Source organism: Cryptomeria japonica, chromosome 5, assembly GCF_030272615.1.
Source record: "Cryptomeria japonica chromosome 5, Sugi_1.0, whole genome shotgun sequence".
NCBI lineage: Eukaryota > Viridiplantae > Streptophyta > Pinopsida > Cupressales > Cupressaceae > Cryptomeria > Cryptomeria japonica.
The window spans coordinates 545,860,348-545,932,436 of NC_081409.1; positions in this window are offsets into that span (position 1 = coordinate 545,860,348).

The following is a 72,089-nucleotide window of genomic DNA, read 5'->3' on the forward strand; positions in this document are numbered from 1 at the left end:
TATGATCACCAAGGGTTTGAAATGTGAAAGGGCACTTATCAAGAAAGGACTCATCAAAATCTTTAATGAACCAAAAGATGGTCCTCGCCCACGCTTCAATAGCGATAAACCAAACTTTTGGAATAAAAACAAGAATATCGTCAATGATGGGGTTGTGGATGCTCGGACTATCCAAAATGCACAACCTGTGGTTCGATTTGCAGGACAAAATCCTCCACCTCAGAATAACACAAATGTTCCTTCAAATCAAGGTCACATCACATCTCATGATGAACCAAGACCTCGTCAGCAAAAACAGAAACGCACATACACTCCCTTAGGGGAACCCATTGAAATAGTATTGCGACAACTCATTTCTCAAAATTTGGTCACTCTACCTAAACTATCAAACTATGAGCCTCAGGTCAAACTGGCATGGTGGAGAGATACTGAACACTGTGAATTCCATCAAGGAAGAGGACACAAGACAAGTAATTGTCACCGCTTGAAAGATCTTATTCAGGATCTTATTGACCGAGGAGAAATTGAAATTGAAGGACATGACCCAAAAACAAAAAATAATGATCATCTGATGTTCAAAAATCCACTTCCATCGCAAGATCAAAGGGGTCCTTCCACTTCCAGGCGAGGCACTGATACCACTGATTATACACAGGCTGCGTATAATTACACTGTAAATCACCTGTATGATGCCAATGAACAAGTTGCAACAATAACCTTCAAAAATCCCAACTCAAATTGCAATGTTGTTACACGTCGTGGCAAGGTCACCATAAAGGTAGCTCCACAAGGCACCACCTCCATCCCAAAGTAGTACAATCTTGTGGAACAATTAGACAAAACACCTGCGCTTATATCCATTTTAGAACTATTGCGCCTATCGCCATCCCATAAAACTATCTTGGATCAAGCACTCCAAGAGGCGTCAGTCCCTGCAAATTTGAATACAGACCAATTTCAAGCCATGGTTGGAAGTCTAAAGTCATCACCTTGTCTCACTTTTTTCGAAAGTGACAACTCTTCCTTCCAGCAACCTCATAACGCCTCACTCCACATCGAAGGATTTATTAACCAGCATAGGATCAAGCGAGTCTTGATCGATAATGGAGTAGGCCTGAATATTTGTACATTATAGTTGGTCACAGCATTGGGGTATGTAGTAGAATCAGTGGATCCTCGTAAGAAGATCACAATCAAAGCCTATGACGATGCAGAGCATTCATCCAAAGGAGCTATGGTACTACCAATCCGAGTGGGCCCCATGGTAAAGCACATCATCTGTTAGGTTCTGGAACTTCCTCTGCCATATAATCTATTGTTAGGAAGACCTTGGATACATACTATGCAAGCCATTCCATCTACCTACCATCAATGTATCAAGTTCCCACATAACAGTGTAGAGATCACAATCCTGGGCGATGCAAATCCCTTTGCGTTTTGCGATAATATCAGCCATCAACCAAAGATTATCATTCCTAATAATAGAGAAGCCATTTCCTCCACATCATATATAAGTCCCGCCTCTCTTGCCAGTTCAAACACCACTATACTGAAGCAAGAAAAGCTTAAGATGAAAGTAGCAGAGGAAGGTCCTGGGGAATACAACTTGAGTCAACTCTTTTGTGTGGGACAAATGCCCACTTCTCCTCAAACACATGGTAAACCACAGCAGTTACTCTAGCAACCACTAATCATGCCTGCATGTGCTTTGACGCCTTTCATCCTTGGAAAGAGTCAAGAAGAAGAAACCCAAGATGAGGACTTGGCGGAATGGATCTATAAAGATCCCATCACCACTGATCTACCACAAGTTAAACTTCCTATGGATTAGTATGGCAAAGGTCTAATCATCATGCAAAGGATGGGATATGATGGTCAAAGTTCTTTGGGATATTGCAAACAAGGATGACATGAACCACTGCTCCCGAAATTAAAGCCCAAAGGTAACACAGGCCTAGGCTTTGAAAAAGAGATCTTTCCTAAACTCAGATTCAAAGGAAAACCCAACAGACCATTTTGTCCACCTACTGCAAAAAGGACACCTTTCCTAATCAAAGCACCATCAAGCACCATCCCAACTGCCCCAACGAGGCTCAAAACCCCAACACAACTATCACCAATGCCGCTCATCCCACCAAGCAAACCAGTAATCCCATCAGTAACACCATTAGCAGCAGCAACTGTGTTAGAACCCGCAACAACATCTATAACACCAGCAGTTCTAGCAGAAGCAACTGAGTCAATATTACTGATACTCCCTGTACCAGATTCCTTGATCCCCATCAATCTTCCTACAACACCGATCACTACAAAGGTACATCAACCAATCACACCTGCAGTATTTAACTCAAAGGACATCCTAGTATGGTATAGTAATCGAATGCTGGAAAGTGATTCAGAGACCGACTCACATGAGTGGGAATTTGATTCTGTACAGCTTAACACTTCAGATGAGGAAGACACATCACCGCCTCTGCCACACAAAGACATCCTTGTTTACGAAGAAGCACAGATACAGACCACTTGGGTTCCTGAACTGGAAACATCTTCCATAGACCCTACGTCTCATCCTACGCCTGATTCTGACAACGAGAGTACCATCAACGACCTTCACCATAACGTCTTAAACCTCACTGATACTTCTAACGAACTTAACCTAATCGATGAAGTAATGTCCATTATCCACCCTGAACTCATCGAATGGAACCAACCAAATTCCCCATGCCTTGACATCTTCCAAAATGATGAGGCCATCATTGACTTTTTGGAATTAAGGGATAACCTACCAAGTGGGGATCACAAAGCTGGATTGGCCATCGAACTTAATAGTGCAGCATACTTCGGGGCAGATGCCAAACCTTTCAGCTACAAAAATATAACAATAAAACATGGATCTTCTAGTAAAAACCACACTGTGGCACTATTTGATCCAACAAAAGTAAAAAGAAAGAGCGTATCCAATGGTGAAAACCTCTCTGAGGTGCCTGAGGATGAAGGGTTTGACATTCTCCCTGATAATGCACAACAGGAACGATCAATGATTCTCATCGAGGAAACCAAAGAATACAATGTGGGGACTCCTAAAAATCCTCATCTCATACATCTAGCATCTCTTCTCACTCCAAAGGAATAGCCTAAGTTTATAGAGTTCTTCCAGAAGCGTCAGATCAACTTTGCATGGTCATATGCAGACATGTTTGGGCTTGATCCTGATTTAGTCATGCATCACCTTACCATAGTAGAAGGAGCCAAACCTGTCAAGCAAAAGCTTCATAAGATGCATCCTCAGATTGCAGTGCTAGTCAAAATAGAACTCAAGAAACTCCTAGATGTTGGTTTCATTAGACCAATTGATTATGCGGAATGGATCTCCAACATTGTGCCTGTCGGCAAACCAAAAGGGGGCATCCGCATTTGTACTGACTTCAGAGATCTAAATAAGGCCTGTCCTAAAGATGACTTCCCCCTTCCAAATATCGACATCATAGTGGATCTGACAACAGGACACGCCATGCTTTCACTCATGGATGGCTTTTCAGGATACAATCAGATAAAGATCGCACTAGAAGATCAACATAAGACAACCTTCACATGTCCCTGGGGCACATATTGCTGGAATGTAATGTCTTTCGGTCTAAAGAATGCAAGAGCAACCTATCAAAGAGCAATGACCACCATCTTCCATGACATGATGCATACTATGATGGAAGATTATGTTGATGACTTACTAGCAAAATCACTCACCAGAGAAGGACACCTCCACATCTTAGATAAAATCTTTGATAGACTAGAACAATACCATGTTCGACTCAACCCAAAGAAATGTGTCTTTGGAGTAACCTCCGGGAAGCTTCTAGGATACATTGTCTCAAACAAAGGCATTGAGGTCGACCCAGCAAAGGTAAAGGCAATCATGGACATGCCACCTCCAAAGAATATCAGTCAACTAAGGACATTACAAGGATGGCTTCAATCCATCCGAAGATTCATTGCACAATTGGCTGATAAGTGTCACCAATTTACACATCTGCTACACAAGAACATCCGCTTTCAGTGGGATGCCCAATGCCAGCAAGCATTTCAGATGCTTAAAGACTATCTCATGAATCCACCATTGCTGACACCACCAGATCCAAGTAGACCATTGTTATTATATATCTCAGTGACAAGTACAACATTGGGTGTACTACTGGCACAACATAATGCAGAAGGAAAAGAGTGTGTTGTTTATTACATCTCTTGCACACTGGTAGGCTATGAACTCAATTACACACCTATTAGGCGAGCTTGCCTAGCAGTAATTTTAGCAGCCACTAAATTGAGGCACTATCTGTTGACACACAAGGTACAACTCATTGCAAAGATTGATCCACTCAAGTATTTACTCAGCAAAGCAGCATTGACAGGTCACTTGGCCAAATGGGTGATGATTCTAAGTGAATTTGACATCGAGTATGTAGACCGTAAAGCTATCAAAGGTCAAGTTATTGCAGATCAGTTGGCCGATGCACCTCTCATAGGTGGTCATCCTCTCATTTCCAATTTTCCAGATGAAGAGATATTCATGATCACAATAGCACAACCATGGAAACTATACTTTGATGGTTCATACCCTAGGCATGGCTTGGGGGCAGGCATTCTGTTTATCACACCTCAAGGTGATAGCATCCCAAAGTCTTACAGGCTCACATTTCCATGCACTAACAACATAGTAGAGTATGAGGCCTTGATCACAGAACTCAGGCTAGCTGTACAATGGAAATTACAAAAACTACAAGTATATGGTGACTCACAACTGGTCATTCGACAAGCAACAGATGAATATCAGACCAAGGATGATAAACTCATGCCATATAAGCAAATGGTGGACAACCTAAAGACATCATTTACTACTATCACTTTTGAGCAGATACCAAGAGATCAGAATCGAGCTGCTGACACTATGGCTACCATTGCATCTCTCCTAGATCTTCCACAGAATTCAACATGCTACGAGTTCTTGGTTGAACAACTTTGGATCCTCGCTTATGATATCCCCGAATCCAAAATGATATGTCACCTTGTCAGTTCTAAAACCCCATGGTACGGTAAATTTTACACCTATCTCCGTGATCACACCCTTCCTCCCAACCAATCAAATAACCAATGTAAAACCTTCATTTGCCAAACCGCTCGATATACCATTATTGCTGAAACCTTATACCGCCACAGTCTTGATGGTACTCTCCTTCGATGTCTAGAACAAGATGAGATAGCAAAGGCTTTGGAAGCAGTCCATGAAGGAATTTGCGGGACTCACTCAAGTGGTCCATCACTAGCCAAGAAACTCCTGCACAATGGATACTATTGGCCATCTATGGAAAAAGATTCCTACTACTTTGTCAGGAAGTGCAAGAAATGTCAAGTTCATGGTGACCTGATACATGCACCAGCTCAGGAACTACAACCAATCACAACACCATGGCCTTTCTGTCAATGGGGCCTTGACCTTGTGGGTAAGTTTCATCCATCTTCATCCAATGGCCATAAATTCATTATTACCGCCACCAAATATTTCACAAAGTGGATCGAAGCTGTTCCACTTACCCAAGTCACCGACAAGCAGATCGCTTCATGCATCCTCAATTACATCATCTGCCGGTATGGTGTGCCCATGTCCATCATCACAGATAATGGTCTTCCTTTCAAAAATCAGGATGTCTGTGAACTTTGTGAGAAATTTCATATCCAACACCGCTTTTCCACTCCCTACTACCCACAAGGCAATGGTTAGGTCGAAGCATTCAATATAAAAACATATTGAGGATCCTAAAGAAAATAGTCAATGATGCTGGCTGTGATTGGCATGTTCAACTAAATCCAACGTTATGGGCATATCAAACTAGCATTCGAACCCCTACAGGTGCAACTCCTTATTCATTGGTCTATGGTGTAGAAGCTATCTTGCCTATTGAGGTTGAGATACCATCATTACGGGTTTCCTTGCACAATCTCATCGATGACGAAGCCTACAGAGTATCCCATCTTTAGGACTTAGAGTTACTAGATGAGAAGTGACAAGTTGCATACAATCACCTCAAAGCCTATCAGCAACACATGAGCAGAAGCTACAATCATCGAGTTAGACCTCGTACATTTGAGGTAGGTGATCTTGTTCTTCGAGAGAATCCTCGCAACCAACCAAACAGAGAACATCAGGGCAAGTTTGAATCAAACTGGCTGGGCCCATATGTTGTCACTGCTCTGTTCGGGTATGGGGCATGCCACTGTACATAAACATGTACGGCTGATCCACTGCACGGAATCTAAGACTCACTGGTCGAGTCACCAGTAGGTGCTCCCAAGCCCAAATATGCAGCAGTGTCATGCCCACTGCTAAGGAACCCCTCCCTCGGTACACTACCTCATGGAGCTCCTGATACATGTGCACCAACATGCACGACCTCCATGCAAATCGGGTCCCCTCGGTCATCATCATCTCGATAACCTGTCCCCATCCCACCGCCAAACCATGTGATCGCCTGTCTGGACACAGAAGACCTCCCACAATCCCTGACAAAATTGCTGGAAGAGGCTCATATAGTGCCGCTATATCCTCCCACACGATCGAGCCATCATCAATGAAAACATCCTCATCAAAAATCCTCTGTACCGAAAGAGTCCCCCAGGATCTGTCGTATGTGACCAGCTCCCCTCGAATCAGAATCCGCAGGATGCACCACACATCCTCCAAGGTCACGGTCATCTCCTCCTATGCCAAATGAAAGGTGCACGTCTCGTTGTGCCACTGCTCTGCTAATGCTGTGATCAATCCGTGATTCATACGAATCACAGGCATGTGCATCACCTCGTATAGACCAGTCGCGGCAATGCAGTCTATCTCTGCTTGTGTCAATCGATCTCACAACCCCTATGTCGTAGGATGGAGCTCCCGTAACTGCAACATGCGCAACTCCTCCTGCACATAGACATTCATCAATCACCATCAGTTGTTTTGTTTTCAAACTTTCTTAAAGTTTAAACCTAGACTATCAATAGATACTCTGATCAAGTATCTTCGGGTCTCAATAGGTAAGCAATCATGGCCACCTAGACTTCAACATGCATTTATCCTAACAAATGACCTAAGTCTCATTAGGCTGCTATGGTTCAAAACAACTCCCACTTCACCTCGCCATCCATCCCTCATTGGCATCAGAGAATTATCCTTCATCCAAACTGGGGCATCTCTTTATCCTAAGACAAAAATGCTATTTTACCAACAACAGCGCTTGTTTCTCAACAATAGTGCTATAACCCTAACAAAAGTGCTCAATCAGCTATACAACAACACTACAACTACAAACGTGTTGAAACCTCTATGCAATAGCGCTACTTGACATCAATAGCGCTCAATTAAGCCCTCAATAGCACTTGTTAACCAAAAGCGCTAAAACTTGCATACAATAGCACTACTACAAGACAAAAGCGCTTAAACAATGGGTCAATAGCGCCATTGCGGCGTAGTAGCACTAATTCATGGAGCAAAAGTGCCAAAACCGTAGTTCCAGTGCTCTTGCTTCGACTTGACTTGGACTCAGCTAAAAACCTATCAAAAATGCATAAAAATTAATTTTTCGAATTTGCGTACCGCTGGTCCATAGTCGTTTGGGTGCTGGAACCGTCGCACTCGCTCAAATCTATGCTCGGTGATCGGAATCGGCATCCTGGCTGCTACTCGCTCCTCCAAATTTCCTTATCAGAGCTCTAATTTCCAAATGGTCGCGGTCACAAATGATCCCGTTTTCACCCTTTTCGCCACATTTATACCCTTCGCCGTCACCATAACTTCCCCCCGCTCATCGCCGTGGTCCCCGTGAACTTCCCGAACCCCCCATTTCTCCATTTTTCCCCCGTTCTCTTCTAATTTTCACCCGTATGGCTAACTCTTTCTCTTCTACCACCCTGCCAATTTTCATTCTTTTTCGAGAGATCGCCCGATTTTTCAAAAAAATTTGGCCCATCTCTCGAGAGGGCATACCACCCATTAAATTTACATTTTATGGGGCATTTCTTCACACTAGTTTTTCTTTCTTTGAAATGACACGATAAACTGCACTGTCTCAAAGAGGGGCAAATGTAGTCACACAAATCTGTCCAGCTTAATTAAATAAATATTCGATATTTATTTGATTAAAAATCCACTAGCCATCAGTTAATTAAATAAATATTTAATTAATTCATCTCCAAACATTCTTCTATTAATTAAATAAATTATTCAATTTATTTTAATTAATTCATTAAACCAAATACAAATCAATTAAATAAATAAAATCTATTTATTTAATAAAATCCCCTTTTCCTCTTTTAAATAAATTAAATAAAAACATTTATTTAAATCATTATCCTCCCCCCCACTTGCATTTTCCTACAAATGCAACTTGCACACATTTATTGAAATAAATTAATTTATTTTAATAAAATCCTATTTTCCCTCATCCACCAAATCCACTTGCAAAATCTAATCCCCTTCTAGATTCTTCTAACCCCTTCCTGATTAGCCTAATCCATCCCCTAATTATTGTCACATTCCAAAGCAAAATGGAGTCACTTCTCAAAGACTCCAAAGTCTTTGAAAAGCATTTAATGCTTTGTGTGTTCAACAAATTAACCCCCAAAGTCTTCCAAGACCACTAATGGCTCTTACATGACCATTTATAGCTCTTACATAACCATTTATGGTTATTTCAAACTTGTCCCCCCAAACATTTATTGTTTTGGCCATGTTCCTCCATTTCACATTTGCACAAGAATTTATCCATTGGATAAAAGCTTTATTCTTTGAATAAAGAGTTTATTCATTCAACTAACCTTGACTCTAACTCCCAAAGTCATATCAGGCATTTAATGCTTATTCCCTCTCCTCTCAACCTATCTCACATTGACGCTTGTCATCCTAGGATTGGGTTGAAAGCTCTTACATGGATTTGGAATCATTCAATCCTGACCTTTGTTGAGATTGCTCAATCTCAACCATCCATTGCTCCATTTTTCCTATAAATAGAGCCCATTTCTTCATAATCCAGATCCTGAAAAACTTGTATGCATTTAAGCTATAGGCATTTTTAAGAGAGAGCATTTTTAGCATAATCAACTAATATCTTGTTATTTTGGATAAAATAAATCATTTTTAGTATCAATAGAATAGTATTAGCTTTTCATTTCATATTTAGAGCACAATACTACAATCTCAATCCTCCATAAGCATCCATAGTGCAAAAAGCTGCTGAGAGCTACACTATTTTGGAACTTGGAGAGGAGAGGAACAAGGGAGAAAGGAGCCAAGACCATGCTAAGAGGCATTTGGAGATGTCTCATTATCTTTGTTTCTTTAGTTAGATATATTAGCATGTTTTTAGTGTCTCTCTTGGTATGTCTTTTTAGATTAGTTTTTGATTGACTAACACTAATGATCTTTTGGTTTTCGTGTGTTGTTTGTGATTTGCTAACCTTGTCCATTTATCAGGGCATCAACATCTTCATATGTTGGATTCACTACCGGTGTAATGCTGATATGCTTTCACCAAAACCTAGCTTCTTCTTCAAATGATGTCTTCGTGTATAGCTCTCCTTAATCTCACATATACCTTCACTTAGTTCTTTTTCGCAATCCCTCATTCGATCTTACAAATAAGATCTTACATTTATACCATAACCTAAGACCAATTTTAGTAGGTCGGCTTTACAAGATATTACAATAAAATATTTTACAAACAATATAATATCCGATGAAATAACAAATTAAACATGTTGGCTTAAAGCATTTACAACAATAATAAATTATCTCCATAGCATGCCATGCTGATCTAGAAAAGATAAACCTGTCGGTGTAACCCTAGGTAACCCTAGACCTATTTGCCGGTAAAAGCAAATATGCAAATGTGATTATACCAATGATTAATTCTTCAAAACAAAGTGTCCACATGATGTCTTTAACATTACCAAGTGTCTTCCATATCCTTCCAAGTGTCGGTGATCATTATATCTTGTCGGTGAACCATATACCAGTAACTGTGCAATCGTTACTTGTTAGCTGGTGAATGCTATTGGATCTCCAGAGTGCTAGTGCTTTAGTAGGTGTTGACATCAATGACAAAAACATACCAAAATACCAACAGTCACAATATCCAATCCAAATTAGTATTTGATTATTCCCAACCCCTTTTCATCACTCAATCTGCTACTCAAACTCAGTCTCAAAAGACTAAGAAACTAAGAGGTAATAAATCAAATAAAGTCAAGACTATGGAGGAAATACAGGTAGGTATCCAAACAACTCTTGATGAAAAATTATCTACAACTAAAAGATTGAGGAGGGCATTTTGCTCTCCTCGACAACAATGAAAATCAGTTCTTGGAATGTCAGAGGCATTAATGTCTCTACCAAGAGAAACATGATCAAGAAGCAACATGATTCTTCAAGGGCAAACATTATCATTTTGCAAGAAACTGAAACCTCTCAAGATACTTTCTAGACAATAGTTCATAAATGGTCAACTTGGAAATTTGTTCATGTCCTAGCAGTAGGGGCTTTTGGAGGCCTAATTACTCTTTAGAATTCAAAAACTTCAATGGTAGACATAATCAATGAAGGTAGCAATTGGCAAGTTTTTATTATACAAAGTTTTGATCTTTCCTTTATACTCATAAATTTCTATGGCCCGACTTCTACACATGAAAAAAAAAATTATGGGGTATCTTAACAAACATCATCCAACATTTCCCAGATCAGAATGCTATTCTAGGAGGGGATTTTAATTCTATTACTTCTCCTCATGTTAAAAAAGTTGGTATATGCCCTCCTCCAAAGACCATTGAAGATTTTGTTTTTTTCATCTCGGATAATGATTTGAAAGATGTAATCTCGAAGAAGGGACAATTTACTTGGATGAATAAGAGAAATAATTTGACCCAAATTGTTGAAAGGCTAGATAGGTTTCTCATATCTCAACATTGGCTTTTACAAAATTACAACTTGGAATCTGATATCTTACCTCTTACATGCTCAAACTACTTTTTTGTTTTACTGCAAATTATTAGTTTCCACAAAATATCACTGCATCGTCCCTCATTCAAATTTGAGAAAATGTGGTTTAGACATCCTCATTTCTTGCCTCTCTTGCATCAATGGTGGGTTAGTTCTCTGTTCCATCATGGCAAAAAAATGTTTCAGCTAAACAAGAAAATGTTGCATATCAAGAATCAGATCAAAGAATGGAATGTGAAAGTCTTCAAAAAACATCTTTGTTGAGAAAGATATAGTACTAAAACAATTAACAGAGATTCACAATCATATAATCCTTCATGGCTTGGACCCAAGCTCATATGAAAAGAAAAAATAGTTGCAAGAACTATGGGAAGAGTTGTGCAAAATAGAAGAAAGCTATTGGCGTCACAAGTCTAGGGAATTATGGTTAAAAGATGGAGGTAATAATACAAAAAAAATCCATGCTTCAGCTCAAGCCAAGTGAGAAGCTTCATCAATCTTCTCCATCAATGATGCAAAATCAGGAAATAAGATCACAAATGCTTCTCAGATTCAAGAAGAAGGAGTTAGTTTCTTAAAACTCCTTTTAGTTTCAAATCAAGCCCCTATTTAGGATGAGCATGAAGTTCTGAGTACTATTCCACTTCTCATTTCCCAACAAGATAACGAGGACCTATTGAAAACATTCACCATGGATGACATTAAGAAAGTGGTTTTCTCTCTTGTTGTAGACAAAGCACCAGGACATGATGGTTTTACACCATTATTTTTTTTTAAATGTTGGGATGTTGTATGCTCGAACCTTTTTCCATCTCTTGAGGAGTCCAGAAGAAGCTCTTTAGCTACAAAAAACTTCAATGCCAAAAACATTGCAATTCTACCAAAAGTTAAAGATCCAAAAAAATTTGCAGATTTTTGACCTATTTCGTTATGCAATACTATTTATAAGATTCTTACCAAGGACATTTATTTGAGACTACAGTCTATGATAATAAAAAATTGTTTCTCCAGAGAAAGGGGGCTTTTTTCCAGGAAGGGAAACTCATGAAGGTGTGATAATTTCTCATGAGGTACTCCACTTAGTCCATTCTTCCCACTTACCCTCTTTCATAGTTAAACTTGATATGATGAAAGCCTATGATAAAGTAAATTGCAGATGCTTGCTCAAAGTCCCCCACAGATTTGGGTTTTCAGATAAATGGCACAAATGGATTAAGGCGTGTATATCGGGAGCTTATTTTTGAATAATCATAAATGGGTCTCCAGTTGGGTTCTTGGCTACCACACAAGGAGTTAGGAAAGGTGATCCCTTATCCCCCTTCCTATTTATTATCATGGCAAAATCTTTCAGTAGAGTGATCAACCTCAATCATGAGAGGGGTACTCGACAAGGTATTCATATACCAAATACTCCTATTTATATTACACACTCTTTCTTTGTTGATGATACTTTACTATATGGAAAATCAGAAGCCTAGGAGGTCAATCAAATAAAGAAAGTTTTATTGCTCTATACTTCATTCTCGGGCCAAAAAATCAATCCACACAAATACAAAGTCCATATTTTCAACACTAAGGCTATCATCAGAAGAAAAATCATTAAAACATTGGGTTTCCAGGTAGAAGATTTACCAAGTGCATACTTGGGAATACATTTATGCATGGGATCTAATAAGAAATCTTATTAGAATAATGTCACTGAGAGGATTCAGAATAAAATATCAACCTAGAAAGTCAAATGGCTGTCTCTATCAGGTTGCATCCTCCTCACCAAATCTATCCTAGCTACTATTCCAAATTACTATATCTTAGTGCGTAAATCCCCTAAGTCTGTTTTGCATCAAATTGATAAAAATTTTAGGACCTTTCTATGGAAAGTTAATTTATCAAAATAGAAAAAGATTCCACTAGCCTCCTTGAGCATGATGTCAAGTGGAAAAAAAATAGGAGGAGTGGGCCTTTATGAATTGACCAAATGCAATAAAGCCTTTGGAGGAAAACTTGTTTAGAAAATGTATTCAAAATCAGAGTAAAAATGGTGTCAAATAATGCAAGCTAAGTATCTTGATTCAAGTAACCCCCTTAGAATCCTCACCATTTCTAATTCTCCAGTTGGTTCAGCTATTTATAACTTCATGATGTTTTCTAGAGATGTGGTGACTCAATATATCTCTTGGCAAGTGCACAACGAGGAGTCCATCAATTTTTGGTTTGACTCATGGAATGGCTACCCACCACTAGCTCAAACCCTTCAGTTGAAACCAGTAATCCCTATTCTCACACAAAAGTGGGGATCAAAGTTAATAGATTATGTAAGTGGGATTCATTTATATTTAGGGATAGTCATTTGGAAGGAATTTGTTGATTTTGGGATTGAAGATGAAGATATTAGACTTCTCCAACAACTCCTCTCACATAGAGTAGCAATTTTGTCAAACATGGAAGATAAAATCATTTGGGCCCCTTCCAAAGATGGTATCTACTCAGTCCAAACTGGGTACACAACATAACATATGATGAATCAACAACATGTGCAGAGAGATTTCCTTTTTTGTTGGAATAATGCAATTTTACCAAAAGCAGGTGTTTTCTCTTGGTTCACTTTAAGAAAAAGAATTTTAACTAGTGACAAATTAGCCAAGCTTCATATTTCCCATCAGTCCAATTCTGTCTTATGTGATTAATAACTTGAAACTATCGATCACCTTTTTATCCAATTCTCTTTTGCACAATAATATTGGAAGTTTACTATGAACAAACTAGGATTGCATATGCCTCTTTCAAACACATTGTGGGACTTTTTTCAAGATGGCCTATCCTTTTTAATTCCTTATTTTTTTCATTCATTTGGAGAATCATCCCAACCTTAGTTTTTGTGGTCCATTTGGTGCAAACGCAACAAGAAAATATTTAGAAAAGTCTCCTCCTCTAAATTTTTTGTAAGTATAGGAATCGAGGAATCAATCTTAGAACTAGTAAATGCCTATGTACAGAGACATCATAAGTGTATTTCACCCTTCACTTCTTGGGATGGATCTTTAATTAAAGAATGGAAATATTTATATGTTCTTCCTAATGGTAATATGCCTCAATTCTGACATCCAAAAAGTGACAGATCACTTACTATCTGGTAATGCTCGATTCAAGGTTTTGTCAAGATCGACTTTGATGGTTCATCCTGAGGTAACCCAAGTGACTTTAGGGAAGGAATGTGCATTAGAAACCACCTGGGAAAATTGGTTGATATTAAGTCCTCTTAATTAATTTAGGGAACCTGTTGGTGCCCAAAACCATAGATTGGAAAACCAAAGACTTGCCTAATGCCTAGTTGATCCAATCAGCCTTGGCCAACGAATAAGGATGGTCGAAGACTAAATCCCTCTGCACTTTAGGCTCCACTAAACCTAGGTGGGTGTACCTTACACTCTCAAGCACAAAAGAGGTTTATTTTAAGTGAATTTAAACTATGGGAGTTAGCAATTGCAGGGATGACAAAAGGTTTTCCTGCAATTATGCTAACAAAAGTTCTTTTTATTGAATACCTTTAAAATTGATAAAATAAGAGTGAGTATAGTTGTGATATGTAAAAGATTATTGTTAGGACTTTAAGCTATTATGAAAAAGAGCAGTACTAATAGAAATTAGAAGATTTGTTTCTTTGATAAGGACCTAATTCATACAAACTTATTCAACAAAGATTAATAACAGACCAGTGCCTTATCTGACCATTAATGAATAACTTTGTGGACAAGAATCACTATCAACTCAAGAGACAATTATAAGACCATCACTGTGAAAGTTTCATTATGTGTTGCATGAACAATAAAAAACCAATCTTACATTTAATACAACATCATGTGATGGCACATCACAACAAATCTAAAAGATTTATCAAGAGGACATATGATTCCATCAAACACAAAATTACACATGACAGTTTGAAGATAAAAGCATGAAATCTTGTATATTAACTTCTAAAATAAGAATGTACACAAAAACTACACTTACAAATACTCCAATACATTTGGTTTGCACAAAATAAAATCCTCATTCCTATTAGACTTTTCTAAAACATAACACTTGTAGCCCAACCAGTGGCAAAATATTATCTATCTTATGATACAAAAATGTCTCACTACATATATGTGAGCCAAAGGATTCAAAGGAAAGGACACACCCTTTCATCTTGTTAAACTAAACTTGACTAAAACCTAACACCTAACTGCTTAACTACTAGACACAAAATATAAAAATTAATTATGGTCATCCAGTATTGTATCACACTTTTGTATATGCTCCAAATACTTGTTGTCCTGGTGAGTGATGGTGTTGAATATAGTATCCCTGACAATGATCTCCATGGTAACCATTCTCTCCATCTGCTCACCTATCTCCTTCATATCCAAAACATCTGCCTGGGCAACATTAAGGCATGTGTTGAGTACATTCTGGCATTCTATAATCCAAATCCCTTTGTCCTTTAATTGCTCGGCATCATCCACAATATCTGGCACACCATACCTAACAATATCCTTACAATCAGTAAATTCTTGCTAAATGTCTACACCAAATGCCTTATGCTTGTTCAACCTTCTCTGGATCCTCTCAACAAATTTCTCATCGGCACTCTTCTCTTTCAACAATGCCTTCAACCTCTTCAAAGTTCTTTCATGAGAAGCCATATTATCCCGAGTCTTCTAACAATTTGTCTAGAATTCTTTGAGGACTTCCAACAAATGCTCAAACCTGTTTGACCACAAAACACAAGCAACATCTACCTTGGCAGTCCTGATTTGCCTTCTTAGCTTAATGTTTTCTTTCATTTGGTCCTCATATTTCTTTTTCCACTACACACCAATATCAGTTATTTGTGGTACTTCATGACCATGACTTCTCAACAGATCTTCATATAAATTCTTGTATTTTTGACCCTCTTTCAACACCCACTACATTTGGGCCTTATTCAGTTTTGCAATGTCAATCCCCAAATCTGTGGTGACAATTGGATTAACTTCTCCCACTTTCAGCCTCATCATGTGCCCAAATGCCTTATCTACATCTATAATCTTTGGTTTTTTATTTGGAGGGTATAGGGCCCAAAGCAATATTTCCTCTTCATTTGGGTCATATCTCGATCCAATAAAAATGTCATTAACACCTTGTATGTCTAACTTTACATCCTTTCTATCAGAATGCAACAAGTTGTCAAAAATGAAAGAAGCACTTAAGTCCCATCCTATGAATAAAATGATACCTGCCTCACTGAGAATCTTTCTCCCTCTCTGTGGTGTCATTGTGGCCACTTTTGCATCAATGTCTCCTTTCAAATTTTTAAGCATCTCTGCTTCATTTTCTGGGGTAACATTTGGGATGCTTTCCCTCAACTTTTTCCCTTTGTAATGGTACAAGAATGACTTAAACTCTTTGGATTGTACAAAAAATTCATCTCCAATGAAAGTTGCATGCTCTTCCATTCTTACATATGTGTTGGAGTTTATTCTCACCATGTCTTGTTGTTGGCTCTCTACCACTTCTTCTAATTCAGGTGCACGAAGGGTTGATACAACTATATTCTTATTAGACCCACTCTCAGAGTCTCCTTTTAGTTCTTGAAGCCTCTGCTTCCGCTCTTCCAGTTTTTGGTTCAATTCCTCTAAGAATTCATCAGCCTCATCTCGTTCCTTGTTTCTAAATAAATGTTCAGCCTCCATGGGTATATGCAAATATTCTCCTAGGTTCTAGCTCTTCCTGTAGTGGTGGATGTATCCCTCTGGATCTATATTTTTCTGAGCTTGGTATCCATACAAATTGTACTCCTCTACCAACTTCTTTTATATTATCTCATAAGCCTTGGTAGATACAATGGTGAAGTCTCCAAAATGCAAAGTGTCGGGCATAAATACCTTCTTGTGTGCACCACCCAAATGCTTTGCATTTGACATACTAAGTTTCCTAACAATCTCTAAATAAGCAAAATTTTCAGGAACTAATGTAGGCAAAATATATGGTACACCCTCAAAACCATAAACCCTAAAAATAGTGAAATTCTAGCATACAAACTAGTCACCCCAATTGTGGTTGACCCTAGTGTCTCGAAAAGTATGGGGTCTCAAGAATCTCTTAATCTCCTGTGAGATAGACCCATCACATTCTACTCCAAATAATCTATACAAGGGCTTGACAAAACATTCTTCAAACAACACATAGTATGATTTATCGATCCATGAGTCTCATAGGGATACCCATAATTGAATTGGTTGGTTCTATCCCTCTTTGTTCCTAGAAGTCACCTTTAATTCTCCTAGCCACAAACCTTGCATCTGTCCATAAAACAAAACTATATGCATTAGCAATGAGTAAAACTTGAAAGTAGGGTTAGGCTCTATTTGCAAACTCAAAAATCCTTCATGCAACTTCTTTGCCAAGTAACTTGCATAATCAAATGGCCTTGGCTCATGCATTTGAATGTCTACAACCAATACCAATGGGCCTATTCTTGTAACATCAGGAACTTCTTCCCTATAGACCTGGTCGGATGCCCAATATGTGTACTGCAAGTATTGTCTAAAATGAGTAATTTTGAAAGGAGGACCATCCTGCTCTGTGAGTTGTCCCTTCTCCTTTTTGTGAATTGCCAACTTCCACACTATGTGAGAGATGTCCATTTGGGTATGCTCTCCTTCTAGGTTTGTAAAGGATAGGGGCATGTAGGGCTCATAAGACATGCTGAAAACCTCCTGAATAGACCCAGCAGATATCCAGATGAATGGATCCAAATTGGGTAATCATTTGCATCTTTTTTCTTTGTTGTACTTCCTGGTGATCAATTCCAATAATCTAAGATTCAAAAAAACATTTGGGACCACTAGTCTGCCCAAATTTGTCGTCCAAAGGTTCAACAATGGCATCTCCTTGTTCTGCTTGAGGTATTGATATAAAAACAATTTGTGGCCCCTTATGGTTGTCCAGATATCTCCAACCCCTTTGTACTTATCTTCCAATTTATCCTTGGGTGGTAAATTGGTTTTAGACCTCCTCGACTTAGCACCAGATGACTCCATCTGGTCAATCATGTCCTAGTTCAACTTTCACTTTTGTACACCCTCCACAGACTTCATATTTTTTTATTTAGTTGATTGTTTATCTGAGATCTCTATGACCTTTCTTTTCCCTTGTGAACCGAAAGCCTCCATGATTAAATGCTTGGATTCTTAAATTACCCATGCTTCTTGTCTGCAACTTCAATGTTGGTGGTTGAAGAAACTGTGAATAATTCTAGCATGAAAACTCTTTCTTTATAGTGGATATGCAATGACTAGAGTCAGTAACGATCAAAAACTTATTAGATTTGCTTCATGCGGATCCAACCCAATTGATTGCAAGCATTAAATAATGGCTGTTGTATCAGACATTCTAATGACTAATCGGCATAACCCCATCCGATAATTCAATTACTTGGCATCGTCCGTATTTTGCATTCCTTCAATTACCCTTTTTTCTTTCTGATTGGTATAGGTCATTCCGATCATTCCATCTGATCTCACCCCAGCCATTTCACTTTTTCTCTCAAGGCTTGACTTATCTCGATGGATCCACCTTTCATTTCTATTAGTCATCTTTTCTTTGTGTCACATCGGGGTATGTCTTTCCGATGAAACCTTCTTCTATTTATTCCTCTAGTCGCTCCATTAGCCTTCGGAATGAAGTCACTTAATACTTCATCCGATGGTCCCATGACATCTAACTTTCTTTTTTATCGGTGTAACTTTCACCGATTGCTTCATCGGGCATTGGAGTAGCGTAGTTTCCTTGCTTCCGATAGTTATAGTCTCCCCGATAGATCCGCCCTCTATGGCATTCTACCCATTAGGCATCGACACAACTCTAAAAATGTTTCTCTGGTAGCGTAAGCTATCCCAATGAGTCTTCTTGTACCTTACTCTCCTTATCGGGTTGCTTCGGTCTATCTGCATAGGATTTCCCGATGTAGTCACTTTGTTTGTGTCGAGCTCATCTTCCTCATCGGGCATCGGGATAACCCAAAACGCATCTCCTCGACAATGTATGTTATCCCAATGAGTTTGACTCCCTTTCTTGCTTGGTATCACTTTATCGAGGAGTCTCTCCGATAGAGTCACCTTCTCCATTTAGTGCATTGGGTATTGAGGTAAAATAAATTAGGACCTCTCGATAACCCAATGTCACTGCTATGAAGACATCACCCCATCGATTTTTGGCTCTCTGATGAAACCTTCTTCTATTTATTCCTCTAGTCGCTCCATCGGCCTTTAGAATGAAGTCACTTAATACTTCATCCGATGGTCCCATGACATCTAACTTTCTTTTTGATTGGTGTAACTTTCACCGATTGCTTCATTGAGCATCGAAGTAGCGTATTTTTCTTGCTTTCGATAGTTATAGTCTCCTCGATAGATCCGCCCTTTGTGGCATTCTGCCCATCGGGCATTGACACAACTCTAAAAATGTTTCTCTGGTAGCATAAGCTATCCTGATGAGTCTTCTTGCACCTTACTCTCCTTATCGGGTTGCTTTGGTCTACTAGCATAGAATTTCCCGATGTAGTCACTTTGTTTGTGTTGAGCTCATCTTCCTCATCGAGCATCGAGATAACCCAAAATGTATCTCTTCAACAATGTATGTTATCTTGATGAGTCTGACTCCCTTTCTTGCTCGGTATCACTTTATCAGAGAGAGTCTCTCCGATAGAGTCACCTTCTCCATTTAGTGCATCAAGTATTAGGGTAACAAAAATTAGGACATCCTGATAACCCGATGTCACCGCTATGAAGATATCACCCCATCGGTTGTCAGGAAGAGCTCCACCGATAACCCCATCAGGTATCAGGATGACATTTTTTCCTCATTGCTGATAGTGTATGTTACTCCGATGACTCTGACTTCCTATCATATCATCGGTGTAACTCACCCCGATGGATTTCCACTTAGTCGCACCTTTTCCTATTGCTCTCGCTTTAGGAAACACCATCGGCATGAGTTACTCCGATCAACATACTCCTTTCTCCTTGTGTGATCTTATCAGGGTAACTTATGCCGATAAGCAAAATTCTTGCATTTTTTACAAAAGAAGCCCCTCTCCATGGATGTATCTTTTAATAACCTTACTACAAGATTTATCCCACACCATTTACAACTCTGAACATGCTCTCAACCTTGCTCTATGTTGACCTTCCAAAAAGTGCTTTTATAATGAAACTAATTTTGAAGATGAGGATTACCAGAATGCCATTTCACTCAACACTTCCCTTGAATATGCCCAAGTGATGCCTTTTTTTGAAGACACTACAACATAACTCCTGCACATACAACCCAACAATAAATGCGCTTATGATGGAACTATATGCAAAAGAATCCATATATAGCACACAAATATTTTGTAAAAATATGTGCTAATAGAACCAATAATTTAGTAGAAGCTCAAGCTCTTTTGAACAGTTAATCATTGGCTAAGAAATTGGGCTTTCTTAAAATTCATGTCTAAGGTGATTCCTCATTGATTATGAATGCTTGCAAATACATAAAGTCTTATAATTGGAGCATCAATTACTTCTTTTCTCAGGCATGGAATCTCCTAGATTCTTTTGAAGCATTTATTCTATCACACACATTTAGGGAAGGCAACAATTTGGTAGACAAATTTTCCAATATGGGATGTGACAAATTGGAAGTTGATTCAAGTGATGGGGTCATGGACATAGATCTATTCCCACACATAAAGGTAATCGTTAATAAGGAGAAGTTGATATTTAAGCAGTAAAAAGTGAATCCTCAAATTAAGGCAATGTCAATGTCACTAGATATCAGACTTGTTAGCTACTCAGGGATGTGGTAACTAGAGATAGACACAATTCAAATAGGTGAGATAAGTTCAATGCAAAAAAGCGTGTAATTTGACACTTCAACATTTTTTAGAGGCAACCTTATTTAGGAAAATCTTGTCACACATAGAAGTTGTAGATTACAGCCGTATTCTATTATGATGGAAATTCTAAATATGAAAGTTTGGACTTATCTTGTCACTCATTTGGCGGCTCATGCAAAAATAATGTTGAAGTATTTTAGCAACCTGAAGTTGGATATATGCATACGACAATGCAGGACTATTGAATACTATTTATTACCTTGCATTAATTTGCAGATTGTATGTTACAATGACTAAATGTTTGCATAATTGGGATTGATTTTTGGTAGGTTGTAATCATTCAAATAACAGGTGGAGTATCTAGCTTGTGTGCCATATTTTTCTCCTTATTTATGTCTGAACACCTTTTCATATATTCAACATTATTGCATTCCAGCATAGCTCTTAGCGGAGAATTTTTGCAGAGTTTGAAGAGCGTCTCATTCAGCAGGATGGATTATAGACCCTGTAACTACAGGGTTAATATTATGGTTGCAAGTTGGGAGAGACCGTACTTAGGCCAAATTACTGATGAAATTCTTGAGCAGATTTTCATTATCAGAAATCCTCGGGTGAGAAAAAATGTAAAGAGAGTAATTGGTGAAGAAGTTCTCTTTCCTCAGTCAAATAGAATCATTTTTCCTTCACAATTGGTCTCCATTTTCCTTTTGAATACACTAGATTTTTTGTAGTCTTTAGATTTTTTGGAGGCAATTCCTCACAGAGTGGTCCAAGAAGTTTATCTCCCAGGAAAAAAGTAGCTAAGGGGAGTCCAAAATTATGATTTGTGGAATGGGCATGTAGAGGTTGGGGGTTTATTTCCATGGCAGTACCTGCTTAATGGACATGCATATGTCTCCATGTATGACAATATTAAGCATGCATTGAAAAATTGCAATCTTAGATTCCTCCAATTCTCAATTGACAGGTTCCATAGAGTTTTTGGTCAGGAATTGATTGATAGAACTAAGAAGAAAGTGAATGCCCTATTATCCCTTCTCAAGGAAAATGAGGTTCCTCATGTTTTTCACCCTCAAGCTCCAGTCCCCTCTCCTTTGCAACCTTTGGTGCCAGTCCTCAACATCATCCCAACAAGCTCCCCACTTATTACAGAGAGTGACAGAGTTTTTCAACATGCTTTTGTAGGAGGTGTGTCCATTGATTCTCTAGAGGAAGCTGAAATTGAAGCTTCCCCACATCCAATGGAGGAATAATTAACAATTAGATGTACTTGGTTTTTTGAACTACAACAAAATGAATAGAGATATGAGTGTTTTTGATCTATGACTCGATGAAGGTATTTTTGGGTTCACAGCTATGTTTTTGGAGGACTGCTCGGTATGACAGACATGAAGGTTGGCTTGTACGCATTAAAACATCAACTTTTTGTATTTTTGAATGAAGACAATTTCGTCTGTGCCATTTTCCTGTTGGTCTCATTACTTCTCATGGTTTCTATTAGAGGTCTTTTGGGAATTATTGTATAAATATCTTGCTCCCCTCTTCTCTTTTGGTCATGTAAAAACAAAGCCCATCGACTTTGTAATCTTTTCTTTCTTGCTCAAGTTAGGTTGATTTTGTATTTTAGGCCTTAACCGGAGGTTTTCTTACCGACTCTTTCCTCCCGGGTTGCCCTTTGAACCAATTTTTGTACATTTATTTAAAAAAATAATATATTAGTGGCTTGTCACTTTTGCCAAAAAAAATAAAATAATAAGAGCTTAATGAAGATCATAAAAAGCATTTTGGAGAGAAATGAGAAATCATGGTATTCCAAGCTTAAGATGGCTTTGTGGGTTGATAGGGTTATTATTAGAAAGAAACTAACAAATATCCATTTGAATTGGTTTATGGTGAAAATGCTAGATTGCTAGTAAATAAATTGCTACTAGTATAAAAAATTTATCCAAGAGAATGATAATGATGTGTTAAACCCTATGGAAGAGAGAATTAATCAATTGATTGAATTGGATGAGATTAGGCAATCAACTCAAGATATCAACTTGAAGAGGAAAAAACAAGTTAAATACTTATTTGAAAAAGGGACTACTAACAGGAAGTTTCAAGTTGAGGACCTTGTTCTTCTTTGGAATATAAAATCTCAAGAAAAATCTAAACTTGGTATGTTTGAAGCATTATGGATTGGCCCATATGTCATGATAGAGTTGTTGGAGTTCAAAACTGCAAGTTTTGTTGGACTCTAAGAATAGGCAAAATTCTATAATTAAGTTCAGTAGTCAATTTAGGCCAACTAATGGAACAAACCAAACTTGGTTACTAAATCCCTACTCTTTAGGTTCTACTAATACCTAGGTGGGTTTACCTTGAATGAAGTTGAGAAGATTTATTAAATAGTATGATATGTTATTTGGCTTTCTAAGTAAAATGTACATAAACATAAAATATTTATAGAAAATGTAATGAATTTTAAGGTTCTAATATGAGATCAATGCCTCCCCTCTATTGGGTACAAAGTCAAGTTGGTTCCTAATGATATCCCTTATGTTTTCCTTATTAGACAGTTTTTAATCTTACACCTGATGTGAGTTTGTCAACTATTTTGTTTCTTATACTTGATTCTTTATCTTCACTATAATGATTATTTTGTATTTATTTAATCTTTCCTTGAAAGAACCAAACACATCAATCATCCAAAGATAAAAAACTCCTTGATCAATCCAAAATACCCTTTGATATAATAAACTGAAATAATAAGAAAACCATAATGTATAGAAAATGTTTGAGTAGGCTTTGATTACTATAATCGAAACAATAAGACAAATTGAATATTACAGGAACTTAGCAACATTTCTTGTACAGTATAAAGGGAAACTAACATTTTTTATAGATCACCAATATTAAGAAGTTTTTTCATAATGACCATTAAAAACAAATGATCCTCCTTTTATGAGGAATGATCACCTAATTTGAAACAACATATCTTAACATGAAATGACATGTCTTAATTAAAAATATTTAATTAATAACATTATCTTCATCCTTCTAACAATAAAAGATTAACAACTCCTAGATGCTCAATGTAGTCATGCTTCTTGTAGGTGTCAACATTGGTGATGTAGTGTATCATGATATACTCCTTTTGGTACCATTTGTCCATGATGACCTTCATGTTGTTCAATATATGTACCTCATCATTGATTTTCTCCAAGGCTTGAGGGATCTCTCTTGCTAACATATCCTTCCACTAGTCCACTAGGATTAATGAACCATCATCACCATATAACATGGTTGGGAATCTCTTTGTATCTTCTATGTCCATGCATTCCATACCCTCGACAAGCTCTTCATGAAATTCTTGGTGTTTTGAAAATAGAATTTTGATCCTTTTAGAGTTATCTGAAGAGGCTAGATCTTTGAACTTTGATTCTTTCATTTTCTCCTTCATTCTATTACTGAGCTTGTTATGCTCCTTAAGATTTTGAAAGTGCCTGAATATGTATTCCGGTAACTATTAGAGTAGAGCATCATCTCATTGAATCTATGTGTAACAATATTTGACATCATATCATAAAGAACTTTATTTGCTTGTTCTCCTTTTTCCTTCAACTTCTTCTCAAACTTTTGCTCTCTCATCCTCTAATAGTAGTATCCTGTAGCACCAAAATAACTCATTGATCATTGTCAAAAAAGGTCTCTCCTTGCTCACTGATTGACTTCAATTTGTCTCCCAATTGTAACTTTTCATCTTCTGACCTCTCCTACCTTGCTTTGTAAGTATCTCTTTCTCTAATTAGCTATTCTATCTATGCTTTGTTGAATTTTGCAAAATTTATGTTCAAATCTGCATAAACTAAGGGGTTTGTTTCCCTAAAACTTTGTACTAGTATGTGGCCAAAAACTTGGTCAGTTCCTACAAGAGTAGGCATCTTCTCCTTTGGATACAGTGCCCATTGAAATAAGACCTTTTGATCAAAGATCAAATCTTGAGCCAGAATAGATCCTGTCCACATCTTCAGGTAGCATTTTCTTATTTTTGTTCTGATTCTTTACAAAACTATAAAATACTATAGAGGAACTCATATCCCACCCAGGAATGATAACAATCCTTGCCTCCTGTAAAATATGTCTTCCCCTTGCAGGGGTCATACTATTTATTTCACTATCCACTTTATCTTGGAGTTTCTTTAGTAAATCACTTTCATTTTCTGTAGTGATTTCATTAACACTTTGCCTTAGCAAAATCCCATTGTAGTTGTACAAAAATGTTCTAAACCTAGGAGTATAAATGAATTCATTATCTACAATAAAATTTTTACCAACCAACTCTCGCATGTCATCCTTTTCATAAATTTGAGGTGGATCTTCTATAATCATCCTATCCTAATGAGAATCAAGAACTATTCCTGGGGTATGACCTATATCCCTTTCTAACATTTCTTCAATATCATCATGCAAATTGGTGGTGAACTATGGTGGAAACTACATGAGAGGGGTCACAACTCGAATACTATCTCCCCTAGGTCCATGAGGCCCTCTTCTGAGAACATAGGATGAAACTCCTTTAATTATTTCATCTATATGAATAATCATTTTATTTATCTTTTCAATAGGGTCATGAATATCCAAGAAAGTGACATGAATAGGTAGATTATGTTTTTTTCTCCATTCCCCATCTTTTGTAATACTATCAGAAGCCTCCAATTTTTCTAAGGTAGATGATTCATCCATGTTCCTTATAAGGTCATCCTACTCTAGTGGCACATGCTCATAAGAGAGTATTATCTGTGATTGCTTAGCCTGACTACTGAATCCCTCAAGATCAAAATATTTTTTGAGGCTCGCTGTGTGATAGGCCATAATAGGATAACTTAGACTCAATAAGATCATACCCTTTGGTGGAAGATATTGTAAACTTTCCAAAGCATAATGCTCCTGGCATAAGTGTTTGCTTTCCTTTTGAGCCTAGGTGCATAGAACTTGATGCAACTAACTGCCTTACAATTTCCAAATAGGCAATCTTGTTTGGCACTATCTTAGGAAGGGGAAAGGAACACCTTTGAATATGTAAATCCTTATTTTTTTATAATCCTTGAAAGCATAGCAATCCCCCTAGTTATGATTTTCAATCTACCTTTCATCATATTCCTTTGGTTTAAAGAATTTTTTGATCTCTAGGCTTAATGTGTGTTGACATGGGTGGCCTAAAAGTTTAAGTAGTGCCTAAACAAAGTGTTCTTTAAAATATAAATACTAATCCCATGGATATTTGCTATCCCATATAGGTGTCCACATTTGTACTGGCTTCTTGATACCATATCTGTCATAGTCCATCACTCTTAAGTCATTTGTCCACAAGCTCATTATTTGACAAACATGCAATAGCATGTGCATAAGAAAAGAATAATGTTTAAAGTAAATCTCATTTGGATTTTTCTTTATAACCCCTAAACTATGATGAATTCTATCCACTACACATGTGACATAATCCAAATAGCGAGCATCCAATGTTTGAACATTTGCAGCTAGCACCATTGGTGCAATATCCATGAGAGGCTTAGCTTCCATTACTAAAATTTGGTAAATTGAGCAATAGGTATACTTAAAGTACTCTTCAAATAGGTCTACACCAAATGGAGGTTTCTCATTAATATCAAATATCTGAAGCTTGTCCTCCCTTTTGAGTCTATGAACTAGAAAAATCCATCTCTTGTATACATCTTCCAATCTACAATATTCATTGTTCAAACAAAATGAGTCAATTGGATTTTCATAAGTGAGGTCTATGTCAAATACCCTAGAAACATAATCTTTGGTTATTGTTAGTAATGATCCCTTAGAAACATCACATATGGTCTTTATTTGCAGGTTATAATTATTGGCTATTGTTGTCATCGGGTCTGCACTTACAAAGACATTAGGAACAACCAATTTCCCTAAATTGTATATTTGAGGATTGCATATTGGTTCAAGTCTAGTCCTTCTTTTCAAATGATATTAGAATAAATCATATCCCCTTTGCAGAGTCTATGCATCTTCTAGGTTCTCAAACATATCTTCCAATCTCTCCATATCGGGCTTTAACTGGACCACCCTTTTAGATTTTAGACCAGACTCAGGGAATTTATCTATTAAATCCTAGTTTAGATGCCTTTTTTCTTGTGTTTTTTGGTTTTTACCTCTTCTTGTGTCTTTTCCTATGTTGCATTTTCCCTTTATTTCCTAGTCCTAGGTTTTTTTGATGACTCCTCCATTGTTTTCAAAAGAAATAAAACAATCAAGTATACACAATGCTTTACCAAATTGAATACTTACTTGGACTCCTGTGAGAAATTATGAATTATCTATTAATGTTCAGCCCTTAATTATCCTCACCTTTTCCTTAGTAGTCTCTAAATTCACTTATAGTGATCAATTATGTAGTGTAAACCTTTAAATCCAAATTGGGAAGTTGTGTTTGTGTCATTTTAAAACCATTTCCAAATGGTCATTAATTATTTTGGCTTGAAATTTCATGTGGACATGATATATACTTGGCGTGACATTAGTTGTTCTATGATATCTACTTGGCGCGATTGTAGTACCCCTCCTCAATTGAACTTATTAGACTCATATTTTACTATTGTTTACTTTCAGTGGATACATTACCATTATGTGTTATTCATACTTATATGACATTATTTCATGCTTTATCTGGATATGGGATGCATACTTTATTTACAGTATTGCAGTACTTATGATTTGTGGTATTTTATGGATTATTGTTATGTACTGACACTTTACTTTATCTATGCAATGTGTAATTATATGTTGTGTGTCTGTGAATGTATTGGATGCGAGGGGATCATTTTCCTTCACTCACTCTGGTGAGACAGGGAACGTCATGATTCTCCTTCATCGGTGTGCATGTCGTGTATTCTATATTTGTATATATGCATTTGTGGTTCGATGATGTAGGACATTGCAGGTACAAGTACCAAGTAGGTACGGGGTATCATCTCCACCTGGCTTCACAGGTCTGAGCGTGCCTTATTTTTCTGATGAGAGTGGAGGAGATAGTGGTTGACCCTAATTGTACCTCAGTTATACTCTTGTGAGTGTTGTCAGTCGGTCATCCTTTTTGGTTTTGTTCGATCGTCAAATTGGTTTGTTTGACTTTTTCAAAGTCTTTGTTTGGGTCTTCTTGGTTTGTGTGGCGTAGTAGATTAGATTAATTATTTGAGTTTATGGCATCATTTCATAGTTAGTATATTTAATTTATGTCTTATTATGCATTTGTGATTATGGATTTAATTAATTAAATGAAGTAATTAAATTTAGTTTGCAAATTGCATTATATTGGAAATATAATTTTAATTTTAATTTAGTAGAAAATAAATTAATTGCATTTATTGTTCTCTAGATTTTAAAAATAAAATAAAGAAATAAAATAGAGTTAAATTACCTTCCTTAATTAGTTTGCAAATTGCATTACATTAGAAATATAATTTTATTGAAATTTAGTGGAAAATAAATTAATTGCATTTATTGTTCTCTAGATTTTAAAAATAAAATAAAGAAATAAAATAGAGTTAAATTTCCTTAATTAGAATATATTTTTCTTCATTATTCCTGGGGGTTCACGAGAAGGAGGCGGCAGTCTGTAGGAAGAAAAATTTTAAAATTTCTTGGATGCATGTTTTTGGAGGAGGCAAATTCTGAAAAATTGTTTGGAAGAAGGTTTTGGTTTTGGTTTGGAAATCTATTGCAGGATAGAAGCTCTCCAACAAATTTCTTCCTGGAAAGCTCCACAGGTTGGATGGCCTCTACCTTGTTTGTTTTAAAAATCTATATTTCTTTCCCTTCTTTTGGATGTTGTTTAAAAAAAAAAAATTGATTAAATGATTGCGGTGTTATTGAATTAGTTGTTATGAGGTTTATTGAGAAATTTCAGTCCATTTTTTATTAAAAATGCAACTCCAATCTCTTTCTGATTTATTTCATGTTAAGTTTTTGGTTTAAAATCTATTCTTTCATTTTTGTTTATGAAAAGAATTTGATTTCCTATTTAGTGTAGTTTTTAAATTTGTGAAATTGGGGGAGTTATGCTGGCAAAATTTTGCCAAAATTTCCCCCTTGTGCCTCCATTTGATTAAATTTTCTTCCTAGTAGTTTTCAAATTTGGAGGAAATTCTGAGTTTAAATTTCCTCTTCTTCCAATCTTGTCTTGGCCCAAAAATTCATTTGAGAATTGCCAAACTATTTAGTTTCCAGCCATTTTGGCTTTGTGAATGAATTTGTCTGGTTTATGGTGCTTTTCTCCATCTTTGTTTTGTCTCAGAGATTGAGTTTCTGGTAAATTTCTTTACCAGTAATTATTTTTGTATGCTAGAGTTTTCTTTTCTTTTTTTTTTGTTTTTAAATTTAATTGGCTGTGTTTTTTTAGATTTTGTTGTCTGAGAGTGGGGAGTAGAGATTTAATAATTTCTGTTTATAAAAATTTTTAATTGAAATTAAAATATATATATATATATATATATAAATATATATATATATATATATATATATATATATATGGAATGGGGGGGGCGGTAAATGGCAATCTGCTACCATAGTAGCAGTGCTACTGTAAGGTAGCATTTGCTACCGTATGGTAGCAGGTTACCTTGCGGTTAGAAAAGGCTACAACAACAACAACAAAAATATTGCCTCTCCCTTCTTGTGTGCCTTCAGTTAATCTATAATTTGGTTTTTATTTTTTTATATGTTTAAATATATGTATGTGTGTGTATATATATATATATATATATATATATATATATATATATATATATATATATATATATATATATATATATATATATATATATATATATATATATATATATATATATATATATATATATATATATATATATATATATATATATATATATATATATATATATATATATATATATTTCTTTAGTTTAATATTTTAATTTTGGAGTATTAAAATTTATTTTATTGGAAAATTAAATCTTCATTTTATTATATATATTTTAAATATGATATAATTATATGGTTTATATTCAAAGAATATATACTCATGTAATTATATTATAATATTATATATATTTTTAATTTGGAATTTAATTTATGTTATTGAAATCATTTAATTGGGGGTATTTGTAGATTATTCTTGAACATATGATTAGGGGGTTAATTTTAATGTGGTTAAATTTAGCCTTATTGGACAAATGACAACATTGAATGTATTTTATTAATATAGTTGTATTTTCTTATTCTTTGGGATATCTTTAATTGCAAGTATTTTATACTTTTGGCTGTTTAAAGGAAAGATTGCCTGTATTAGGATCTTAGTGTAAATGGTCGTTGTAGTCAAAGCTTAATTTCGTTGCAATTCTTGTTGAGTTGTCATTATGTCGTATAATTATTATACCCCTTGGTCAGGTGTTTTTGTGTGATCCTGTTGATGTGAGTTGTTGCGTGTTATGTCCAATGGTCAATCCTAGATTATTGATTTGTGCATCCTTCACCTGTATTTTGTCAGGCTTAGATATGGCTGCCAATTTTGCCATAGAGTTCTCATAGAGAGACCATTCCTGTTAGTGTCCTATGAGAGAGGTGGCTTTTGAGCGGGGGCCGCACCCAAAGTGGATGGCAGGATAACCCCTTGAAAGTCAGTTAAGTAGTGATAACCTAATAATTGATTAGGGGGTGGGTAGCTAAAATATTTAATTAAGATAATGTGCCTCACACATGGTTGAGTGCTTGTATAGGCTCAGGATGTTGTGAGAAGGCCTGGAATGGCAAACCTACCACCTTGTCTTCACGAAGGGATTGGTAGGGTCCGCATGATTCTTAGATGGAGCCGGGGGTTCGAGAGAGGTTACCAGGATAACCCAGGATGGGGGTCGGGACCTATGGAGGCCTACCTAGGGTAACCACCTTAAGACATGCGATGACACTCTCTCCTTAGGGTCACTAGTGTTTGTGAGTTGAGTCACATGGGTTCTGTGGAGTCATGTTGCACTATTGTACTTGTCTTGTTTCGCTTGCTTGAGGGTCTTCTGCTATCTCCCAGCATGGTGGAGTGGTTCCACTTTGGGATCACATGGTTGGGTGGTAGTGCCACTTCCCATCGGATATCCTTGATTGTACCTTAAGGTGAGGAAAGGCTTTGCTGGTGTATCTGGGTTCAAGATTCATGTACCAACTCATGTTCATGATTATTGTACATTTGAGACCATGTGGTCATTGTTTTAGAAATCTATGTACCCTTAGTATTATAACTTATTTATTCAGTTGTACTATTGGAAGCCATGTAATTATTGAATATTGTAATCTTAATTTAGTTGAATGTATGCTATTTCAGTTATCTTTCTTCATATGTTCAAATGAATCATTTAAAGCAAATGTATTGGAACACTTTAAATCTTTCATTGTGGGATTTAGTTTTATGATTATGTTTTAATTAAAAGAAATTAAGTTCCTAACTAGATGGATGATTTATTTTTATGATTATGTTTTAATTAAAAGAAATTAAGTTCCTAACTAGATGGATGATTTAGTTTTATGACTATGTTTTAATTAAAATCAATTAAGTTCCTAACTAGATGGATAATTGGATTAACCTTGATGTTATTATTATTATTGCAAATTAATCTTCATTGGTAACCCTTAGGAAATCATGTGTTAGACTTCCACTGTGTTAATAGATGTGCAAAGGGATAATTAATGCACTTAATCTTTAAAAAAAAATTATTTCACCCTTTAGTTGCCTAGTTGTGTTGTTTTCCTTTAGGGTTCCTGGCACAGAAACATAAATAATTCAAACATGGTTTGTATAAAAAAATGTCCTCCTCTTTATTTGTGATACTTAAGGGTTTTGTCATGGCTTTTATTTGTCTGGTCTGGATTGTCTTAGGCTAGAAAACACATTGAATTATAATATTCTCACAAGGAAAAGATTATCAAGGGGTAATGGTCATACTGTAATTAATCATTTTATGGACAATAATGGGAAAGTTATTTACATATGAACAATAGTGGGAGAATAATAGGATGCTAAGACAATAGTGGGAAAATAATCAAACTTCTTAGGATCAAGGCAAAAACTTATTTCATTTTGTGAGGTGCTAATAAGAGATACATGGGAAAGAATCATATTATTTGCAAATCTTGGATGGACAAAAATAGGAGTTGCCAATGCATGAGCAATTCCTAAGCAGTATTTTACCTAATGCAAAAATCAATATCGTTGCACATAATATACATTATATGAATAAGTATGGTATTGTAAATTTTCCTAATTGATTTTCTTGGCTTGCCTTATTTTTTGATTTTTTTTCTTATCCTACCCTAAGATTTTGAATCCTCATGTTGTTTTTCAATTAGTCATTTCCAACCAAAGTCACTATTATCACCTAGTGAATATTGAAGGGTTTTATATCTTTCTATGGTTTGTAAAGTTTTAAATCTTAAACCCTAAACCTTGTCTTCATTAATGGCTATGCCTTTTGTTTTATTGTTGACCTGAGATACCTTATAGCCATTTATGTTATGATTTAAGTCTTTTTGAATGCCGTGATGACTGACCCCTTGACCCAATATACCTCATGTCTTATCATGTGCATGCCTTTGATTTCCCATGGATAGAGAGTGTGTATTTTTTTCAATATAAAAAATACTCATTGATTGTACATTTGCACATAATGATCACCTTCAAAGTTTCACACTATGCACACTTATGCACTACCTTGTAGTCTAATGTTTTGTAAGTGTAGCTTGTTAGAGATTAATGGTTCTAATTAATTGTATGCTTGTGTAAGATAAAAATGCTAAATACATTGCATGATGCATAACTACGAGATGTCCTAAATATTCCCTTCTTTGCTTGACGCTTAAATTTGATGAGTTTTTTTATAGATCAGTGGTTGATATCTATTGCATGGTTGTACAAGATCATAAGAATGGAAAAGTTACATCATGCACAAATTCAAAAATGTGAAATACAAAGCGATTAACTATTTTTTAGTTCTCTTTAAATTAATGGTTCAAATGCTTTGTGTAGTTGTGTAAGATCAAAGTCTCCTAAAAGTTTCAAGGTGTGCAGTCATGCACGAGGAAAATGTAAAGTAGCTTCCCCCTAAGTCCAAATGGATCGATAGCCACTATTCATTGTGTGATTACACAAGATTGAAATACTTGCAAAGTTGTAGATCAACCATGGACAAGGAAGGGTTGAAATAGGTAATCACCTTATGAGTTCAAGAAGATCTATGGTATAGGTTGATTTTGCATTTGTGCCATATCAAAAAGATGTTGAACATGCATTTTGCGAACTTGTGTAGAGGGTAACCCCACTTCTTGTGCTTGTCTCTACTAACACTTACATATTAAAATGCTCAAATGTTGATTGATTACATAGTTGCACAAATCTAGAAGTGGGACTAATTCCCCAATTGGTGAATGTGCATAATGTTGAATTCAAAAAAGAATGAATGGATAACCATTCTAGTTGCTCACTTGCTTGAGCATTAATGGTTAATTTTTTGACAATGCTTGAGGTAAATTCTAACTCATTTGTTAATTCCACCATAATGTAAATTAGTCCCCTGAGCTCCTAAAGGAAATTAAAGTGATCATTTTCAAAAAATAAGATTGTGGTCTTGTTCTTTATTGTGGTCTTGTGCTTTCTTTGTAATTAATTTAGGGTTTTAGAAAGTGGTGAAACCAAATCAAGGCCATTTTGATATGACCTTTAATTGTAGATTGCTTCAGTTATATAGAAAGGAAGTAAATGCAATATTTGATCCACATTTCAACCAATTATCTCTTCAACTACCATTTTCTAATCTTAAAGAATAATATAAAGGATTTAAATCAACTTTTTGAGTTTTTATTTGAACAGATTTAGAGACCATATCACCAGAACATAGAATTTGGTATGTTGTAGTGGTTGTCGAAAGGATCAAATCAATATTGGTTCAATGTGTAGATATAGAAGATGAATTATAAATAAAAATAACTTCCTAAATTACCTCCAGCAACAAGAAAGGAGTATTTTGGTCTCTTCTATAACCTTCTAAATTTTCTTTTTTTCTTTTTGTGACTTTAGGCAATTACCTACACACTTTTAGATTGTAAATGTCCTATAGCTTGTTGATCCCTTATCCTTTTAAAAAGGAATCAAGGCCATTTGGTAAGGGTGAAGAGGGAAAAATCTAAATCCTAATGGTTAGTTGCATAAATCAAATAAACAACAAACAAAGTATTCAAATGAAACTAACAACCATTATGCCTAGATGATCACTTCTTCCTCCAGTTGATCTTTATGAAGTAGAGGCACCCTTGTTGCTCCAATTTATTTTCTCTTTGGATGAGGGATTGTGGATTTCTCTCCACTACGCAACAAGATGAGATTGGATTGGCTTAGATGAGGTAATATTTTGGCATTATGATGATATGATGAAGGATTTTGATTCTCAAATGGACAACAAGAAATTGCATGAAAGGTTGATCAAGGGATTAAATAGATAACATAATAATATGATGGAAGTGGTTGATTTTTGAGGAGAGAAGAATCCAATTTATAGATTGGAGGACCATAATGGAGGTCCAAGATATATTCAAATTGGAGGGCTAGGATTGAAAGAAAGTGGGAGAGGATTGAGAGGACAAGGTGTGGGATAAAAGAGATATACCATAAAGGAATCTCTTGTCTCCACACCCCTCAAGGTACATGGGGGAGAGTTCCCCAAGTACATTGGAAAGAGAAAAGGAGTACTAAATTCCTTGGGAGAAGGGAGAAGGAATTAAAAATTCCAAAATAAGAGATGTGTTGGATGATTAAATGGATAAAGGAATTAAAAATTCCTTTGAAAGAGGTGGCATGGGGAGATTCAAAGAATTTGAATTTCCTTGAAAGGACCAAAGTGGGTAGAATTTAAGGTTGGAGGATGAGATGGGAACGCCATTTATGGAAAAGAGTTGACTCATCCCTAATCAAAGTTATTAGGGAAGTGCATATGATTAGGGAGATTGATTAGGTGGCTTAATGAAGGATTAGGATGCAAGTGGGAAAGTTAAGAGGATGTGACATGAGGAGAGAGAATTAGTGGAGGAATTGTATATGGTGAAAATGAATTAACAATATTGAAAGACTAAATGAATTCAACCATAAAACCCTAGCCTAACAACAACAAAGATCCACCATAACATATGAAGATTACCTAAGACAATGCAAATCAAATGAAATCACAAGATTATACCATCACATGTCCAATAGGGTTTGGATCTTCATTCTTCCTATCTCCATTGATCTTGCTTGATATATTTGCTCTCAAATTTTATGTGCACAAGAGCTCAACAAAGAACGGAAATGTGGTTGCAAGTAGGATCGCATGTAAAAGTGCAAAGGCGTAGTGTAGTCGAGTATTCAAGTAGTTAGAATGCATAGTGAGGGTTTGATAATGAAGGAAGCATATCCTTATATAGAAGATACTATATGAAATGGAGGGATAAGATTGAGAGGTGTAAAAGAGGTCGGCTATGACTAGAGGGTAGGTAGAGAAAATAAGGAAATAATGAGAGGGTAGGTAGTGTAGGAATTAAGAGATGAATGACATGTGTCATGGGTAGAAAAGGTTAATGAATTAATTAAATAAATAAAGATTTATTTAATTAATAGAAGAAGTGGGATCAATTAAATAAATAAGATATTTATTTAATTCAGGAAAAGGATAATTTAAATAAATAAATGTACTTATTTAAATGAGAAATAAGGCTAGAAGAGGATAAATGAATTAATTAAATAAATAAATATTTATTCAATTAATAGAAGAATTAGGCTAAGATAATTAAATAAATAGAGATATTTATTTAATTAGACTAGACAATTTTAGGTGTTTACATTTTGCCCCTCTTTGAGACAATGCAGCTTGTTGCATTGTTTCAAAGAAGATAAGATGAACTCCCTTGTCATGTTTTCAGAATGGTTCCTTAAACATCTCATGTTCTTGATTGGATGAGTGTCCTTCAATCTCAATGCCACCTCTATCAATGAGATCTTGTATAATGTTCTTCAGTCGATGGCAATTTCCTATTTTATGACCCTTGCTCTTATGAAATTCACAATATTCATCATCATTCCACCAATTTGGTTTAACCTTTGGCTCATATGGAGGCAAATATGGAATTGTGATTATCTTATTTGCCACTAGCTTTTTGAAAACTGACTCAAGTGGTTCTCCCAATGGGGTGTACTTCCTTCATGATCTGGAAGTTGTTTGAGTATTCACTTGATTGTTTGTAGAGCTTGATCCAAAAAATATGATTTTGGGTCATATTGTATTGGCATCAACAACACCATCATTGACTGTGTTCTTGTTTTTATTCCAAAATCTTGGCTTATCTTTTCCTTTAAAGTCATCTTTGTTTTCCTTGAATATCTTAATGATTCCTTGTTCAATTAGAACCTTCTCTGTTGCTAAGCCTTTTTCAATGACATCCTTGAAGGTGGACAAACAAGCTTTTCTTAGGTCATAACCAATTTCTTTGTTAACATTCTATGTGAACATTTCTACCATTTGTTTTTGTGGAATTTCACAAGAGCATTTGTTGGATAGATTCCTCCATCTTTGTAAAAATGATGAAAAAGATTCTCCATCCTTTTGCTTGGTGTTGCACAAAGTAGTGACTGATATGTCTGTCTCTATGTTGTATGAGAAATGTTAGATAAATGCCTCTACTAAGTCACCCCATGACTTAATTCCAGGTGGGAGTTGAGAGAACCATTCCATAGCTTGATCACCTAAGCTTTGTGGGAATAATCTCATCAAATATGTCTCTTCTGTTGCTACTTCAATGCAAGCTATGAAAAATTGTCTTATGTGTGCCTTAGGATCCCCTTTTCCTCTATACTTATCAAACTTAGGCATCACAAAGCGTGTAGGAAATGGAGGCATTGGAATTCTCTTGTCGAATGGATAAGGACATATGTCTCTCATTGTGTAGGTTGGCTTTGGTGTATTTATGTCCTCCATTTTCTTTTGTAAATCCTTGATTTGCTGTTCCAAATTGTTCTTAGGTGGAGATCGACTTCTTGGACCATACCCCATGCCTGAAGCATTGGGTGGAGGAGGAGCATGTTGCATATATGGATGATATTGATCATACACATGTTCGTATGGAGGAGGTCTATAATGATGTTGCGTTTATGGACCACATGGTATAGAGTCATGATGAGGAATAGAATATCTATTTTGTCCATGTATACCATACCCTACAGGCATGTCATGAGTTTTTTCTAATGTGTTGCCCCCAAATTTGACATGGGGTTTCCTTGTGTCCAAATTTTGAGCATGCCTTTGAATATGCAATTGCTTTGGTGGTTGATCCTTAGCATTGGTATGTGATTGAGCATATTTTTCTGCATAAGACTTCCATAATGGTCTACGAAGGTGAGTATCATATGCTTGACCATGTGTGTATGGGACCTCAGGTTTTTGAAACAAAGATGATGGTAATTCAACCACCATATGTGGTCCTCTATTGCCTCCACTATTAGGCCTCCTTTGATCCATGTTGAGGTGAGGTTGTTGCAAAGATCAATTTTCCATTATTTGAGACATGTCAAAATCATGAGGGATCTTGGCTCCACTTTGTGTCATCACTTGTAAGAAATATTGTCCATTTCTCCTCATTATTTCCCCAACCAATTGATTAAAATGGGAATCCATAATGGAGTCTTCCACTTCTGCTGAATGTACTGAAATGTTGTCCATATTGTCATTGTGTGTACCATTGTTGTTTGTAGAGTCCATGTTCTCAACATTTGGAATGTTTCTATAGGCATCCATGTTAGGTAATGTGTTATGATTAGTATTGAAAAAGACATCATTGTCATACGCATAGACACTCATGTTTGCGGACTCTTGAGCCTCTTTATCTTCTCTCCTAGATTTTTGGGAATGAGTTTCAACCATGAACTAGGTATTGACCAAGATGTGTGAGACTAGATGAAAATTGAAAGAGTATGGAAGACCAAGAAATTGGATGGAATGTAAATGAATCTGAGGTGTACTTGCAATGTCCAAAGTGTAAGACTAAGTATGTATGTAGTAGAGTAGGTGTGGCTTCCAAAGAGATGATAGTTTCTCTTGATGAGGTAAGTTAACCTTGACTCTAAGTAAGACCAAATGAGACCCAAAGGTGATAGACCTTGATGAGGGACCACTTAGCAAAATGTTGTTGTATGTAGTGTGTTGACAAAGTATGATGAGGACAAGCAAGTGACCTTTTGACTCAAGTTTAGACAAATGTGAATGTAATGTAAGGCGTAAAGCAATGATGGACTATGTGAGACCCAAAGATAGGTTGAATGCTAGATGAAAACCTGAAGAGATAGCTTAGGAAGCTCAAGAATTCTGAAACTGATTGCTCTTGTTTGTTGGACTGTAAATTTTTCCAATTTGTGAAGTTGTTTTGTTGTGACCCAATCTGAATTTTTTGACTATTTTTCGTGATAAGAGGACACAATGATGATGAAGACTCAATGTTTGCAAGTGTCTAAACTCAAAATGACTCAAAGAAAAATGTATTGTTTGATATAAAATTTGTTTTGCATACACTTGAAGACACAAAAGACACAATGTTTTAATGTTTGGTCTTGAATGTTTGATAGTTCAAAATAAGATAAGCACAATTCTTATGGTTGGCCAGGACAATAGTTGTTGATCCCACATGGAGTTTCCCCTGAGGCTACGCTATTCAGAGAAGATACTTAGATGCTTGACCCCACTGGCTCCACCCTCAGTACTCACTTCTTAGGGCAGCCAAGCATTAGTCCTCATGAAAACTCCCCGTGGTGAACTTTGTATCTCTACTAAGAACCGTATGTGTGTGGGCTGCTACCAGAGGTCCGATCTCCTGCCCCAACAACTAGAAGGATTTTGGCTTCTAAAGCAAAAAGGTGCTAGTAAGGGCATCTGCTCGTGTGGCCATACATGTGGTACTTTCAGCTCTATAAATATAGAAGGCTCCCAATTGGTAGGGGTTATGCCCTACAACTGATCAAATAAATTTGATCAAACGGGTTTATGGGGAGACATAGTGTCAGTATGAACTAATTAGCACATGTTATTCATAGTTTTCACCATGAATACAGTTATTTATAGTGGTTTGGAAGAAGATGGCTTTTCTTTTGCTACCACTTGGGTTGTTCTCTCCTCACTAGTAGTCCTAATGACCACATGGGGAGACAGGCCCTCTAAAGATGAAACAAAAAGAGCCTATTGCTCAAGACACAAAAGACAATAGTTCAATTTTAGTGCACCAATTGAAGTGTTTGCTTGTCTATGAGAACAAGGCACACAATAAAGATCAAAAACCCTTTCTGAGGTCCTGCAACAAAGATCTATTAGCAGTTTGGATTGTTTCAAATGATCACCCCTTCCTGCAAGCACACAAGTTAGGTAAATTTTAGATCCAAAAGACTTTATGAAATAGGGGCCTTCAACAATGCATTTTGTTGACCAAATCAAAGATCTGATTCATCAAAAAAAAAAAGCACTTGTAAAATTTCAGGACATTTCCAGAAATGTAAGAAAATCCAAAAAATTTGCTAATTTGCTAATTTGCTCCAAAATTAATTTTTTATGAAAAATCATAAAAAAATTGATATAAAATGCAAAATAGATCCAAAAAATCAGATTTTTTTACTAGAGAGTCCTGATGGTCTTCCAAACCTGCATAAAAAAATTTCTGCAACAAATCCAAGCAGTTTGTGAGATATGACTAAAATAATGCAAAACCGTAATTTTCAAAGATCTGATTTTTGAGGAATGATTTTGCATCAAATTTAAAATCAAAAAGAATAGATCCTATGTATAATTCTAAGAGATTTCCAAAAATGTAAGAAAATCCAAAAAATTCGCTAATTTGCTCTCAAAATTAATGTTTTATGAAAAATCATAAAAAATTCATATAAAATGAAACCTTGATCCAAAAAATATGGAATTTTAACTAAACACCTTTGATAATTTTCCTGACTTGCAAAAAAATTTTGATGCCAAAACTCGAAGCCGTGTGTGAGATCTGATCAAAATAAGGAAAAACCCTAATTTTTAAAGATCTGATTTTTAGGGAAATATTTTGCATCAAAATTAAAATCACAAAGAATAGATCATGTGTATAAATCAGAGATCTTTTCAAAAATATAAGAAAATCTAAAAAATTTGCTAATTTGCTCTCAAAATTAATTTTTTATGAAAAATAATTAAAAAAATCATGGAAAATGCAAATGTGCTTCAAAAATTCTGAATTTTGGATTGAGAGTTTTTAATAATGTCCTCAACCTACAAACAAAATTTGGTGCAAAAATTCTTAGCCGTTTGTGAGATCAAATAAAATCTCTCCAAGATCTTGATTTTGTGTCCAAAACCCTAGCTGCACAAGGTTATTCTCCAAATTGTTTTACAAAACAACAATATAGAGTTAAAAAAACCTACAAAAAACATAGATCTAACAAAAATCCATGTCCCACGAGGCATGCCAAAATGTATATGGTGAAAATGGATTTACAATATTGAAAGACTAAATGAATTCAACCACAAAACCCTAGCCTAACAACAACAAAGATCCACCATAACATATGAAGATTACCTAAGACAATGCAAATCAAATGAAATCACAAAGATTATACCATCACATGTCCAATAGGGTTTGGATCTCCATTCTTCCTATCTCCATTGATCTTGCTTGATATATTTGCTCTTAGATTTTATGTGCACAAGAGCTCAACAAAGAACGAAAATGTGGTTGCAAGTAGGATCACATGTAAAAGTGCAAAGGCGTGGTGTAGTTGAGTAATCAAATAGTTAGAATGCATAGTGAGGGTTTGATAATGAAGGAAGCATCTCCTTATATAGAAGATACTATATGAAATGGAGGGATAAGATTGAGAGGTGTAAAAGAGGTCGGCTATGATTAGAGGGTAGGTAGAGAAAATAAGAAAATAATGAGAGGCTAGGTAGTGTAGGAATTAAGAGATGAATGACATGTGTCATGGGCAGAAAAGGTTAATGAATTAATTAAATAAATAAAGATTTATTTAATTAATAGAAGAAGTGAGATCAATTAAATAAATAAGATATTTATTTAATTCAGGAAAAGGATAATTTAAATAAATAAATGTATTTATTTAAATGAGAAATAAGGATAGAAGAGGATAAATGAATTAATTAAATAAATAAATATTTATTCAATTAATAGAAGAATTAGGCTAAGATAATTAAATAAATAAAGATATTTATTTAATTAGACTGGACAATTTTAGGTGTCTACAGGAATATAAAATTGAGGGATATTGATAAGCATGATTAGAGGGTTATTAATTAGGCTAGATAATAGGATTAGGAAAAGTGATTTGTAGGAACACATGGTTAGCTTAGTTAATTGAAGGTAATTAAGTAATAAATATTTTGAAGAAAAAATGATTGAGATAACTTTAAAAGAATGTGGAATATTTAATTTTGATAAATTAATTACAGGACTATAGTGATAAGATTAATTAAATTCATTTTAATTAACCTTAAGAGGAAGGGGATCAACACAATTAAATTAATTAATTATGTGAGAAGGCCTAAATTAATTAATTTTAGACATCTACATTTTGCCCCTCTTTGATATAGTGTCATGAAGTATGCTATATCAAAGAAGAATAAATATAGTGGATGGAAAGGATAAGGAATAGTAGCATAATGCCCCAGTAATAGGTGAGATGAGGAAGGATGATGAGGAGGTAGTGGTATGCCCCTCAAGAAGACATGCGGGTTCTAAGAGCATGGGTGTGCTCTTGAAATGGATTAGAGGACTAGAGGAGTGAGGATGAAAGGATGATGGAGTCTTAGGACAAATGAATGGAAATGACGAATGAGATGAGTGTAGGATGAGTGGATAAATGGGATTTTGTTGTATAAAATGTGAAGAGAAAACCTAGTTTTGATATTTCCATGGATTATCTACATCAATGATTATAGGAATCAAGATGTTGTGAATTTTAAAGATGTGGACTAGACTCTCAAACAATAGGTATCTCAATGCACACAGGTTCTCAAACATCGATGATGATGTAAATGCAAGATTGTAGGATTGTACAAGAAAAACCCTCAAACATATCATACCACAAAAAAATGCCCCATTATACACCAACCAATAAATACCAAGATATAGGATGATCAAGGCAGCCCTGAACAGGTATAGTCCTAGGGCACAAGATAAAAATCAAAGCGAAAAGATCAATCATGTGAACAAAAAGCACATGGCTAACTGATATCTCTTACCAAGAGTAGGAAATGGATTTGGATAGACTACCAAACATGGACATGATGCATCCCAATGGGTAGGTGATGGATTTGGATAAATGGCTAGACATGGGAAGGATGCATCACAATGGGTAGGGTGTGAATAGATTGACAGAAGACAAGCCAGTTATGTGGGGTCTATAGATGAGAGGATTTCCACTTGAATTTGGTTAACATGTTGTGGATAAGTATTTAAATTATGCGCAAGTCAATATAAGCTTAGATAGACTGGAAAATATGAGTGTGATGGGAATCACAAATAGATTGGATAAGATGGTAAGAGGATTAATGATTGAATTATATTGGATGGGATGGGGAATATGATGGAATTGGATTGTGGATATAGGATAAATGGATTGGGACCAATGAAAAGGGAGATCCAAGGCTTGGTAAAAGGATGGATGGATGAATAAATTGCATGGATAGGAGATGAAGGGATTAAGTAGATGGATGGTGATAGGATATGGAGGACTAAAGGATGAAATATATATCGAATGGGGATCCAAGAACTATGTTGCAAAGGAGTCCAATTCCCCACATTAGAGTTAGTGGAATTAAATATGGAAGGATGGTGGATAAAGGATGAATGAGATGGAAGGATAAGGTGTATAAGGGATATGGGTGGAAGAGTAATGAAGGATTACAATATTCAAAGCATGTGTTTTCATTTTTCTTTGCTTCTACCTTTTTTTTCTAATCAAGATAAAAAATAGGAAGGAAGGATGGGACTTACATAGTGTAAAGTGGAAAATTTGTCCTTTAGTGAATTCACCACATGGAAAGGAGAAATCACTAAGTTGATTTTTTCTTGGAAGACTTCACATTCAAAAGAGGGAATGAATCCACTAGATCCAGTCCTAAAATGATACAAGGAATGAATACTAAGTAGATTGATGGTGTTTGAAATGTGTTTGACCCTCTTTTGTAAGTTTAATAAGTAAAGTGCTGAAATTGAAGACAAAATAGGTGGAAATAGTGAGCTACAAATTCTAGTTTCAGACGTGCACCTAGATCTGAGAAGTTTGAGATTATTTGGAGCTTCTCCATGAAATCAGGCAAAAGTTGTAGGGACCGTTTGTCCAGATAGGGGCGCCCTCCAAAATTTTTGCGCGTCGAAAAGGGTTTTTTCGTCTCTTCAAATAAAGCTTAATTCTAGAAGAGCAACTATGTACCTAATTCATCTATACAAAAAAAAGAAGAAAGGGTTGGGAATAGGGGTTTGCCTAGGTCAAACCCCAATTTGGAATCAACCTTGAATGAAATACTACAAATGTTTGAAATAAATGATGGAAAGGTATACCTTCAGATCTGCAATAGATGATGATTATGCTTTTCTTCTTATATATAATCACATATATTGTATGAAATGACATGAACATGACAAAACCATAGCACACACACATGCTTGCAAATGAATGATGTAATAATGCTCCAATAGATAGATGAAGAATATGCAGCCTTGAGGAATGTTGGATGATGAATGCTTGAATGCTTGATGCTTGAATTTAGTCTCTTTTTCTTCTCCGCCTTATCATGCTCTCACCTTATGATCGTATGTTTTTCCAAACGAGAGGGGAAGACCTCCTTATATACTTTCCTGTTGTCGATTTTTTAATTTTCTACAATAGGCCGACATGGGGAAGTAATTTCCCACTCACATTTGAAATAGGGCCTAGGGGCCAAAATAGGTCCTGATTAGGGAGGACTAGAGCGTGGCACCCTGGTCCTGCCCTAATTTAGGCCAGGATCAAGAGTTATACAAGGTGCAAGATGAAAACAATGAGGTTTGGTTGCATAGGGGAGGCATAAACGGGTTCTGATCAACCATGGGGATGAGACCGATAAGGTGAGGACTCAAAATGCGGTCAAATTTGCAAGGGGTGTAATTTTAGGACACTACAGATAGGAGGATGGATAATGGATGGTATGATAGGATTGATGAAGTTTGCCCCCAATTGCAGAGTGCAAGAGGATTAGGGGATTACACATGATGCTTTTTTACCAATTTTTCATCATGGTACTTACCCAATGTGCCACAAGAAGTGGTTTTCACCATTGGATAGATTTTTTCTCTTTACTTTTTTTTTCTTTTTTTTTTTGAATTTATAGGAATAGTTTGGATGGATAAGGATGATGATAAGTGGATGTGGAAGATAGTGTATTTGTGAAAGGGAGATGGAGAGAGGACTCAAGCATCTAGTTCCATGGATGGTATCCCTCTAAGATGTGCTATATTGAACCAAGATAACTAGAGGTATGCTCATAGATGGAATAAATAGATAGAGAGATGGCATGGATGGAAGATGAAGGGGGATAAGGATTTATAAAAAAATCTTGAATTAAAAGGTTGGGATTATGGAAAATGGATGTTGGATAATGGATGAGGTGTTGGAATACTTATTAAATAAATGGATGGGGATGATGGGAAGATCAACATTGGCACACACCTTGAGGGGAGGTGGAGTTTTGGAGGAGAGGATTTTTAATTGGATGGAGTGTCAAATGTAGACTTTGGGACATGAGGAGTCAAAATAGGTGAAGGAGATAATGGACATAATATAGTGGATTTTGAATTTTAAGAGCCCAAAATAGATGTTGAAAATGGAGGATTTTTAGATGGGGGATTGGAGGACTTATGGGTGGAGGGAGCTTTTGGATTAGCCAGTTTGGATGCCAATTTGGATTTCTCTTTGAGATGAATTTCTTCTATGAGTACTTTGGGAATCCACATGGTTTTTAATTTTTTCTTTTTGGGCCTTTGTGGCCTTTTGGTTTTTTCCTTCTTTTGGATCATATTTTTCTTTTCTTGAGCATGCCCTTTTGAGGGGACATGTTGATCCTTGGATTTTTGTGGATTTTTGGAATTATGTATTTTATATTTGGCATCCAAGTTTCTTCCAATAGAAATGGTATGGGTGCATGAGGACAAATGACTTGGATATTGTTGGAAGGAATTTAAGGGTGTGTGCCTTTGTTGATCTCTCTTAGGGATCATTTGAGGTGATGGAGTGATGGATGGAGGGATTTAATGACCCAAAATGGATGGAAGGGATGGAGGGTCTATCTTTGGAAAATAAGGACCCAAACTAGATGCGGATGAGGAAGAAATGGACTTTAGGACATAAGGACCCGAAATGGGTTTGTAAGATAGGTGATGAAAACATTTGGTTGTAGATGGAGATATTTAGATTCATAAGAGGGATGGTATACCAACATCTTGATCATGAGATTTGTAGCCAAGGCCATATGAACTTGTATTTTATTGGACTTGGAGGGGTTCCCATATGCCTTGTTCATGTAGGCCTAACCCTTTTCCTTGATAATTCATTTGATCACAAATTCATTTTCCAATTGGATACTTATTATTTTGGAAATAAGATGCAAGACCATTTTGAGGGGGCTGGGATGTGAAAGGGATTGTAAGCTCTTGGAGGAAACCAGAGTGGATGAAGGTGGAGGAGACAAGTTGATAGGTATGGGATTCATGGATAGCTTGGATAGGAGTGATGGGATCTTGTGTCAAGGATGACGATCATGTGTGGGATTAGGAGGAATGTTAGGATCATGCGATGGATTGGGATCATGACATGGAGAGGAGAGGACACCTTGATCTTGACTTGGGATGGGAACATGTGGTGGATTAGAAGGGATGATTGGATCTTGAGATAGAAGGGGATCATGCAATTGAATGGAGAGGATACATGGATTTTGAGATAGAAACAAATCATGAGATGGAGGGATTCTTTGACTTTGAGGTGGAGAGGAATCTATGCTAGCATGATTTGGAACAAGCTCTTAACATTTTTGTGGTTGTGGGGATGGTGTCATGTTGGGGATATGAATTCTTAAACTTGGGTAGATGGGAGGATTGTGGTATCATGAAGCTTAGGGAATTGAGGGTTGTCTGATGAAATTATAAGGCACTGAGAGGGGGGTAAAATCAGTGCAAGTAAAAACAATACAAATCTGATTATCAATTTCATCAACTTAAAACTTAATAGGCATATAAGAAATAACACCAAGTATGCAATAACCACATAAAACATAAACCACATGACATAGGAGATTATATGTGTAACACCACAATGGGAGTAGGTACCCACAAAGATCCACTATCTGTAGTATAGAGATCTGACCAGTTAAGGTCTACAACACCCAGTTAGGGGAATGCCCTGTTAGAAGTGTCTAAGCTTGGTTAAGAGATTTACAAAAAGGGTTGTGAGGACCAGCCCTGTAAGGAGCTACCCAAGTTCCTAGGATTTTCAAACACAAGTTAATGTGTCACCTGGTTAGAGGATCTGATGATTAGACCTATTAGGATCTAACTGCACCCTATTAGGAGTGACCTTGTAAGAGGATTTTCTTGTTGCAACTGTTAGGGAGGAAACAAGTACAAATGATCTTATTATAACACCTTCAGTATCTGATAAGATCCACTTCAAAACATTACAACATCACATATACTTTATCTCTCAACTCCTCTGATCACCGCACTATCATAAATACAAAATTCGCTAATGATCTCTCACACTTTCAAGCTCATACTCATATATCCTTTCATACCTCATCACACATTTAAAATCATCATTATGTCGGCTAGAACCTTGTAACAATTCCCTAGGTTCAATGCATCTAGACAATCTTGCATTGTACACTTTAGTTATGTCAGCCACCAACATAACAAATCCAATTCTATGTCATTTTATTGATCTAAGTGATTTTCATCACTACCGCTTAAGTCTCAGTTAGAATACTTGCTCTGTCAATCATATATCATTCATTCGATCAAATTTTCACATGCATTCATGAACATAACTTCATCTGCCAATCTCATTGTTGTTGTAAAATTGCATCATCTCATTCTTCATAGATTTCTTATATCGGTTGTCAGAATATAATATTGTCTGTCTTTTACTGGTTAAAGTCCTAATTACTAGTTTTGATAAAATTGTCTCTGCTTACTGGTTAAGCCTTGTCGGTTGACCTATAGGACTTAGATGACTGTAACAACATAGTTTCCATCAATGACAACATACAACATAGTCATCATACAAAATTCTAATCAAATATGTACCGGTTGCATCAAGCAAACAAACAATTACTGGTTTAGATCAAATGATCAAATGCCAACATTGTCTTGATTTGGAGGGGATGGAGGTGGATAAGAGACTTAGGGAGATTGAGCAACTTTGTTTTGAGGTGGGGATTTTGTTTCCTTTTCTAGTATTTCTTGGATAAAATTATGGAAAAAGGACTTGGAGAATGCGGATCATGTGGATTTTAGAGGATTAGGATTATGTGAATATTTGGGATTATATAAAATATTAGTATTATAGATGGGGGGATTAGAATTAAGGCTAAGAGACCTATGCCTATGGTGTAAGGGATTTGAATGGCGAGTGGATATGATGGAGGTGTTATAAAAAGATGGGGATTGGGATGTGGATGGGGGGAAAGATGGAGTTATACATATTTGATCAGAGGGGTATGTGGATGAGGGATAATATGGATACATGGAAGAGGAATAAGAAGGATTTCCCTTATCAAAGGTAGAGGAAAGATAAGGGATATGAGATGGACTAGGATTAGATATAATGTGTTAAGGTGGAATAGATGAAGACATGGTAGATGGATGGGAGGTAATGGGATTAACTTGGTAAGAAAGTTGGGGTGGGAGACATGAATAGGTGGAAGTTGGGTAGCATTGAGGCATGCATGAGCTGGACAAGCATGATTGATAGGGTGATCCTTGGAATTCCATGAGCATTTTCTCATACCAAGCTCTGATGTTTGGATTTTGGATTTGGGTTGGAGAAGGCCTTTGATAAGGATTGAGATTGATTTTTTAGCTCTTTGGAAAACCATCTTTTTCTTTTGTGAGTGTGAGTCAAGACCATACATAGTTATCCTCAAAATGGTGAGAATGGAGTGACAAGTTGGAATTGGATGAATGTGACTTGGACAAGAAAGGTGATGAGATGATGCCAGAGGATGACAAGGACTTAGCAATTTCATATTAGACTTGGGGTTAATTTGATATGACTAGATTAGATGAGAGGTTAGCCTTTGGATTAGGACAAGTTTGATTTGGATTTGGATGACACCTTGGACTAAGATTAGGAAAGGTGTAGGGATTAATGATGTAGGCTACAAAGCAAGGTAACAACCAATCTAGGCTAAATCTAGATCTTTGGATGAGCATTTGATTTAGATTAAGTCTTCCCCTACTTAGGATAGGCTAAGCTCCTAAGAAATATTAGACTAGGATTAGGGTTTTCATCAACCCAGATGATTAGGAATAATTAAGAAAGGTACTTGGGATAGATTATTTCCCAAGAACAAGGCTAATTAGGGATTGATAAATGATAAAGATCTAAATCAGAGTTCATAAAGTGCTGATTTTAAATTAGGATTGATGATTGATGATTGGATTAAAAAATTTATTAGGTTGATGTGCTAAGTCCTCAAAGGTGGGAGGAAAATGATTATGGAAAAATGAATATATGATAGGAAGAAGTAGGGGAAGATGAGACAAGACTAGATTGATGGTTGACCAAAGATATCAGTTGGGGATTAATGATTATTTGGATGGATGAAAAATGATTGGGGATTTGACTCATGCATAAACATTGAAATAAAATCAGAGACGTTGAAACTCAAGAATGCACACATTGATCCTCAATGGTGAAGATGCCGAAATAGAGGTGAAGATGGTGATGTACAGATGGAGACATCAATTCTTAGATTTTTGACAATTTTAGAGTAAACTTGGAAATTTTGGTCAAATTTTGGTCAATTTTGGATTTTTGTCTACTCTTGGCAAGAAAAATCAAACAATGACAAGCACATTGGCCAAGGTAATGCTTTATAACAAGCATGAAAGTGTGGTGGACCTAGATTATCCCAATAACAAAATTACCATTATGTATAATAAAGACACACAACATACATACAACTTAGGTTGGAAAGTGAAAACCACTCAATGGGGCACCTCGCTATAGAGAAATAACTCAAACAAGCAAACAAATATAGATTCTGGTAGCAATGGCTCTACTCCATGACACTCACTTCTTAGGCATACCAGATTCTCTTACCCCCAAAGATCCTAAGATCTTTTAACATAGGAATTCTCGTCTCATCTTGAGTGGGTACATGAGAGTTGTCTATGGGGTACGATCTGCACTCCCAAAACCATCAAATGTGGGATTTGGGATACTAAAAAAAGGTTTCTACTAATTTTTTGATGGGTGCAGTGCAACAATGAATTCATGAAGCAAGCCACTTAAGGCTCTAACTAAGATTATCAGTGCAGATAAGTCCTCCACATACGTCAAATTTACCCATCACTCTGACCGTGTGACCAAGTTTTTTATATAGCAGCTTGAAAGATAGTTCTCGAGATCACGTCAGGAGAGACGATATCCTTGATGTATGTCAATTTTGAATTACTCCCTTGGGGTGATGAATCCCTAAAGAGGCAATTCTCTACAAAAATAAAAATTGGGTGTTGTTAATCACTTTTCTCTTATACCCAAGATCCATGAAGGTGAGGGGAAAGGATACTAAGCATAACAGTGGGTCTACCCTACACAACATGAAACTGTATAAAACACAGAAAACACATGTTCATTTTAACCCCAAAATATATGTGTTTTCTAATCTAATGCATGAAAGAAATCTACTTTAGTGGAAAACCAAAAGCCTTCGATAAACATCCTGCAAACAAGATGATTAGCCCCAACAATATATATATATATATATATATATATATATATATATATATATATATATATATATATATATATATATATATATATATATATATATATATTATTGGGATCCAAGAACACTGAGAGGGGGGGGTTGAATCAGTGTTTTGCCGGAATGAACAATTTTTATCTTTTTATACCATGCATATATAAATTGGTAAACAAACAAACATATAACAAGGATCAAATAAACCATCCACATAAATGAACACCATAACACATAGGATTTATACGTGGAAAACCTCAATGAGGAAAAAACATGGTGAGATTGTGACCCACAATATCAGTTCACTGGCCATATGAAAATATATTACATATAATAGGGGCCTGCACTTGTAGGAAGGTACACTGCCTAGAGCATACCACTCATAACTAAAGAGCCTAACTACAAGCTTTCTGCTAAAGTGAATTACTAAAAATAAACTCAATAATGCATCTGTTATGCCAAATAGAGTCCTGATTTTGATTCTACTCTGTATCGATTTGTAAACTCTAAACTGCTACCGATATCTCTTCTCCTCCAAGAATTCTTTCCAAGCTATCTACAGATTATTGCATAATATAAAATTCACATACACAATGATTTTCATACATATATTTTGCATTATATAGTTATGCTATATTCTCCTAAATCCACACATATCATCTGTCACATAACTTATCTCATTCCTCAAAATAACCTAGCAGACTGACCTATATACCCATTACAAACGATATGCCTTATGTCGACTTACAATACATTTACAAAAGATATTAAATGTCAGCCTTGACAATATTTACAAAATAATTTATTAAGTAAATACTCCTTGATGTCGGCTTCCAAAGAAGTATTGATGTTGGTGCCGGTGTAGCCCTGAATGCTCCAAAGCCAGTATCTGCTAGTATATGCTTCCTAGTGCCAGTTTATGACTTCCATCAGATCTTGTTTCCATCAATAACAATAAAATGAATCCATTGAGTGTTAATTTCCAACAATCTCCCCCTTTAGCATTGATGGCAACACTCATGTGAAAAATGGATTCCCTACCGATATGCTCCCCCTAAGCATTACACTCCATCTGATATCCTTCCAATGTGTTTCTCTGATATTATTCATTGATATTTTTCACATATGTACATACCCCCCCTTTGACTTTAATGTCAAAGACCACTGAAAGAAAAAAAAGAATATTGTTAGTTTCACTGGAGTTTAGTCATCTTCAGGATTCGGGGTATGCCTTTTGCAATAACTAAAGATATGTATCCCAGTCGGATTTAAAAGTATCAAAAATAGATGCAAGTCCACTTAGTAAATGGGAAAGTGTTTCCATCTCTTGGATATCAGTCAGTGTGGGTTTACTTATCTACAAAATAAACATGTAAAGAGAGTGTAACCTCCCCTGGACTTAACCTTCACTAATCGACAATTATATACATATAGTTATTCGAAACACACTGCCTAGGGGGACAACATAATTTTTGTTAGAAAATGACGATCTGAAGATTATTTCAAATGACCGGGACAACTTGGACAACATAATTTTTGTTAGAAAATGGTGATATGAAGATTATTTCAAACAACTGGGACAACATAATGGCTTGAAGGGGAGGGAAGCAGGAAACGAAGGAAACAAAGAATGAGGGAGGGAAACAAGTAGGGAAGGAAGCACAACCACCAATACTCATCTTACCTACCCAACCTTACCTACCTTAACACCACCTACACTTACACCTACACTTACACCTACACTTGCACCTACACAACTATTTATATTACAACAACTCAAAACTCACTGCTACCATACTCAATCTATGTCCATGCACTCTTTCTTGTGAACACCCAATGAATCTAGTCTAGGACTTACCAATCCTCTTAGATTTCTTTCTCTTCTCATGATTTTATCTCTCTCCTTCTCAAAAGAAAAAATTTGGTTCTCCAAGGAAAAAATTTGTCCATCAACAGATGTGGTCAGTGCAGTCAATCCATCAAAAGAGTTAGAAATTTTAGCCATCTTATCATATAACTCCTTCAATCTGCTATCTACATTAGTCGTAAGACTTTCTATGTTACAACACACTCTAAAGATATTTTTACATTGTTTTAAAGAAAACTCAATAGGAATAATTTTGTCCTCAATTTTCTTCTTCTCTGTTTCTATAATCTGATCAAAAGTTGTTCTTTTTGCTGCTATGAAATTGTCCAAAGCCTATTGGTCTGCAATCTTCCTCAAAGATTGAAAATTGTTTTAGATATGTTATGTTAGAGTCTTGAGCTTACCAGAAGGGCTTGCTCCATCTTCAATCTAATAGTTAGTGCAACCCTAAGACCTATTGATCAATTAATCCTTTATCTGTAGTACCTTCCTTCAGTAATTTCTGAGTAGCCATCGTCATTAATTCAATTGGACTTAACTCAGAGACTGATTTCTTCTCAACCTGAGAAGTGTCAATTGCCAAAACCTTTGTCGGGGAATCAATTTTACCTACTGATATGGACTCAGTTGATTTTACCTTGTCCATCTCAACCTCTATTGCACCGGTAGCTTCGCCACTTGGTGCAGTGTTAGTTACTATCAGTGGAGTATTATCCATAGTATTCTCAGTGACCTATACATTGCTTTGCTAAAAAATGGTTTGTGCTAGTACACACTGCACACTCTCCTTAGTTTTCGATTGTGTATGAATATCTATAGTTGTTGTTGGTTGTGTCAAAACTATAGTTGAACTACCCAAAATACCCTTCCCTTTTGATTTGTCAGGAATGGTGGAAGTTTGCCCTTGCAAATTCTTCTTGAGATGTGAGAAAGTCTGGGTTTTTCTGAAATAATTTGATCCATCCCTTACTTGCCTCATTTACCACATCATTTACTCTCCCCATCATAAGGCTTATCTGTCAGGATTTACTACTGAAGACTATCATATTTGTAGTGTCTATACATCTTTTCATTTCTTCATTATTTATAGTACCACACAATTCCAAAAGTGATACTTCCTTAATCTCCCTATCCCTCTTGACAACATCAAGTCTCCTAGCCTCAAGTTTATTATACAAGGATAAAGGTATCTCCTATAAAATTTCAATTAAGGCTTTCTTATAAATGTCTATATACAACAAAATAGCCTCTTCTAATTCACTTTGCTCATTCTCTTCTAAATATTCATAATACTTTGATATATTTTTCAATATTCCATCTTTTGTAATTTCATCAATTAGCTCAGCACAGGTCATTGTGGTCTTATCGGTTCCAGTATCATCACCCTTCTTCTTTTTGCTTATGGTTTTCGGTGTGACTGGTTTCCTCTATTGCATAGGCTTCCCTATCGGTGGTGGAGGTGCAGTAGGCTTAGTTGCCTTTCAAACAAGTCTCCTCCTAGGATCTGCCTTCTTCTAGTCTACCAGTGGTTTTACCACATTCTTCCTTTGTACCCTTTTGAAAGCCAGAGGTTCATTATCCTCAGAATCAGAATCAATTTTGATAGGGGAAATGTGAACTTGTGGCTTCTTCACTTCTGTAGTACCAACCTTTGTCGGTTTAGCTGCTTGTTTGGATTTAGAATCCAGTTGAGTGTCTATCTTATAAATCACATCTTGTACATATGCAGACATCTTTTCTATTTTCTTCTCTCTTCTCTTCTTGTTAAAACTAGTTTTCACTTCAATATCCTTCTCTCCTACTATACCAAAATACTCTGTTTTATCATCTAATGGGGAATCTAATAGCATCTTTGCATAGAGTTCAAAAATGCTATCATCCACCTCATATCCAAGCTCAGTAATCTAGATTTGCCTAGGTTCAACTACTTCCATAAGAGTTTCATCAATTTTTACCATGAAATAGATATCAATGGAATACTTCTCCACAATGTTCTTTGAAATTCTCTCCCTTTGCCTCATGTTTTCTTGAAAATTCTTAAAATACCCCCAAAGTTTCTTATCTCTTCCGGTACCAAGACCGGTGATTGCTTCCTTGATCTGCATACCTACTAGTATGTCATGATCCTAATGCTTCTTCCCTAGACCAGTTAGCTCATTCAGGAAGTAAAGCATGAAACAAACAATCAATTTTCCATATCTAAAAATGCCTTTCTTGATTCCTTTGATCTTACCAAGGTTTAACATCAACTCAATCCTCATCCATTCACATAAATCACACTTCACATTATTCCTTAGCATTTGATATGCAACATGAATGCATGAACTAGCAACAAAATTCAATCAGTTGGATTTATTTACCTTGTAACCTATGATCATGCTTACAAACTTTATATTTGTGTCAGTGATTGTGCTTATCCTCATTGATCTGCTATCAGGTGTAGCACCAGTGAGTTTCTCAACCTTTGTGTTGGAAATTTTCTTTCCAGGTTCTTGTCCGACCTTGGGTAAACTAGTGATAGCTTGAATAGCCTCCTTCATGATCATGTAAGGCCTATCTAGCCAAATAAATTAATTCTGAACCCTGCTTAGAACATATCTGATAACCTCATATTTGAATTTTGGTATGTACAGAATATCGGTTAACCCTAGATCTGTTAGGTCCTGGAGACAATTGAGAAGGGGGGTGAATTAGTTGTCCAATAAATTCAACCAAAATTAACTTAACTAGAACTTAATGCTTAATGCCAGTAAACCAAACTTTATGTCGATGGATAGTTTATCAGTTAATTGCAATATTGGTAAAGATTAATGCATGAAACAAAAAGACATTAACATCCACAACATAACACAAATATTTGTACGTGGAAACCCTCTAAGGGGAAAAACCATGGTGGGAAACCTTACCCACAATCAAATGATACTACTGCAGATAGTATGTGTGTACAATATGGTTTCTACACATGCAGAAAGGCCAGTTGCCTAGAGCTCACTGGTCAATCACAAAATGAGAGTCACGCTGACTACAATTGGATGGTTAAATCCAATGATAATATACTACTTAAAATAGCATCTTCATATGTTGGATTCAGTATCGGTTAAGTTCTGATTGCCTTCACAAAAAACCTTCTTTCAACCTTCAAATGATGTCTGCATGTATAGATCTGCTTATTTTTTCATATACCCTATTACAATTCTTTTTCCAATCGCATATCAATCTCACAAATGAGATCTTACATTTATACCATAACCTAAGGCCAATTGAATAGGTCGGATCACTAAAAGATATTACAATAAAATCAATTACAAATAAATCAATGTCTGATGCATGATGTCAGCTTAATGCATTTACAATAATAATAAATAATCTCTATAACGTGTGGTGCTGATCTGGAATAGATATGCCTACCAGTGTATATCTTGGACCTATTTACCAGTAACAACAAATATGCAAACCCGAATAAACCAATAACCAAATTGCCAAAACCAAGTGATCAAATAATGTCTTCAACATAACCAAGTAGTCTCCAAGTCATTCCAAGTGTCGATGAACAATATAATCTATCGGTGAACCAAATATTGGTGACTGTGCATAAGTCTTTGACTTTCTGGTGAACAAAACAAAGATCTCCAAGTATTGATAAGTGTTGACAAGTGATGACAGATGTTGACATCAATGACAAAACCATATCAACATATCCAAAATATCAACAAGATCCTCAATTGCTTTGTATTCTGGTTTGATGGTTTTGGAGTCTTCCAGTATCACAGATTGATACATGCTTTTGATGTCCTCTGTCCCCAAATCCTCAAGGGTGCAGTGAATGTATGCCCTCACATCTTCAACATACATTACACCGTCATGAACCCTAGAACATGCTCCCGTTGAGTTTTCCTTTTTAGCAATTTTGGGAACCTCCTTAAATACTGGCCTTAACCTATCCTTGACTTTGATAATGGTTTTGCAATGAAAGTAGGAGCTAAAGATCTAGATGCCATTTTGAAAAATACCTGAAAGTGAATACCGGTGGAAGATTGAGTGCTTCAGATAACTTCTCAAAATCCTTTCACAATGCTTTTGCTCACTCTTAACTTGCCTTACTTCACTTTGAATGCTTGAATGATCAGTGAGTGAAAATGAATTCACTTACCCCCTTTTATTAGTGAATAAAATCCTAATTTTTTGTAATAAATTCTTCACCAACAACCCTACGAATGTCGGTTTCATAGTCATGTGTCAAGTGAACCTTCATCGATGATGAACATAATTCTCTAGATCTTTTTTAGATCTCCTTATGTATCTTCCAAGGTAATATGCAAAATTTAGCAATGACTTTGCCAACCCCTAAGGCTTATGCCTTAGTTACCAGTGGAATTTCTTGTCGGTGGAGGAATACCCTATTCTACCAGTGGAGTTTCCAGTGTAGATCCATCTCCACTTAGTTCTTCAGATTTTCTAACCCATCTCTTGGTGTGATCTTGTCGTATTTCATCTACTTTTTGCTTTCCTTTCTCATTATCTTTATCATTATTACCCGGTTGAGGCTTACTTTTGCAATACTTAGCAATATGACCGATTTTGTTGCATGCATAACATGTAACATTGTTCTTCTGAATTGCTTTGACATATCTAGTATCATTTCTTGACCTAGAATGATTAGCAAAATGTCCAAAATTTCCACATGCATGACATTTAACATTAATTCTGCAATCTTCTGATCTATGATCATATTTCTTGTAATTTGTGCATTGATCGGGAAAAAAATTATAGTTTTAATTTTCTTTATTTCTACATTGTTTAGCCATATGCCCAAACTATTTCAAACAAAATATCTACCAATGAATTTATAAGCATTAGATTGCCTTACCAGTTTCCTCTATTCTGATGAGTTCTGCATACTGGTTTTCTGATCTTCATTTGCAGTACCAGAGCTTTCACCATGTACAAATCCAAGTCCTCTAGAATCATCAACCTATCTTTGTCTCTTCAATAAGTCATCCAACTGTGCAACACTGATCCTAAACATTTCTTTATACTCACTTGTAGTAGTTAGATCATCTCTCAGAGTAGTTATTTGTCTTTCAAGTTCTTGTTCATTGTTCCGAGAGTGTGCCAAATCAGTTCTGAAAAAATTATTCTCATGAGTCAATCTGCCACATTCATCAAATTTGTTCTTTAGAGATATAACAAGATTATCTTCCTTCTTCTTTCTATCCTCAATATATTTAGATAACCTCGTAGTCAGATCTTGCATTTCATTCTTCTTGAGCATGTTTACTTTACTTAGTTTCTGACGTTGTTCCTTAAGAGAATTCTTCTCCTCATCATCCAGTTTCTGTAAAAGTTATTTTCTCTTGGATTGAGCAGATGATAACCTTTCTTGCAGCATAAGAAAGAATTCATTTGCAGAATTCAATTCTTCTTGCAATTTCAAGTTCTTCATCCTTTCAACATCATAATCCTCAAGAGCCATCTCAAGTTGCTTCTCCATAGCCATGTTCAAAGATTCCAGTTTCAGGATCTTCCTCAAGCTGTTAAACTTCTTCTGAGGTACCAGGATCCAATACCAATTGTTGGGATCCAAGAACACTGAGAGGGGGGGGGGCGTGACTCAGTGTTCTGGTGGAATGAACAATTTTTAATCTTTTTATGCCATGCATATATAAACCGGTAAACAAACAAACATATAGCAATGAGCAAATAAACCATCCACATAACACCATAACACATAGGATTTAAATGTGGAAAAACTCAATGAGGAAAAACCACGGTGGGATTTGTGACCCACAATATGAGTTCATTGGCCATATGAAAAGATATTACATATAATAGGGGCTTACACTTGCAAGAAGGCACACTGCCTAGAGCATACTGCTCATCACTAAAGAGCCTCACTGACTACAAGATTTCTGCTAAAGTAAATTACTGAAAATGAACTCAAGAATGCACCTGATATGCCAAATAGAGTTTTGGTTTTGGTTCTTCTCTGTATGGGTTCGTAAACTCTGAACTGCTACCGGTATCTCTTCTCCTCCAAGAATGCTTTCCAAGCTATCTACGGATCAGTGCATGATATAACATTCACATACAAAATGATCTTCATACATATATTTCATATTATATAGTTCTTCTATATTCTCCTAAATCCACATATATCATCTATCATATCACTTATCTCATTCCTCAAAATAACCTAGCAGACTGGCCTATATACCCATTACAAATGATATGCCTTATGTCGGCTTACAATACATTTACAAAAGATATTCAATGTCGGCCTTGACAATATTTACTAAATGATTTATTAAGTAAATCCTCCTTGATGTCAACTTCCAAAGAAGTATTGATGTCAGTGCCAATGTAGCCCTGAATGCTCCCAAGCTAGTATTTGCCAGTATATGCTTCCTAGTGCCGGTTTATGACTTCTATCAGATCTTGTTGCCATCAATGACAACAAAATGAATCCAATGAGTGTCAATTGCTAACACACACACACACACACACACACACACACACACACACACACAGTTAGATTCCTTATGATTTTCTAGGTAATTTTTAAAAAAAGTTCATTGAAAAATGATTTCATATGTTAAAGTTATATACGTTTGAAGTTTAAAAGAAGGGTTGAATTTGAACATTTTAAACTAATTTTTGAAGCATGATATGAAAATATATTAATAATCCATTTTATATCTTTGATTCTTCTTTCCAATTCAATTTGAATTTTGAAAATATGATACTCAAGTGAAAAGTTATGCCCATTGTACAAAAAAATACTTTTTACTAAGCACAAATGCCAATTCACAGAGGCGGAAACGTTGAATATTCTTAGGCAAAGATGTAGATCTGCAGTTTCTGCACATAAATGTTAGGCGGGAAAATAAAATTCAAACAAAGACCTCATTTTGAGGATGTGGACACACCAAAATAGAGAGGCAGAGATGTTGATATGCAATTTCTACATAGAAATGTTAGGCAAGAAAATAAAATTCAAATGGAGATGTTTTGAGGATGCAGAGGCATCGATTCGGAGGTGGAGATGTCAAAATGCAGTTTGACATGCCAATCCACAACCTGCAAAGAAAATTTCTACAAAAACACACAAAAATGTGAATTCTGAGGGACTTGCGGTCCCATCGGGTGTGCCAGAATGAAGGGGAAAATATAAAGCCTAATGGCTAGTTGCATAGATCAAATAAACAACAAACAAAGTATTCAAATTAAACTAACAACCATTATACTTATATGATCACTTCTTCCTCCTATTGAGCTTGATGAAGTAGAGACGCCCTTTTTGCCCCACTTGATTTTCTCCTTGGATGAAGGATTATGGATTTCTCTCCACTACACAACAAGATGAGATTGGATTAAGTGATAAGTTAAGATTAGATGGATTGGCTTAGATGAGGCAAGATTTTGGCACTATGCTAATATGATGAAGGATTTTGATTCTCAAATTAACAACAAGACAATGCATGAAAGGTGGATCAAGGGATCAAATGAAAAACATAAGAATGTGATGGAAGTGGATTTTTGAGGAGAGGAGACTCCAATTTATAGATTGGAGGAGACCAAAATGGAGGGCCAAGATAGATTTGAATTTGAGGGCTTATACGATTGAAAGAAAGTGGGAGAGGAATGAGAGGAAAAGGTGTGGGATCCAAAAGATGTGCCATAAAGGCATTTCTTGTCTTCACACCCCTCAAGGTATATGGGGGAGAGTTCCCCAAGTACATTGGGAAGAGAAAAGAATTATAAAATTCCTTGGAAGAAGGGAGAAGGAATTCAAAATTCCAAAATAAGAGATGTGTTGGAAGGAGTGAAAACTTTAATAAATCCTCTCTCAAAAAGTTGTATTAAATCTTGGCAAATATTTTATTTTTTTTAAAAGAAAATAATAATTTTTATTAGCGAATCTTTCCTTTTTTAATGAAAAATATTAATTTTATTGGTAGAAAATATTGGCAAATATTAGAAAATAATAAGAGTATGCATTAATTACTATTTAAAATCCTTTCATTTAAAAGAATTTTTTTTTGAGAAAAGTAGAGGCCTGAAGATGGAAATAATTAATGAGTATAAGTGGTAGACTCTACTTTATTTAGTTTCTACCATTAAATTAAAAATAATCTAATAGCCCTCTTTGTATTTTGTTAGATAAAGTGTACCAAAAATTTGTAACACTCATGGGGGCCAAAAATTATTTTTAGACCATTGATTTCATTGAGGTCAACAATTCAAAATAAATTTCAACTCCCATGAGCATTACAACTTGTAGGTACAATTTACCTCATGGAATACAATGAAGGTTACTAGATTATATTTTAAATAAATGGTGGTAAGTAAAGATTGTTGATATAACCCTAAAGTAACTAATAATTATGATATATTATTGTCAATTAATTTAGATTTTTATAATAAATTATAAAATATTGGCGAGTTTGATCCAATCATGTAACGAATATTGTGGCAAATATTAGCCACTAAAAATTTCACTGGTTGGAAAACTAAATGGATAAAGAAATTAAAAATTACTTGGAAAGAGCTGGCATGTGGAGATTCAAAGAATTTGAATTTTCTTGAAAGGACCAAAGTGGGTAGCATTTAAGGTTGGAGGATGAGATGGGAAAGCCATTTATGACAAAGAGTTGACTCATCCCTAATTAAATTGATTAGGGATGTGCATATGATTAGGGGGATTGATTAGGTGGCTTAATGAAGGATTAGGATGCAAGTGAGAAAGTTAGGAGGATGTGACATGAGGAGAAAGAATGAATTGAGGAATATAAAATTGAGGGATATTGACAAGCATGATTAGAGGGTGATTAATTGTGCTAGATGATAGGATTAGGAAAATTGATTTGTAGGAATCACATGGCTAGCTTAGTTAATTGAAGTTAATTAACTAATAAAGATTTAGAAGAAATAATGATTGAGATAAATTTAGAAGAATGGGGAATAATTAATTTTGATAAATTAATTATGGGACTATAGTGATAAGACAATTAATTTAATTAACCTTAAGAGGAAGCAGATCAACACAATTAAATTAATTAATTATGTGAGAAGGCTTAAATTAAAAGTTTAATTTAATAAATTTTAGACTTCTACATGGGGTTCTCATTTTTTATTGAGCCTAGGTTTCTTGTTTTGTATGTATCTAAATCTAGGTTTTGTTACAAAGGATGATAGTCTATACATTTGAATATCAATGTGTATAATTTTTTGTCACAATGTGTAATAAAAATATACCAAATATTTATAATTTTCTCCTAAATGTTGTAATCCAAATCTTTTGAAATATCAATTAAAAAAACTTCATTATGTTTTATCTCTATGCATTTTCCATAGTATACAGTTTATTTTTTGCTTCTTTCCAATGTAAAAGATTAAAAATAACCTGGACTACATCATATGGATTTGGGTGGGGTGTTTAGGATCTAGAAAAAAGAACTACATTTGTATTTGAATTCAGGAGTGTTAATATAAGGTATTAATGCTAAGACTATTGATCATAAAACCTTCTTTATGTTATGTACTTTCTTGAGTGGCTCTCTAATTTTGGATGGGCACCGGTCATGATTTCTAGTCTTTATCATAATAAAATCACATATAAATATGAAAATTTATTTTACTTTCAATTTTATTAGAGTAGGAAGTTAGTTTGAATTATACATGCTCCCAAAACTAAAGAGGAAGAGTATCAAGAACTGTTGCCAAGTTATTGAATATTTCTAGGATTCTTTAGTCTATATAAGGAAGCATATCTATGTAATAATATGTAAATTTTATAGAAGATACAACAAGGTATTGGCAAAGATATAACCTTCCTAGGTCTTGTAGAGCCTAGAGTGTAGAGGAATTCAATTTTGTCAATTTGTTCGTATTCATTGGCCATATGTAGCACTAAGCCTAAGTATTAGACTTGGAAAACCTATATGGTTTGGTGACCTATTGATTTGGGAACTAATAGAACTAGATACCAAAAGTGGATATGTGCAATTTTGATATCCATGATCCACTAAAATGGATAAATCAAAAGGATAATTTTTTGATGTGCATCAAATACCGAGTGAACAAAAGGTGACCATGGCATCCTTATATTTAGAGACCGAGAAATTCATTTGGTATCGATGGATATGTACTCAACAAAAAAATGGGTATCATAGTCTCATGGTCAATTTTTGTAGAGGAGCTACAATAATAGTATAACAATAGTGTGACTAACAACTTCTTCGTCCAACTATATAAACTTAAAAAATGAGATTTGTATAGGATTACATTTAACAATTTCAAAATCTAATGAATTATATGTTGGCAATATGTTGGATTTGGTTAAGTGTTTTCATTGATGTCAACACTATATCTCAGTTGGAGGCTATCCCAGTTGGACCTATCCTAGTTAGTCTTGGTGATCATCTTGGTTTTGGCTATGATTCTGATTTGGTATGATCAGATCTCTAGAATCAGTTTTGGTTCCTTACTCTGGATGGTTATCTATTTTCCATATTCTATTGGTTCATGTTTTAGTGCTCCGGTAACTATCACTTATGTTCTCGGTTGGTATTTCCCGGTATCGGTTAGCTTTACTAGTAAGTGATATTTGGTGTTTTGGTTAGTCGATTTTGGTCTGACTTATGGAATTGGTTTCTATCATACTAAAGGTGCTTCTTCATCATATTCTGAGTGTTTGGTGACTTTGCATTGGCTGGCGTATTGTTATGGTGGTCCAATTTGGATTCGATTCGACTTTCTGTGTTACTTCACTAAGGGTTTCTACTAGTTGGTGAAGCATGTTGGATTTTGGTCTTAGCGGAATTTTTGATGGATGGAATTGTTTGGTTACTTGATTTAGGTCCATTCTATTTAATGTAAAACATAATATTGGTCCAGTGATACCGTGTAATGTAATTTTTGTTATTATGGGTTTATGAGTTTATGGTTTAGCCAACCTTGTTAATAAGGTTGATGATCTGTATTTATAGGTGACTTATTCATGTAATTTGAATATCAATGGTTATGTCTGTATTATCAAATGAAGGTTTATGTGCAAATAAGTGATATATCATTCGGTAATGATATTTGTATTGTAGGGAAGACATTTGTGCTTAACCGAAAGTGTATCAAGCATTAGGAGATGCTACTTTCACAGTTCATTATTTCTGGATTTTAGTCTGATGTTTTTGTAAGTTAGTGAGACTTGTTTTTGTGATAAGCAGTGAGTTCTAGGCGGTTGGCCTGATTGCAAGTGCAATCCCCATTGTAATTTCACATACTATTGTAGAAGTATTATATGATTATGGGTAGATTTTCCCACTGTGGTTTTTCCCTTTACTGAGTTTTCCACGTCAAAATATTGGTGTTGGTGTTGTGTGTACTGTTCTTTCATGTTCTATCCTTCATTGTGTTGGTTTCTTTATGCTTTGATTTAATGGTTTTGATATGCATTAGTTCTTATTTTTCATGGTAAATTGATTCACCCCCCCCTCTCAGTTTACTCCCAGTATCAGAGTAAGGTCCTCTATGCAAAAGCTTAACCGCTTGAGGAGATCTAATGGCAAATGCATCTAGTTCTACATTCAATCTCTATTAGAAGGAGAGTCTCATATTTGATGGTACAAATTACAAAATATGGAAGGAGCGAATGAAGATTCATCTCAAATGTCTTGGAGTTGAAGTTTGGGAGATAGTGGAGAAAGAGTATATACCTCATGATCCTAATTCTGGAACATCACCACCTGCTGATGAACAAAAGAAGGCTGAAAATGATGTAAGAGCAAAAGAAGAATTGTTAAGCACCCTATCTGATGAAAAGCTATTGAATGTTATAGAGTTGGAGAATGCAAAGCTGATTTGGACAAAGCTTGAAACTCTTTATGAAGGTGACCAGGCTGTGAAAATTGCAAAACTTGAAGGTTTCCAAGTAAGGTATGAAACTTTGAAGATGGAAGAAGATGAGAAGATAAGTTCTTTCATGGATAGAGTAAATGAGATTAATATAGGATCAAATGTTGTAGTGGATCGATTAGTGAGGATGAGATAGTGTCAAAATTTCTGAGAATTCTACCTCTGGCTTATAAGATGAAGGCTATTGCAATAAATAAACTCCAGATAATGTTGTACCCCTATTACTAGAGATACCTTGCTTGGGAAATTGACTTCTTTTGAGCTTGAGCAACTTGGAGATCAGAGTGCTACTAAAACCGATACTTCATTTAAAGCATCTATTTATGGTAAGCAAAAGATAGATTGGAAGGAGACGTGTGCTAAAGATATGGAGGACATTGAAAGAGAAGAAAGAGAACTTGAAGAGCTGGAAGCCCTAATTGATAGAATAATTCCTAAAGACCAGCTGGAAGTAAGTATGAAGGAAAAGTCCCTTTTAAATGTTTTTCATGCAATAAGATTGGTCATTTTTCTTCTAGATGCCCTAAAAGAGCTTCTAGGAATCATGAAAGATTTGTGAAGAGTTATAAGCCTAACGCGGAATATCAGAATAGACCCAAATTTAGAAGGAATAAGGATAAATCATGCTATTATGTTGGTGATGATGATTTTGGTATTACTGATGATGATGATGATTATGAACCTGTGAGTGGAACTGGTAATGGAGCTACCTCCAATAAAGACTAGATTTTTATTGCTATCAAGGATGATACTCTGGAACCTGTCATTGAAGAACTCATACTGAGGAAAAGGCTTTAGCTTCTAAAATTGAAGAAAAGGATGAATGGGTTATAGATAGTGGATGCTCACATCACATGATTAGTGACAAGAGAAAATTTCTATCAGTACAAGAATTTGATGGCGGATTAGTCAGATTTGGAGACAAGAAGGCATGAAGGATCAAAGGAAAGGGAACAATATCATTGGATGGTAAGATAGCTAACACTAATAATATTTATTATGTTGAAGGCTTAAATCATAATATTTTAAGTGTAGCTAAGATGGTGGATAGAGGATTTCATTTACAATTCAAGAATGGGAAATGTAATATCATCAATAGATTTGGATTGGAAATTGCTTCTGGAACTCAGACCAATGGAAACATATTTTATTTGAACTCTGGTGAGAAATCTTGCTTGATTGCTCAGATTGATGAAAGCTAGTTATGGCATAAGAGGATGTGTCAAGTAAATTTTGATTGCATAGTTAAACACAAGCTGTTAGAGATTTTCCCAAAATTGTCAAACCTCATAATCTGGTATGTAGGGAATGTCAAATGGGTAAGTAAGTCAGAACTTCTTTTATAAGCATACATGATAAATCTAATGAAATTCTTGATCTCATTCATACTGGTCTGTGTGGACTGGCAAGGACTAAAAGTTTTCAAGGTGACATATACTTTATGTTACTTATTGATGATTATTATAGAATGATGTGGGTAGCATTTTTGAAAGAAAAATCCGAAGCTTTTGAGAAATTCAAAATCTTTAAAGTTATGGTTGAGACTAAGATAGGACTAAAGATAAAGTGTTTGAGATCAGATCAAGGTGGTGAGTTTACATCCGGTGAATTCAACAAATTTTGTGAGAAGAATGGAATCAGAAGAGAACTTTATGTACCTAGGACTCCACAGTAGAATGGATTGGTGGAAAGGAAGAGCATAACCATATTGGAAGCGACAAGGACTATGATGACATAAGCTAAATTGTTTGATATTTATTGGAGGGAATTTGTTAATACAGTTGTATACACTTTCAACAGAGTACACATAAAAGGTGATACCGGTAAGACTTCTTATGAATTATAGTTTGGTAATACTCCCACTGTTAGATAATTCATAATTTTTGGAATTAAATGTTATATTAGAAGAGATTATGCATTGGGAAAATTTGATCTTAGAAGTGATGAAGGAATATTTTTGGGTTATTCTACCAAGAGAAAAGAATATATATGTTATAACAAAAGATTGAATAGGATAACAGAGAGCATAAATGTCAAGGTGGATGAACATGGCAGTAATCAGATCAGATCATATGACTATGCCCTGAAAGATGAATTTATCAGGCCTGAACCGGTAATGCATGAAGTTGCTCAGAACAGTGAACTTGTCTAGTGTAGGAGCACCTAAGGGTTGAAATGCCCTTAACCAATTTTGGCTTGTGAGACCTTCCAGTGGTCATGTAAATACATAAGGACTAGCTCTAGTCCATTTGTTTGGTCGTTCATCAGGTTAGGTCTACCCGATGTATCCTCCTTGTTTGGTTATCGGGATTGCTTGTTAGTAGTTCTGTCGATGGCTGATGGAACCTTCTTCCTGTGATCGGTTAACAGGTGGGCGATTCCGTGATGATAAAAAAATTGTCACTATGCTGCTATGGCAAGATGCACAAAGTTTATCTCCCGCAACTTGGCGACCAAGGTGGGGCCCAGCAAGAGAGAAGCTCAGGCAAGTTAATGAGTGAGAAATTCTAGGTTGATCAGATGATGGTCGCTATACTGCTATGGTGAGATGCACGAAGTTTATTCCCCATGACTTGATGACCATGGTGGGACCCATGGATAAATAAGAGCTTCATTCTGGGTGGTTAGTGAGGTCGTACTAAGGTGGTAGGGATGGACCCCAGAGCCAATCAGGGGGTGCCATGTGGCAGAGCGCAAAAAGAGAGATCGAGCAAGATCAAATGATCAGAATAGTTGTTTGGTTGTCTTCCCGATCACTCAATGGAAAAGTGAAAACTTTCCAAGTCACCAACGAGCATCAGAAGCTAGGTTTTGAGGCTACGTCGACGACCCATTATGAAACCGTTTTCTCAAGTTTGTAACTATCTATGTTTCATGATGGATGGATGAGATATAAAAGTCTAATTGTAAGGTGTCGGATTGGTGGGATACTATAGGAAATACAAGAAAAATACATACAAGTCTGTTTTCTAGTTTTCTATTGTTGAGTGTTGTACTGTCTTAATTTTGTTAAGTTTTTCATTACTGTTCTATAATTAAAGTTTCCTTTTTGTTGTTCATTTCTTTGTTTTGAATTCACAGTGTAAATATGGCTTTGTCTTGAACCTCCACCATGGGATCCACATGGCCATTGGAGTTCTTCAGGAAGGGCCAAAAATGTATAGTAAGAGTAGAGTAGCATTAGGAGGAAACCAAGAAATGGCAATCGCCATTTCTGCATACTGAGCCTAGGCGAGCTTGGAAGAAGTACGGCTAGGTTTCAATGACCATAAAGGAGTAAGTGTAGGGGAGGATTGGTGTAGAAGTCTAATTGCAAAATTAGATAGGATGATGGCTTTACAGACTGTGAGTAAGAAAGGGTAGTCCTACACCTCTGAAGTCATAGCGACAGAATCTAGGAGCATGGAGAACAAGATTCTTTATGAGCTTGTATTGAGTGTGGTAAGAAAATACTGGTAGGGAAGCACTTAGAAGTCTAGAGGGGTAGACTTGGAACTCGGGAAGGGATAGAAGCAAACCGTCAAGAAATCTAATTGATGGCAAACTAGGTAGCCTCCCTATCATATTGGTATTAGAGAAAGGTTAGACTTGGGAAGAAAGTAGTTGATGTCAGATACTGAATCATTAGGAGAAAATAGTCTTAGAATGGTGACCAATGCAGATTTAGCCAAGAAGGTAGAAGATTAGGAGGAAGAGAATAGACTCCTGAAAGAAAGATTTCTACAATTGGAGAGAAAACTAGATGTAGTTGAAGATAAAATTGAGAAAGTAACAATCAAGGTCAATGAGGGAAAAGGCAAAGAAGTTGTAGAAGAGGATAGGACTCTTGAACCAGACCCTATTCTATCAGAAGAACCTTTCCTTAAAGCAATTAAAGCCTTAGGAGGAAAATATTTAGGAGTGCCACTTTTATGGGAAAATGGATCCTATAGTAGTTATAGAATAGATTAAAGGATTGGAGAATCATTTTGACTATGATGGAATTAGTGAAGCCCAAAAGGTGAAGGCAGCTAAGTCTAGATTGAGAGGAGTAGCCTTAACTTGGTGGAAATTTATCCAAGAAGAAAGGCAAAATGAAGGTAAGAACCCAATAGCCACTTGGAAAGGAATGGTACCAAGGTGAGGGAAACCTATATCCCTAAAGATTATGAGATCCAATTACACAAGAGGAGACAAAACTTGAGACAAAGAGACTTGGATGTGAGCAGCTACACTGAGGAATTTCAGAAGTTTTGTCTGAGATCCAAGGTGGTAGAGGATGAGAGCATCAAGGTAGCCAGATACTTGAATGGCTTGAGATGGAATATTCAAGAAGAGCTGAGTTTGTTATGTCCTAACATCATGCATAAGTGCTATCAATTGGCACTGAAGGTGGAGGAAAAGAGAAAAAATAAGAAAGAACAAAGCAACGAAGGAAGAGGCAGAGGAAAAGATGGTAGAGGCCAAACAGGTAGTTTTGGTGGAAGAGGAGTAGATCAAAGGTCCCAAGGAGAGTCCAAACTTATAGAGAAAAGAAAGGATTCACATAGCAAGAGAAGCTATAGAGGAAGGGGATCATCTAGTGACCTAGGAAGAGGTAGATCTAGTGGATCGGGAAGAGGGTCCTACTTCTCCACCATGAAGTGTTACAATTGCCAAAATTTGGGTCACCCCACCTATAGATGTCCAGAGAAATCTTCTTCTTCTGAAGGAAGTGAAAGAAGAGTGACATATGCGGAAGAAGATGTAGAAAGCAGTAAAACACAAGATGTGAGCTTAGCTCCTGAAGATGGAGAAAATTTAATGATGAGAAGAGCCTTGATTAAGGAACCAATCAAAGAAGAAACACCTCAAAGAAGAGCTTTGTTTAGAATCAAATGCAAGGTCCTTGGTAAGGTTTGTAGAGTGGTGATAGACTTAGGGTCTACTAACAACATTATGTCAAAAGAAGTAGTAAGTAAACTAAAGTTGAAAATAATTCCACATAGTAATCCATATAGGGTCACTTGGCTCAATAAGGAGTAGCATGTGGTAGTGAAGGAACAAACATGGGTTGAGTTTAACATAGGTAGTTATAAGGATAAAGTCTTGTGTGACATCGTACCTATGGATGCTTGCCATATACTTCTTGGTAGACCACATCAGTTTGACAAAAAGGCCATTCACAATGGAGAGAAGAACTCTTATTCTTTTAAAAAGGATGGAGTTACATACCATATTCATTCCCTAAGTGATGAAGGAGAGAGTAGAAAAACTAAAGGCCCAAATGCATTACTGGTAGGTGAAAAAGAGTTCATTAACACTCTCAAGGAAGGAGAAGGAGTGGGGTTTTCTCTTATAGTGAAACCAAGGGAAGAAAAGAAAGAAAAGAAGGTTCAAATACCTCATGAAGTGCAGCAGATACTAGACAACTTCAAAGAGATCATAAGTGATGGAGCACCACTAGCCCTACCTCCTATTAGAGCCATAACCCATCAGATTGATTTCATTCTAGGAGCATCATTACCCATCACAACAGTCTATAAGATGACTCCCGAATAGAACAAGGAAGTGGCTAGACAAGTCCAAGAAAATTTGGACCAAGGGTTGATAAAAAAAAGCATAAGTCCTTGTGTCGTACCTATAGTGTTAGCACCCAAGAAAGGAGGAACATGGAGGCTATGCACACATTCAAGAGCCATAAATAGAATCACTATCAAGTACAGATTTCCTATCCCAAGAATTGAATACTTGATGGATTGCTTGGGAGGTACAAAATATTTCACTAAGATTGATCTCAAGAGTGGATACCACCAAGTCAGGATAAAGGAAGGTGATGAATGGAAAATAGACTTCAAACCCAATGAAGGACTTTATGAGTGGCTTGTTATGCCATTCGGTCTTAGTAATGCTCCCAGTAGATTCATGAGACTCATGAATGAAGTTCTTAAAAATTTTATCAGTAAATTTGTTGTTGTATACTTAGATGATATCTTGATTTTCAGTAGAATTAAAGAGGAACATCGAGAGCATCTTGGTATTGTATTGTAAAAATTGTATGATGAGCAACTAACAATAAACTTGGAGAAGTGTGAGTTTATGAAGCAAGAACTTGTCTATCTTGGATTTGTAGTTTTAGGAGGAGATTTGAAGATGGACACATCAAAGGTGGAAGCCATCACAAATTGGCCAACACCAAAGACAACAAGTGAAGTAAGAAGTTTTCATGGATTGGCACAGTTCTATAGGAAGTTTATCAGAGGGTTCAGTGAGATTTGCACACCCATGTTGGATACCATCAAAGGAGGAGTTAAGACTAATTTTTAGTGGACTAATGTAGCTAACAAAGGGTTTGGAATTTTGAAACAAAAGGTAGCTACACAACCAGTACTCATTCTTCCTAGTTTTGATAAGTTGTTCAGAATAGAATGTGATGCAAGTAATATAGTAGATGGTGCAGTTTTGAGTCAAGAGAATGGACCTGTAGCTTTCTTTAGCAAGAAGCTCAATGATGCCAAGAAGAAATATTCATCCTATGATCTCAAGATATATGCTCTTGTCCAAGCTCTTAGGAATTGGAGGCACTATTTGTTACCTAAGGAGTTTGGTGTTTATACAGATAATCAAGCTTTAAGTTTTCTAAATTCACAAGATAAGTTGAGTCATAGGCATGTTAAATGGGTTGAGTATTTGCAGTCATATACTTTTTCTATTAAGCATAAGAAAGGATAGTGTAATAAAGTAGTAGATGCCTTGAGTAGAAGGCTACTAACAATGAAAGAAGTGCAGATTCAGAGTATTGGAGTTGATTACTTCAAGGATTTGTACCCCAATGATGAAGATTTTGCAGTCATTTACAAGGTTTGTCAATAATTTCAGAATCACTTTCATAATGAATATGTTGACTTTACTTTGCAGAATGGCTTGTTGTTTAAAGGTGGACAATTGTGTGTTCCCAAAGGATCGATGAGGAAAAAATTGATCCAAGAAAAGCACAATGGATGTTTGAGTGGTCATTTTGGCCTTAATAAGACATTGGAACTTGTTCAAAGGTTCTACTATTGGCCCAAAATGCAGAGGGATATCAAAAGGTATGTTGAGCAATGTATGGTTTGTCATAAAGCTAAAGTTACAACTACTAATGCTGGTCTTTATCAGCCATTACCTATTCCTACAAGGCTATGGGAATGTGTCAGTATGGATTTTGTGGTTGGATTACCCAAAACAAAGCTTGACTATAATAGCATTTGTGTTGTTGTTGATAGATTCAGTAAGATGGCACATTTTGTTCCTTGTAAAACTACCCATGATGCTAGTCACATTGCACACTTGTTTTTCAAAGAGGCTATACAAATCCATGGTTTTCCAGTTGGTATTGTTTCAGATAGAGATGTCAAATTCCTTAGACATTTTTGGAAAACTCTTTGGAAAAGACTAGGAACTAACTTGTCTTTTGGTTCAGCCTATCATCCCCAAATAGATGGTCAAACAGAGGTGGTCAATAGGACACTTGATAACCTTTTAAGGTGTTTGACAAAAGAGTATGGACATAGTTGGGATCAAGTTCTTCACCAAGTGGAGTTTGCCTACAATGACAGTGTCAACAGATCTACTGGGAAGAGTCCTTTTGAGATAGTGTATGGTATGCACCCACGAGGTGTTATGGAATTATGAGATCTTGGTAATCTGTCGCATAGAAGTGGTCAATCTGATGATATCTCTCAATCTATGAAGGAGGTTCATGACCAAGTCAGGTGCGCTCTCCAAGATTCTTCACAAAAATTTAAAGCCCGAGTTGATACCACCCGGAGAGATGTGCAATTTTTAGTTGGAGATTTGGTGACAGTACATTTGAACAAGGCTCGACTTCAGAAAGGGGTTCCCAGCAAGCTACAAATGAGGAGAATAGGCCCATGTAAATTTTTAGCCAAGTATGGCTCTGATGCCTATAAGATTGATTTGCCATCTGATATTGCTTTGTATCCCATTTTCAATGTCGCAGATTTGGTTGTCTACAAAGGAAAACTTCCCAAGGAGGATGCGTGAGTTTCAGATGTTCAACAATCACTTGCTAACCTGCCATTACTTTCTCCTTCCATGCCTCAGGCTGAGAAAGTGTTGGATTCTCACATTCTCAAGATGACTAGACAATAGGTCTACATGAAACATTTGGTCAAGTTGATGCATAAACCTGATTTTGAAGTGACCTAGGTCCCTGAATCAGACTTTGTTAAGTCAAGAATTGATCTTTCCTTGCTGTCGAGTGTAGTCACTTGAATTCCTTGTTTTGGGGGGAGTAATGGTGTAGGAGCACCTAACAGTTGAAAT